At 41.0% G+C, this 69,525-nt stretch overlaps 3 protein-coding genes across 7 annotated transcripts in view; all 3 read left to right on the top strand.

Moving 5' to 3' along the window:
• Positions 1–8,117, top strand: part of LOC114555076 (breakpoint cluster region protein) — a 45,540-nt gene extending 37,423 nt beyond the window's left edge. The window contains exons 17-23 of the mRNA XM_028577177.1: positions 474–533; positions 3,696–3,805; positions 4,333–4,472; positions 4,642–4,776; positions 4,882–4,987; positions 6,490–6,649; positions 6,735–8,117. Coding sequence (XP_028432978.1) covers positions 474–533; positions 3,696–3,805; positions 4,333–4,472; positions 4,642–4,776; positions 4,882–4,987; positions 6,490–6,649; positions 6,735–6,824 — 801 coding nt within the window. The 3' untranslated portion in view covers positions 6,825–8,117. The remainder of the gene's footprint in view (positions 1–473; positions 534–3,695; positions 3,806–4,332; positions 4,473–4,641; positions 4,777–4,881; positions 4,988–6,489; positions 6,650–6,734) is intronic.
• A 700-nt stretch (positions 8,118–8,817) lies between these two features.
• Positions 8,818–43,847, top strand: specc1la (sperm antigen with calponin homology and coiled-coil domains 1-like a). Of its 4 annotated transcripts, none has more exons than XM_028577667.1 (17): positions 8,818–9,116; positions 19,511–19,673; positions 20,165–20,303; positions 21,574–22,287; positions 22,918–23,864; positions 24,309–24,516; positions 24,757–24,830; positions 27,702–27,877; positions 29,175–29,338; positions 29,561–29,682; positions 30,950–31,040; positions 31,674–31,763; positions 31,860–32,016; positions 32,361–32,463; positions 35,967–36,083; positions 36,196–36,255; positions 40,704–43,847. In XM_028577667.1, the coding sequence occupies exons 2-17, from the start codon at positions 19,548–19,550 to the stop codon at positions 40,791–40,793; spliced, it is 3,378 nt and encodes a 1,125-aa protein (XP_028433468.1). In that variant the 5' UTR covers positions 8,818–9,116; positions 19,511–19,547; the 3' UTR covers positions 40,794–43,847. The 4 variants fall into 4 exon arrangements, with proteins under 4 accessions (XP_028433468.1, XP_028433467.1, XP_028433466.1 ...); XM_028577666.1 differs by lacking the exon at positions 8,818–9,116 and adding an exon at positions 16,020–16,438 and having other exon boundaries at positions 29,175–29,326; XM_028577665.1 differs by lacking the exon at positions 8,818–9,116 and adding an exon at positions 16,020–16,438.
• Positions 43,848–44,937: 1,090 nt separating this feature from the next.
• adora2aa (adenosine A2a receptor a) lies at positions 44,938–62,962 on the top strand. 2 transcript variants are annotated; one of them, XM_028577998.1, is made up of 4 exons: positions 44,938–45,266; positions 51,652–52,166; positions 59,401–60,786; positions 60,927–62,962. In XM_028577998.1, the coding sequence occupies exons 2-3, from the start codon at positions 51,829–51,831 to the stop codon at positions 60,407–60,409; spliced, it is 1,347 nt and encodes a 448-aa protein (XP_028433799.1). In that variant the 5' UTR covers positions 44,938–45,266; positions 51,652–51,828; the 3' UTR covers positions 60,410–60,786; positions 60,927–62,962. The 2 variants fall into 2 exon arrangements, with proteins under 2 accessions (XP_028433799.1, XP_028433798.1); XM_028577997.1 differs by having other exon boundaries at positions 51,452–52,166.
• Positions 62,963–69,525: the final 6,563 nt, after the last annotated feature.

The following is a 69,525-nucleotide window of genomic DNA, read 5'->3' as shown; positions in this document are numbered from 1 at the left end:
TTCTTGGGCGGAGTGATATGCTCGCAGCAAGCCTGTCTGAGAATATAGTTCCCGGTTTGTTTACGGTTAGAAGATGGCTGTGTCTCATGTTACGCTGTTGTTTGTACACGCTGTGACTATACAAATCACAACATGTAAATAGGAACATGTTGGCGTCACTTTTGTCACAATTCGGAGCAGTAGGCTAGTTGGAACCAGTTACCTGCCGGATCTGTGCTAGGCTAAGCTAATGCTGGAACCATCAGACAGCGTTACAGCACGCACGGAGATGAGAAGGGTATGTATGGACTTGTCTTACTCTGGGGGTTACGGTGAATAAGCTAAATTCCCAATAAGTCTGTGTGTTCCTTTAAGATATAGAGCAGGTAATACTCATATTACCTGGCACACTATTTCCTGTTTATTAATTCTGAAGAGAATCTTTATCTGAATTTATTAATTAAAAATAATAATTTTTCTTTCTTTTTTTCTAGCTGGATCCTCAGACATTGCAAAATAAAGACTGGCAGAGGACTGTCATCGCCATGAATGGGGTAAGTGTTTTAAGCAACCCAGTCAAAATAGCCAAGAGGTTAAGAGGAAAGACAAGGGAAAGCTAAATGATGACATTTAGCATCTGGTTCTCCATTTTTGCACCATTTATCCTTCACCACTTGTGTTAAATGAATCACTTTAATCAACAACTCTAAAGTTGGCTTCTGATTCACAGGTTCCAAATTAGGTCAGGTTAAGGGGAAAGTTAAAGTAAAGAGAAATTATGATATTTATAGGCTGAGTCTCCATTTTTTTTGCACCACTTGCAGTTGATAAAAAGTGTTAGACACCACCACCTAAATTAGGAATTCCAATATGTTATTCCCATGGCCTAGGAAAATTCAATCAATATTTGACTGATTTTGTTTTCTTTTTTATACCCAAATGAGCTTTTTTCTATTGTAGTGTTCTCAGTTCTAAAACAGAACATAGAACTCCCCTGGCTATTCTGTGTTACTTTACACTTAATGACATCACAAATTTAAGTTTTATCACTCTAGTTGTTGGATTTGGGAGAGAGTTGTTCATGTTTACTTATATTTTTGGACTGTCTTAGACCTTACATTACATGTCATTTAGCTGACGCTTTAATCCAAAGCGGCTTACAATTGCTACATATGTCAGAGGCCACACACCTCTGGAGCAACTAGGGGTTAAGTGTCTTGCTCAGGGTGGTGATATACCACAGTGGGAAATGAACCCAGACCTCCCACACCAAAGGCATGTGTCACATCCACTGCGCCATCACCACCCCATACAGTAGTAGCATGAGTTTTGAAAATGGGCATTGTTCCCCTTTGTACTGTTTTTTTCTGTATCCAGACCACATTAGACCAGGTTTTGATCACAAACCACTTTAGCTAAATTTGTCAAACCTTGACAAATAGATTCCAGAGATTACACAAAAGGGAGATTTCACGGACTGTTTTCTTAATCTAGACCACGTTAGACCTAGCCTCATGAGACCGTCCTGATCTCGCGAGCTCCAGTTTTCCACTCGCAGATCAGTCTGGCATCTTGAGGCAGAGAAAATTTGGAGCCGTTAGCCAAACGACCGGGCAAATCAGCGTTGGTTTTGAGGTGGGTTAGGTGGTGATAGACAGATGGTTTATCCAATCAGCTAACAAGTATTTTCAGACAGCGGTCCGGGAACCTGAAATGGGGCCTTTTATTCCTAAATTCTCGTTACACAAATGGCAATTATCCTTTACCGACATGTTGCTTGCATGCTGAGCTTACGAGCTATGCTTTGCCTGCAGCAGCAGGGGCGGGCTTGTGGTTGTATTTTCATACGCTTCGTGGATCTGATTGGTTGATTTGGCCCGTCTATCACCAACATAGGTGATCGACAGATGGTTCATCCAATCAGCTAACCAGTATTTCCGCCCCTTCCCAAAAGTTCTCCAACGGAAAGTTCCTAGATGGATATGCCGAGCAAATGCGAAGCAATCCATCTGGCGGAGTCAGGTTACGTTAGACCAGGTCTAGATCAAAAACCAATTTACCACTAAAAACGTACCCTTATGCATCACTAGGGACATTTGTTGCTTTTTCATTTTAGATTATTTGGCTGTTAATGCATATGAAATACATTTTGGCATGGGGAGAAGTTTTTTTTCTGGATCAATCCAGCTCCTATAATAAGTTTATAATAAACTGTGTAGCCAAAATACAGACACTCAGATCCTTAAAGACAAAAATGTCCCCATTGAAACCCATTTAAAATGATTGATTCTATGGTCATTACAGCATAAAATCATATATTCTATTATATCAGGCTTTCAATAAAGAGCCCAGGCGTTAAACTTGTATTGTTTTTTTGTTTTTTTTACTATTTTCCCTATGGGGCAACTGCATGCTATTGCCCTGGTTTCCACTATGGTCATTGCTGCTGTAAAAAAACAAAATCCATATTGTTGCCAACCATTGACATATCTCAGACTATGGAAAAAATTCCCCTTGCATTTAATAAAATACATTTTTAATTGTTGTGTTTTTTCTACATGCAAAACAACACTGGCATTATGTAAACAAACTGGCATTTTAAGGGTTTAAAATAACATCAATAGTTTAGGGCTGTCCTCAACTAAAGAAATTCTTAGTCGACTAATCGATTAGTTGATTTAATTGACAGAGCTGTGCGCTTTGAGAGGTGGTTAAGACTAGAAAAGCACAATATAAATGTAGTTAATTAACCATCTGTAAAACTGAGTTTCTCCACAATTAATCCTGCAAAAGCACCACTTTAAATATTATGTTTACCATAAATGTGCTCATAAGTTTCTTGGAAATGAGTAATTAAGCATGAATAAGCATAAAAAATGACTAATCGACTAAAGAAATCTTAGTCGACTAAGACCAAAACGACCGATGAGTCGACTAATCGACTAAGAGGTGGCAGCCCTACAATAGTTATAATCGGGACTGATGTTGGTTGATGATGTTGGTCTGAATGCAGAGAAGCAGTGCATGTTTCCCCAAGTAAAATAAAGCTTTCACAAATCTGAAAGTGGGTTTTAAGCACCCTTCAAACAACTGCAAAAATGTGGCCGCTAACTATCATCATCACCTCTTTCCCTTAACTTCCAATTTGGAAGCTGTGAACCAGAAGCCAACTTTAGCGTTGATGATAAAGCTGATTCATGTAACACAAGTTGTAAAGGATAACTGCTATACAACAGTAATAGGTGGATAGGTTGTAATAGTGCGGTTTGACAACACTAAATACACAGATACTACATGCATTAAAATGAGACTTGTAACCTTGTAAAATGTAACTTGTAACCAGGGGCGTAGCACAACATTCTGGGCCCTGTAGAAAGGCGTTTTCTATGGGCCCCTCCCCGCATCCACAGCTATTCATTCTAGCATCTTTTTGGGCCCTCCTCACATGAGGGCCCTGTTTACTGAGGTAATAAATCAAGTGAGAAGTGGGTCACTTTCTCATAGACCTCTACAGAAACCAAACTCCTTTTGCAACCGCACGTGTCGCCCCCTGCTGGAATTCAGATAGAATGCAGGTTTAAGGAGTCTCCCTCTGCAGGAATTCAGACAGAATGCAGTTTTAAGGTACTTGTAGCATTTCGCCGAACCGGATGCTTTGTCCATTAATATTAACAGTCTATGTAACTAACTTAAACCGGTGTCCCTACTTTTTTCAGATTGAGGTGAAGCTTTCGATGAAGTTCACCAGCCGAGAGTTCAGTCTGAAGCGAATGCCTTCACGGAAACAGTCCGGCGTCTTTGGAGTGAAGATCAACGTAGTAACTAAGTGAGTTGGTGAAGTGTGTTTTGTGTGTGTGTCATGCCCATATTCCAATTTTTTATATTTTATTCAACTCAATGAGTCAACATAAAGTATGTGCTCCATTTTACAATATTATATATATTTTGTTCTTTTTGTTCTTTTTGTTTTAGTGGCAGTGGTTTGATTTGTCAATGAATGAAAATGAAAGGTTTACTGAGATAGAACAATAGGGCGCGTGGGAAATGTGGTCTTTTGAGAAGCACTAGTACAAAAGCTTGGATTCCACCAGGCGCGGACGCGTGCGTCATTCCTCACCGGGAGCATCTCAGAAGAGGGGGCATTTTTCCTGCCCGACTCACAGATTTTGTTGTTTTTTTCATTTTTCTACCATAAAATAAAGTAGTTTGCATAGTTCAATTGTTCAACATAGTACAGGCTGCACTTATTTCGACAGCGGTCTCTTGTACTTACACCATTCAGATGATGTGTTGATTTTGTGTTGATAAGTAACCCCTTTAAAACTTGCTTCTGTGTGACCATGTCCTCACTAGGCGAGAACGCTCCAAGGTTCCCCTCATTGTGAGACAGTGCGTGGAGGAAATTGAGCGACGAGGGATGGACGAGGTGGGAATCTACAGAGTGTCTGGCGTCGCAACTGATATCCAGGCACTGAAGGCTGCCTTTGATTCAAGTGAGTTCAGTCCGAGTGCGATTTCTTCTCAAAAACTGGAAAGAAGAGCTACTGTACATGTAGACCAACGGGAAAGACGGAGCTCTGCAGGACTCGCGTACATTTCAAAGCTCACTGTGCGGCTTGTATTCTTTAGCAATTAGTGACCGTTGTCTCATCTGTCCCGCAGACAACAGAGACGTGTCTGTCATGATGAGCGAGATGGATGTAAACGCCATCGCTGGAACACTGAAGCTGTATTTCCGCGAGCTGCCCGAGCCTCTTTTCACTGATGAGTTGTACCCCAACTTTGCTGGAGGCATCGGTGAGTTGGCATTTCTTAATTTTGGCATAATTTTTGGTAGTCAGGAGGGCTTAAATGCAGTTGCGAGGAGACACCAGCACATTCATGTGTGCTTTTGCCTTGCAGCCCTCTCTGACAGTGTGGCCAAGGAGAGCTGCATGCTCAACCTGTTGCTATCTCTACCAGAGCCCAATCTGGTCACCTTCGTCTTCCTGCTCGACCACCTTAAAAGGTAAAAGACCTCAAAATGAATACGTTATTTGAGATATTGTGTATCTGTGTATGAGTTGTCCGTCGGTGTGCATGTCTGTTACCCATCTTAGAAAAAGTTACTTATTTTTGTCACAATTTTAGTGTGATAAGAGGTGAGACAGACATGTTATAGTTGACATAGCGTTGCATAAAGTGTTCAGCAGTGATGACATAATTAGGTACTGTTGGGTTGGGATTTTTTGAGTATCTATAGGGTCTAATATTATTGGTTGTAGCATTAGCTGTAAAGGGTAACTGCTAACCAATAGTAATGGGTGGTTTTAAAAGTACTCTTTGAAAATCTTACAAAACCCAGATACTTGCATTAAATGTTCATTTGGTAACTTTGCCAGACCTTCCTCCACAGCGCTATGGAGGAAGGTCTGGCTAGTCCACACAGCATTCCGGGATGGGAGAAAAATGTGCTCTAATTTATTTGCATTTCTTTTAAACCAATCACAATCGTCTTGGGCTACGCTTAGCCCAAGACACAATGACTCTGCAAAATAGCCTCGGGAAGGAACTTGTTTTGGTGGAACGTGTGTACGTTCAAAAGTGTTAGTCGTGCGACAGAAAACTCAGATTGGACAGATAGTCTAGCTAGCGGTCTGGAAGGTAACAGACATCCGGCCTAAAAATAGTGGGACATACGGCAGAATTTTTCGGCGGCACCTGAACAGTCCCAGAAGCAAGAAAAGATGACACAGTAACTACAATATTCAAGACCATACGACAAAATAATGACAAAATAGACCATAAACCAAATAAACATGTGTATAAATGACACCATAAGCCCATCATACATGTCTCTCCTCAGCACCAAGCTTCCTAGGAGACCTCCAGAAAGCTCAGGTGCTTTCCCCATTTCTTAGTGTAGACATCCAATCTGGAAAAACATGGATGTGACATTTTATTTCAAATACCGCCACCCTAGCCATCTCACAAGCCCATTCTTGAATTGACTGCAATGAGAAAGTCTTTGAGCAGGTCGAGCCGACCTTATTTATACACTAACAGAATCTTGGTTCATATTTGATCAGCGTTGCCTAGTTTGACATTTTGACCGCAGTTAACGAGCAGCACTGAGTTAGAGACTCCTCGCCTCTGATTGGTTGATTTCCTTATGCCAGTAGGATCACCAGGAAGAGGCAGAGGAACGGGATTTTTCACTGATTATTTACTTGTTGAGAATGTCTTTATTAGGAGTAACCCCTTGAGATGGAACATCTCGTTTTCGAGGGGGGTCCTACTTCATGTAGTACTGTCAGCATATAGAGACGTTACCAACTGGAGCTCTAAAGCAAGACTATGTCACTTTTTTAAATGATGAAAAACATTCTTCCTGTTGAAAACTTTGATTCCAGCCTGGGAAATACAATTCACACTTATGGTAGTTAATGTTAGCTAACATTAGCAAACTTTAGATACTGTACATAACTGAGTCGGTGAACTTTTCTTTTTTTTTTTGCTTTGTTCTTACAGGGTGGCTGAAAATGAGAGCATCAACAAGATGTCTCTGCACAATCTGGCCACCGTTTTTGGTCCCACTTTGCTGCGGCCCTCTGAAAAAGACAGCAAAATCTCAAACAGCTCGCAGCCAATCTCCATGAACGACAGCTGGTCTCTAGAGGTCATGTCTCAGGTAAAAGCCGTGTCAGGATATTGAGAAGTGCGACAGTGACATTCGGACTGTGTGTCTCATCACCTTTTCTCTGTCTGTACCGTAGGTGCAAGTCCTTCTCTACTTCCTTCAGCTGGAGAGCATTCCAACACCTGACAGCAAACGTCAAAGCCTTCTCTTCACTACCGAAGTATAGCAGGAACATCATGCACTTGTCTGTAAATGTTCTGTTCAGAGGCAGAATGTCTGCTGCCTAATGAGGTGGATGCTGCTGCGCAGCCATGACTCGGAGGATGCTTTATTTAGCCACTAGGTGGAACCATCAACGCATTGTAAACTGTAAACAGCCCCCATGCCCAAAGCCATTCCTTTTTGGAGATGTGATGAGCGTGTGTGTTCGGTTTATTTACAAGCTTGCCTTCTGTGTCAGTAAAAGACATACCATTATGATGTATAGACATTTTTTTAATTTAAATATCAAGGAGCGTTATTTACTGTACTTTGATATTTTACACTGCCCTGTTCCGTCACTGTGCACATTAGCTCCATATTCACAGACAGGGATTTCTGCTGTATTTAGATTTTGTAAGATGTATTTCTGTGAATGGATAATAGATGAATGGTTGGATGAATGGACATATGTTTTTCATGGCTATACATGTTTGTTCCCCCCCCCAGAAATGTTTGTCTTGGTTGAGAGCTCACCTGTGCCAATGTTTCCTTGCTGACGATGACCAATAGAACATTTCAGTTACCCTCATGTTTACACACACTCTTAATTTTGTACAGAATTTAAAAAGTATGAGACTGTTTACACACCGCAACATGCAGGCATGTTGACCTAACCATTTGAAGTGTGTGCTATCTGTGCTATACAATTTGTATGGTTCTTCTGGTGGTGTCCGAGCCAACGTTCATGTAGATTTTTTGGAAGTGGCACAGAGAAGTGAAAGGCAAATCATTCCAGGAAAAGGCGAGGCCTAATCCTTCCACCCATGGAATGTATACTTTGCTGTGTAGAATTTTAAATCACAGTTGTCTTTTGTCCATATTTCATGTTTTGTGTCCATATTGTTTTTTTTTGTTTTTTTTTCTGTTGATGTTGTTACTTCCGGCATTCCTTTTCTTTAGTCTACCTATATAGGACAAAACCACACTGCTGTAGAAATGAGAGCACCATCTCAAATACCAAATGTTGCCTAGTGGGGCCCTGGAAGCATAGTGATTCACTCATATCCAAGTCTCCTGGCTTATTCATAGGTTTAACATCCACATAGCTAGTATTACTTACTGAAAATACACTGTTCTTTGCATTAATATTTTTTTCTCCCAAATCACTACAAGTATTCAAACACTTGTTAGCACAAACTATAACCCTACAGGCTTGTGATTTATGTAAAAATAAGCAATAACTCTTAGTGATTCTTAGGATGAGACTAGTGGGGAGTGTATGTATGATCTATGTAAATAAAAAATTGGTAACATTCTTGCAATGTATCATTTCTTATGAGATAAAAACAAACTCAGACTAAAAGTTTAATCTCTGACACAATTCTGTTTTAATATATCCAGGCTCAGCGAGGTTTCAGCCCTCTTAAAAAAAAAAAACTACTGTACTGTAAAGTACCAGCATGCTGAGTTTGCCATGCCCCCTGGTCCCCCTGCTGCCAGCAATGGCACCTGTACTGTCCTATCTACCTTGTCTAGTGTGTATTCTACTAGATATGCTATGCAAATCATTCAATGTAGGGCCAGAGAAGACAAATGATGAGCATGTACCTGTATTGTTAATTTAAAAAAATAAAATAAACGCACATTAACTGTGTCTGGGCTTTGGTGGCCCGGGATCCTTTGGTATGTGCCATGCATGACCTGTTAATCCAGACATTTCCATTGCAAGTTTCCAATGTAATGGTGGATTAAAAAGTAAGAAGGCCTACTGTATACTTTCAGTTGTCATTATGTAGCAAAGAATCACATCAAGTGTTCACATCAAATGTGATTGATGCTAACCATATGTCCACATAACATTATAGTCTTATAATAATTAAGGTGTGATCTATTAATAAGAGTATGTGAACGATTTATCTCAACTTTAGATGGAATAATCCGCAGATCACTGTAACTTGGATTTGTGCCATTTTCCTCTACCCTTATTAAAGGTGTTGTAGACTTGGTTGAAGAGAAGCGCTGCAGACTTTTGGCCCAGTGCCAGTAGTTTGGAAACAGTAATAGACGTCCGTCTAGATATTTAGACATCCTGGGGGCAGTAACGTGTCCCCCTGTACAGAGGGTGATGCTGAGATGATGCAACTAGAGGAGGGGGCAGCAGAAGATCATCCGGCAGCTGCCAACAGAAAGAAGCTGACATCCGAAACCGATGCTGCTCCCGTCCGGAGTTGTGAATTAGCGAACTGTTTGCGACCGCAAATGAACACCTATCGGACATTCATCAACGTGTCAAACAGAAAAATTAGGAGAACCTCAGGTAGGAATATTGTACCTGCTTACTGACACAGCGCTGTCTTTTTTTTGCCGGCTATGCTAACGTTGTTAGCCTGACGATAGCATTAGCAACATTGCCTTTACCGTTGCTTAACGGTACTGACAGCTGAGGTAAATTAACTAACTGAAAAGAAACGCACAAAACCTAATCTAAAGTTACGTTAAATGCACAGACTTGCTTTGTTTGTTCGTTCGTTTGTTTTAAATAGCGTTACAGTTATTGTTTTAACCATCAAACCAGATTTTTAGTCAGCTGTCAAGGTAGAAAAAATCATTTAAACCTATACTATGAATTATTTCAAAATAAGTCGCGATGTGTTTAGATTCAGCACCACTTATACGTTATATTGACGCACATTCAGTTATGAAAGACCATTATTAAATCAATATGTATATCAATATAACGTTAACTAACTAAGGAGCTTTTTTTTTCCTGATTAAAGGCAATTTGCGTTTAACCGGGACAAGTTTCTGCTGACTTTGAATTTGTCACATCTTTTGTTGTTCTCGGCAATGGTTTTAAATCACTTCAGTGATACATTTCTAGTTTGGCTGACTTAACGTTAGTAGGCTACCCTGAACGTGTTGGCAAGACTACCTACAGCTAAATGTTTGGAAATAACTTCGGTCTTTTGAGTTTGTAAAGTGGAAGTATCTTTTCACCTGGCTGAATATCTGCAATATAACCCATATTACATCTACTCAATATCTACATACTATATACCTATCTATTATATCTCTCTTTTACTCAAAGACTTCTTCAAATTCTCCTCTTTCGGATTTGTGACATAGTTATTATAGTTTCAGGAGTTGTTGAACGGTTGTGCTTACGTGTCTGGCTCGGTGCTTTTGTTTTGAAAGCGCATGGCCAGACAGGAAGTGAAATTGTTGAAATTCCCTGCGTGCCTGACGTTATAGCTAACTAGCTACCTGGGTTATCTCCTTGGTTTTAAGTTGCCATTTGGTCTCTAACCTGATATAATCGACGTATGCTTACTCCATGGAGTGGGATAGTTGTCTTTGCCTAAAAGTTTTAGTTGGTAAAGTATTTGCTTGTGTGGTTGAATGACACACTGTTGGGGCTAACGTTAGCCGTGCTGCTGCTAACGTAGCTAGCTAGGTGTAGCCAAGAACAATGTAAATTTGCCATCCCTCTGAGAAGAGTCAACAGTAAACTGATGTTGCAGCTTGTCAATTCCCTTTGGCTGGCCCAAACGGTATACTATTGCAGAGTTTAACCAGAGGTGACCACAGATGTTTCGCAACTCTCCTGGAATAGCATGGAAAGAGCAATATTTCACACACCACTCTTTAAATCAATGTCCAGGAGATTGGCTTATGAGATATTCCTTCTCGGCTCTGCCTGATCGTTGTTTGCGTTTAGAAAAATATTATAATCTTGGGAACTTTGAACAAGGGGAAATAAATAAATGTATTTCCAAGACAACCCCATATGTCACGATCAAACTCATGCCCAGTTTGGTTAAATGTAATACAGATGATTACATTTTTAGTTGTAGTAGGCATGACAACTCTTCCACACAGTATGTTGACGAAGTGGAAGGGGAATGGTAACTCACAAACAGCTCATGTTATCACTATGGCTGGTTTTGCTTCTACAGTGCCAGGACAGGTCGATGTTAATGTGTTAAGGCATTTTAGTTACATATTCTTCATTTTAATCAGCATATTGTTGTAGCATTGAAATACTGAATTTGGAAATTTCCATTTTACTGAAGGCTGCATCACAGAAAATGGCTTGTTTAATTGCATTCCAGTCTTGTGAATAATAGCGAGGCGTATGATTATATAATGAAATTCAAGGTTTGACAGTTTCTGGTCTGTCTGAGGCAGACTGGTGCCTGCTTGTCCTTGTACACACAGTCACCACTTTTTTTTTTCTGCTACTTGAGACGCCACCACAGGAAGCTGATGTTTTGGCAAGGAAGTGCCTCCCCGCAGTTAAAGCATGAATAAGGGAGGAGAGCAGGGAAGGGATATTAATAAGTTACTAGACCACTGCAACCCCCACCTCCTTCTCTTCCCAGACTTAACTGCGTCTTCTGTCTCATGTCTCATGCTTTGTTGAGCTGTCTGTAAGGGAACACTACACACACTTGTTCCTTTGGTCAGCCTTAGATCAGATCCATTGCATTCATTACCACTGAAATCAAATACTGTAGCTCTATTTAATTAGAATCAGGATAAGTGTTATTGGCTTCTGGCTTATTAAGGAGCAGCTTATGTTCTGCAGCGCAGAGCGCCACATGGCTAAATTGACTTGAGGTGTTTAGCATAGTAAAGAATTCTGTTGACAATGTCCTACCTCTTATTAAATAGGCAAAATTGAAACATTAAATAATCATATCCTTGTGGCTACTTAATATGTTGTAGATTCTGAATATCAGTGCCATTCCTCCTCAGAAGATTTATGCAGTTGGCTCATATTTAAGAAAATGTCTGCTGGTGGCAGATAAACCGGATGGACTCTTCATTTTTGTGTTGTTTATTAAAGAGTTTAGCCATATTTAAACAATAATCCGTGAGCCCAATGATGCGGAGTCACCAAGAAAACAGTTCTTCAGCATCACAGAAACGGCATTGTTTTTGGACACGGTGTGATTCATCACAGATGTACTACTACAGTAGTGCCGTGTGAGAAGAACAACTCTTTTAGACTACATTTTCCAAACTGAGCCCCGTCTGACATGCAAGTGTGTGTAAACGTATTGTGTGTATTTAAATTCCTCCTCTTAAGAGTTTCTAAACTGGTACACACACAAACCTTTTTTTGCAGTAGTTTTGCAGAGTGAGAGAATGAAAGAAAAGGCAGCTGCCTCTGCCCATAGACGGTGAAAGAAATGTACACAGCGATAGACTTCGACTGAGACCAGTGAAGTCAATTAGAAGCACTTTTCCGGTGCTGGCTGAGCGTTACTGCGCAGCCTTAAACTGAGCTTGACGACGTAGATGTGACGTGAGCAACCTGTCTGAAAGTTGGAAGTCTTCTGGTAGCTGTGCCAAGAGAAATCTGTTTGTTCTTGTTCTTGGATTAATGTTACTTCTTATGAATTCACTCCATCAAAACGTTGCTGAAATATTTTGTTCCGATGCTTTCATGGACTCTCTATGGGCTTCTCCCCTGACTGTATGCCTCCACGGCCCCCCCGATTGCCTGCGAGCTTCTGCTGACTGGTAATTTCTCTACCGTGCAACAGAAAGTCGCGTGGTTATGACACAATCGTTAGCCTATTTTTACAAAAATGGCTGCTACGGGGCCATAACGTGAGATACAAGGTAATGGAGCCTTTTATACATTGTTGTGTTTCTTTAGAAATAAACAATGGACAAATAGAGTCTTTAAACGCTTCAGATGTAAAGTTATTCGATGTCAAAGTGACGCCAAAATGAATGGGAGTCAATTAAATGCTAGCGGAAGGTGATGGCTTGTTAGCCTCAGAATCTCCCCATAGGAGATACGCTTTCCGGATGCTTGCTTACCCCCTTGCCTCTGCCCCATTTAGCTGGACTTTTGGTCCCCAGCCAGTGCTCCCATGTCTATTCAGATCCAATGAAAAGAGCTGTGCTTTAGCTAGCAGCTCTCTGTTTCAGACATCTGCTTTGACACACATTCTTAGGCCTGGTGGGGTGCAACTTAGGCCCAGTGGGCCACCAGGCTTGCAATACACTGGGGGTAACCCTGATATAGGAGTGTTGTGAGGTGGGCTGTTATATAGCAAGAGGAGTCCTATTGATTGCCCTGTATTTTCAGCTGGAGAAGTTACTTGCTCAGTGGCATACAGTATGAATTTAGCGTCAGCAATGGTTCTGAAACTTGAAATGGTTCTATTTTTCTTTGTGCCCAAAAGGTTTTTGTTAATAATGAGAAAAAGTAAGACATGACAGCAGGACCGTAGAAGTGCTGGTAATGGCCGACTGAAAGACAAGGAAAGCTTCCCAGACAATTATTTATAGCTTCACTGCATATATAATTTAAGATAACCCGTCAACACATAATGTCTAGGTCTGGGTGACGTGTAGTAAGAACTGTACAGACATGAGAAAGTGCATGTTCTCTAAATAGAGCCATGGTGTAAAGCTTCCAAATAAGGTAAGCCTTGTGGGGATGTAGGGGGACGTAAAAAAGAGCTTAACCCAGAAAAAGACACTGGACTGGGGGAAGATGCATGGTGTAAATTTAGAATAAATATTCTAATCATGAACGGTCAAAGAGGTTGCACATGTTCCAACTATATGCTTCAAAGTATACTCTGAAAGTTGAGTTTATATCGTAAACCATAAGCCTGCTGTACAGGCCTGTTTCAGTGAATACAATCTACCTTTGGCCACAGGAGCTGCAGATTCTAACCAGCTGAGACACATTATTTGCCATTTTCTCCACATGAGGCAGGGAAGATCTTTTTTTTGTTTGGTTGCAGCACTTTCTAAACTTACTAAGGAGTAAGCACGTTATTCTGGTTAGAGATTTCCGTGTGTTGCAACTTGAAAAATATACATTTTAATTAAATCACACTCCTCATAACTCTTCCTCAAGGCTAGGGCTTTGTGTTTTCATGGTTTAGTCATATGAATTACCGTAGGCGTATCTAAACACTTCTCAACATCTACGTCACTGGAGGCCAAGGTTAAGCTGACAGAAATAATAAACCAAATATATACCTTCTCGGCAGAAAAAAATTAATCACTTTGAGGTCTCGGAGTGCCCTCGAAGTGGAAGATTTGGAGCAGGATGACAGATTTAAAGTATCATCTGTACCAAGGAAACAGCTGAAATCTATTAGAAAAGTAAGGGAGAGCCGGGACAGTTGAAACACTTTTTAATTAAACGTAATTTACAAAGCGATCGTATCGCACTGAAAGCTAATATTTTGTCACTAGCAACCTACACCTGTCATCTGTCAAATACAGTTGCATTTTCAGCTTTGAACAAAATCGTTCAGGAATTGTTACAGCAAAAGTGGGACGTGCGTAATGTTTCAGCATGGGCGGCGGGTGGGGGGGATGAATGAAACATACAAACTTCCCGCAACTTCAATATTTTACTATATCATGAATGGTACTCCCAAAAGGTGTTATTTTAGATAGATTGTTGCTGGGCTTTATGTCTTCGTGAATGTCTGGTAACAACTCATTGCCGTCATCGTGAAGCGGTTATTGAAATATCATGCACTGCAGATGATTCTGCCATTTTTATAGCTAAAACAGTATGTTTTCCCATTTATAGAATGTTTCTATTGTGGAAAATGTCGTTTCACTAGGTCTTTACGTGGGTTAGGCCAATGCACATCCAAATAAGTGACCTTAACGACCCACAGCCCGTCAGTCTCCATAGGGAACATGGGAAAACTCGACCCCCTACGTGGTGGGGGTATATATATGGTGGGGAAATATATTTTCATCTTTCTAAAACTGCTTTTCCATGTCTCACCTCCATAAATGATCGTAAACACAGATATTTGTGCATTTACTTAAAACACATGTGTAGCGGATTCAGGACACACCACAAAATCACCACGACACCACAGCTCTCTCTTTGGATCTTTGCTTTACTGATCGAGTCTGTAATGACACATGTGACAGGGACTGCATCAGTTCCACACACCCTCTTCTCAGACTACTGTGAGGGATACATAAAATAATAAAGTAAAACAAATGCAAAATAAAGTAAACATGCCCTGCCTCATGTGTAATAGATAACAGGTAAATACAGAAACCTTATATGTGCACACACACTAACAGTACAAATACGCATCACATTCGTTCTATTCAAATCCCACAGGAAAACTACATTTCCCATAATGCCGCGGGTCCTGAAGCGCGACTCTGAGCATGCAGCGGCACTTAAAAGGAACACAGTGCAATACAGACTCCAGCCCTACACACCACATCTGTCCCTCATCACTCCTCCAGAACATAGTCATAGCATAGTACATCAACATTGGAATTACATTTATACACGGGATACTACGTCAACGTACCCGTCTCTCTCAGTTTCCAAAACAGACTGAGAGAGGGACGCTCATGCGCACGTACCATACACAGGTTATTCACCGATGACAATTATCAACACATCTAAATGAAAATAAATGTACATGAAACATTACTACTTTCTTTGGGGTTGAAAACCATAACAACAGTGACAAGGCTAATCTAGCACAATCACTGTATTTTAAATAACATTAAATTGTCGACAAATGGAACATCCTGTTCCCCTTTTGAGACAGTACCACTTAAGAAAATAAAGTTAGCTGGAATATACACAAAACACACTATTACACATGGAGTTATAGCCTGGTCGGAAATGAAAAAACACTCCTTAATAATCGAAAAAATGTAACCGCTAATGAAGTTTACTTTCGACCATCAAAACGTATTTATCGCCTGTAACTCCGTGATAAAAGGAAATAACAGGAAGATATTTTAGCTGATAGGAGGTTAACATGCTCTATGTTTTGACCTAAGGAAGTCTGTCTATCATCATTGCACTCGGAGAAAACTAATGTTTCATTCGTCCTGCGTTTCAATCGTGCCGGCTCTCCCCTTGTTTTGGAATAAAGTGCAGTTGTGGTAGCAGGTTAGTTTCGATTCTCTGGAGGTATCAGGAAAGAGAAGTTGACAACATGTGGCTCAAATGTGACAGGTTTTTGTTGGTCAATGGCGCGATCACTTCCCGCTGGCTCAAGATAGCAATACGCCAAGAATTCACCTGAACACACCTCCCTGTAAGACCAGCACGCCCATGGGCGCAAAGATGGGCCCAGGTATTTGCTTGGTCGCTGGACGGGAAATTGACAACTGCGTCGGTCATAAACTAGCAAAGACACTTGCGTCGGGCTTTGCGCTGCGCTCGCTTCGCCGGCTGCAAGATACGCCCTCCAGAGTTATCGGCCTCGGCCAATAAGGAGTCAGTTTGTTAAATGGGCGCAAAGTGGTCTCCCCATGGACGGAAGGGTCTTCCTCACATTTCCGAGGAAAGTTAACGTAGCGGTTGAATTAGTAACCAAGCTAAATGAACTTTAACAAATTACAACCCAGCGGCGAGACAAACTTAGCGCGAGCTCTGCTCACTTGTCTCATCCATCTCGTGTCGCGAGCAATGCTGAAGAAACTGGCCGCCACTTCTTGAACTGAGCTCGGACTGATAGCTAGCTAGCTAGCGAACACTCGCTAGCGCTGCCTTTTACCGATAATGTCTAGTCTTCCACAAAAAAACTTAAAGGCACAGCTGGCGAGGCACAGCAATGCTGCTCAGAGCAAGTTGTCTCTGGCTAAACCCAAAGCGGGGTAAGTCTACCGCCCTCCACGGTACAGTGAGGAAATTAGCTACACCAGAAAGCTGACCGTTAACCTGGCTTTGAGCTTCTTTTTTAGTTAGCTAGCTATCAGCTGTGCCAACTGAGAAACACTGCAGTGTTAACGTTAGCTTTAACCTAGCTTTGAGCTTCTTTAATAGTGAGCTGTCAGCTGTGCTAACTGATTAACACTCTAGCTAGCTCTTAGCTAACGTTAGTTATGTTATCTTTGTTAGAGATAACTTACTGTGCAAAGTGCAAAGCTGATTGCAAAGGGCTTTATGCATCCAGAACAAGTTAATTTCTAGACTGAGACTGAATTGGTTTACTGTGTGGATTCAGCATGTTTGTGTTAACAAATGCTGCAATATTCTGCACATATTTTAATTGTCTCCGTTCAACTAATGTTCATGTATGTTAACTTATTTCCTGCAGCTGCTAACTCATATAATGAAGATATACAATGCACCTAACACTTTTGAAAGAAATCAATAATGATTTGGCTGTACAGGGCTCGAGAGTGCGACCAAACTTTGTAAGGGTGCGACAAGTTTTTTCCTAGGTCGCACCGGTGCACCTAACGTCCTTGCATCCGCTGCCTCTCCACTAACGAAGCAATGTCGTTTATCGATATGGTTTAATGTTGCGTTACATGACCCGTTCCTTCTGGAAAGCCGTGCCTGTGTTTGGATCTCTCCTCCGTGCAGCCCCGCCCCCATTCACTCACACACGGCAACATGGAGAGACACAGCGCCGCCGGTCCAAACTCCCGACATTTGTCTACAGTTTTAATTGTTATTAACACAGCTGTATATTGTTAAGTAGGAGATGGAAACCTGTGTTGGTACCGGTAACTCTCTGTTACTGCGGCCGCCAGGTGAAAAACACATTAGAAGTTATTAAATGCAACTAACTTCAGTTCGTTGAGTAATAGCGTGTAAGACGGAGCCTGCTGGATCATAGTTAATAAAAATGCAGCGCAGTGACGATACAGACATTTCATACCCTACACAAGACGGGTGTAACGCCTCTAATGAGTCATATATATATATATATATATATATAGATAGATAGATAGATAGATAGATAGATAGATAGATAGATAGATAGATAGATATATATATATATATATATATCTCTATCTATCTATCCTAGGCTATTTATTTTAGATAACTTTCATTTACATGTGTTGCAGCTGTATATTTTCAAACTGGTAAAGGAAACCCTGTCTTTGCATTTTATTTTAATCACAATCTGTTTTAATAAAAGAGCTTGTGAAAAGTTGCTTTGACTTAAAACTGAACATTTAGCCCACTTTGTAAAAAAAATACAGAGCTATATATCGTGTATCGCCATTCAGCGTTACGGCGATGCGAGGAAAAATTTGGGTGCACCTAAATTTTGTGCTGGTGCACCTAAATAAAAAAAGTTAGGCGCACCAGTGCAACCAAGGCAAAAAGTTAGTGTGGAGCCCTGCTGTACTCTATCAACTGATCTGACCTGACCTGACATCCTGTGGCTGCAGCTGCAATTGCTGTGCATCTTCCGGTACTTGGACACTCATACTAAAATGAAATGTGACATTCAAACATGCTCAAATCATCTCCACATGGAGTTTAGGTCTGTTTGTTTTAGATATATTGTTAAAAATTTGCATAGTTAATATTGTTCTTTGGTGTTCAGTTTATACAGGTTTTTCAAATGTTATTTAATAAATCTTTTTTTTTTCTCAATCTTTTTTTTTTTTCTCTCCTCCAACCCTTCTCACAGTGTTCTATTTAAAGTCTGATTTACTGCTGCTGATTTTTGATTATATGTATTCCCAGACCCAAACAACAAACTTCTGCTCAAGAAAACAACCGAGCAGAGAGAGATTGTAGCTGGGTTTCAAACAAATAACTTCTTCAGCTTCACTTTTTCCTCTCAAGAGCCTTAGTGTAAAAAGCTCCAAGACGTCCAAATCTGTGCTAAAGTGCTTACTCTTAGTCTCCAGCTGTGTCCCAAATCACTTTTTCTAGCTATAATGGCATCAAGTCAAGTTCTCTTCAGACCTGGACGCAACGCGGGAACAATGCGGAATAAAGCCTGCCGTGTTTTATACAAGCTTTTGTTATTTGGTTACAGCCAGTTTCAGCACCTTGTCCGCTGCCAAATGAACACTGTTGGCAAAATTGCTCCAACATAATTATAGGGGATTCATTTGAAATAGTTTTGAGAGAATATTTTTGTATCACCTGTTATTAATTCAAGACACATTCTGCAACAATGCAGCTCACCAAATTATCCTGGTATGAGTACATCTTGCACGAACATGGCACTTAATGATTTCTTGGCAGGGCAACATGATATTCAGTGCATCGGACCGGTTGCCCAGTAACAGGCTGACAGACTCACATTTTTGCCTCACAAAATAATGGCTGCAGTTGTGCTAGTTTGAGCTTTCACTTTGATCTGTGAAGGAATCTTACTTTTCCTTTTTTGGCTCTGCTCAATTTTCTACACAGTGCTCGGAAAAACTCTGTCTTGCCCATCTTTGTCTGGCGGTGCAGAGTGCAACCATGCACACACATCAAACTCTATCAGTTTGATCGTTGTTGCAGCTGACAGGCATGTGAAACTTTGAACTGACTGAACTATCGCAAATACAAAAGAGCCACCTAGTGGAGATATTGTTTGGCCTTTGAAAGCCTCTATTTCAGTGTAGATTCTTGTATTTGGGGTGGTCCCCTGCAGCTGTCCTAACGGCAACCAAATGGAACTAAAGTGTACATGTATCATGACGTAAATGTAATTAACAATATTTTTAAACTGCAAGATCTACAAAAACTCATTGTAGGGATTGGGAGAATAAGCAGAATTATTTTAAGTCAGTATTAAAATCTTCATATCACAAAGACAGACACAAGTTTTTCTGCAAGTGCTTGGCTATTCAATGTGGTCTCAGTGTGTTCCAGTGTTAGGGGAATAGCCTCTGTGGAAAGAATTCCTCTTCCATGGAAAACTGGAGCTATCACTCTACACACTGACACACATTACCTTTTCTCCACCCCTCCTTTGTGCACAGATTGAGCTGTAAATGTATCGGCATCACAGAGCTCAGTATGAAGAAGTCGGTCCGGACAGCGGCGAGTAAGGTGAGCGGAGATCGAGGGAAGGCAGAGGCCACGGCTACCGCTGGCTCCGGAAAGCCTGCAGCTAAGACCAGCACCACTGCACCTCTGTCTAAGGTAAGACTCATCACGTGATAGACACTTTGAATTTGATTAGATGTTCTTTTTTGATAGTGAATGTGTTGATTTTAAAAATGGATGTTTTTTTTTATTTTTATTGCAAGACAGAAGACAAAACATTAACAGACCAGCAAAAATCAAACAACACAAACGAGAAACATTAACAGAGCAGCAAAAATTTAACAAAACAAACCGTGCGTGTGCGTGCATGTGTGTGTGTGTGTGTGTGTAAAGCTGTTGCTTTTCACGTGTGTGTGCGGAACAAAAGGATGAGTGATGGGGATGGGCATGAGGGGAATCACAGGATGAATTGTGTGTGTGTGTATATATGTGTGTGTGTATATATATATATATATATATATATATATATATATATATATATATATATATATATATATATATATAAATAAATAAATAAATAAAAACTAGGAGTCAGGAGGAGCGCCACCATTGATTTTATTTTTTTAATTTCTTTTGTGTGCTTTCAGGTGAAAAGCAATGATGATCTTTTAGCAGCTATGGCCGGAGGGAATCCTGCATCAAGTAATGCTGTCAGCAGGACCAAGAAGACTGCCTCCATTGGGACTAATGCTTGCAGCCTAGACAGCAAGCCAAAGACAACTTCAGGTAATAGTCCATGCCTACATATGAATTCTCTTCTATCTTTAGTAAGGTATTAAACAGAAAATAAGGGCTGGGAAGATATGCCTCTGTCCTGATTTGATTCTTTCACGATACATGGGTGCTGATTCGATTTGTATTGTGATTCTAGAAGTATTGCGATTGTCTTTTCCTTTTTTTTAACAAAAACAAAAGTTGAGTAATCCACTTCTTGAGACAATATATCATGAGACATTTCTAATAGCTAATTGTTTTCTAAAAGAGGCAGCGGATGTCAGTCTGACATTGACTTAATTTGTATTTTCTGCATTTTCTGTTGTCGCTCTGTTTTGCTGGAAGCGGATATGATGTAGTGGCCGTCGGCGGTACCATATAAACAGAAAATATTAAGCTAAGTCATTGGTAAAAAATAGGGCTGGGCAATATGGACCGAAAGTCATATCCCGATATATTTTGGCTGAATATCGATATACGATATATATCCCAATATTTTTTCTGCAAAGTGAGTGCAAATGCTCAGTCAAAGTCAAAGCCAAATATGACATGTCACAAGTAGTTTCATAGAAACCGGCTATTTCAGTGAACAGCTGCAAAATCAAATGAATAAATAATAAACAGGTTTCTTCACCTGGTTCAATGCTCAGCTGTTCAAATAACAATAAAATGTAAAAATAAATTCTGATTAACCCTTGTGTTGTCTTCCCGTCAACCTTTTCGACGTTTTTGACGCCTTTTTTTCAGTTTGTTTTAGTTTTTTCCAACTTTTTAAATTGTTAAATTTTTCTTCTACACATTTTCAGCGCTTATTTCTACGTCCCATATTTTCTAATATAGGGCTGGGCGATATAGAGAAAATCAGATATCACGATATTCTTGACCAAATACCTCTATCGATATTGCGACGATATATTCTAGAGTTGACAGTTGGTGCTCTCGCAAAATATCTTCACACTTAGATTTTAGATAAATAATCATTAATAATAGAACAACTAGAACAGTTTGGTAAATTCATAAAAGTCCATCACTTCACTGTAATGCAGCCTTTAAAACCAGGAAAAGACACTTATGGTCATATCACGATATTACGATATCCAAAATCTAAGACGATATCTAGTCTCATATCACGATATTGATATATCCCTGATCAATATCGATTCTGGGGAAAATAATCGATTTGTAAAATAGTCACACAAAAAAATCACGATACATACGATTTTCGAATTGTGTTTCCCACCCCTACTGAAAATGTAAAGATTACTTTATTCTCTCTGACCAGGTACTTCATCCAAGCGTACAAACTCTTCCATTTCCAAGGAGCCAAATTTGTCACGAGACCGTCTCCGGACATCCAGGACCTCAGCCAATAAGAAGCAGTTAGTATCAGGGACCGCAGCGGGGGATGTAACCTCAGGGAAGCGCTCTCGCAGCCAGATCCTGGCGGAGTCTGACGGCCGCATGAGCAAGTCTAAATCAGACAGCCAGATCAGCGATAAGGTGGCTCTGGAGACCAAAGTGAAAGACCTGTTGGGTTTGGCTAAAAGCAAAGATGTGGAGATCCTCCACCTTCGCAGTGAGCTGCGGGACATGAGGGCCCAGCTTGGCTTGGGAGGGAAGGAAGCAGCGCAACAGGAAGAAGCTGCAGAGGTGGAGGAAGAGGAGGAGGAGGAGGAGGAGGAGCAGAAGCCCCAGGTTTCAGCCATCACAGCGGCTGACGTGGAGTCCACGCTGATTCTCTTACAAGAGCAGAACCACGCCATCAGGGAGGAGCTCAACCTGCTCAAGAGTGAGAACCGAATGCTAAAAGACCGACTCAATGCGCTGGGCTTCTCTCTGGAGCAGAGGCTCGATGCCTCTGACAAGCAGTTCACCTATGCCTACCTGAGCCCGGACCTGACAGCAGGTAGCGGGCAGAGTGATGGCGGGGGAACATGTACGCTGACGTCCTCGGTGGAAGGCTCTGCCCCGGGATCCTTGGAGGATCTGCTCACAGGTAGGGGTGTTGTAACGATACATTGATGTGGATCGATCCATCGATTCAGTGATCCACGATCCAATATTATTGATGCAAAGTGAAAATATCAATACATAATATCTGTAAGTTGCCCCTTTTATTTTAGAGTCCCACTTAATATTTATTATTTTCTTTAATAAACATTTTTTTATTTCAATGCCTGGAAAAGCTCAGTTAGTTACTTTTTTGACTTGATATACTGTAAATGTTTAAAGCTATGGTGCGTAGTTTCTGTCGCCTCCATGAGGAATTCTTAGTAATGGCAACAAAACTGCCAGCACATCCACATGACATAAACCTTCCGTAATCGCGCACCACGCCCACCCCTCCCCCACGCAGTTGGTTGTTACCAATGAGGACACAGAGGATAAAAAAAAAAAACATGATGGACTCTTCAGAGGAGGTTATTATTTTTGCTTAATTAGCCTTGTATCAACTCATTTGGCAATGGCTTCAATGTAACAGACATTTATTAATATGAAAAAACTTATCAATTGCACGCCCCTGAATTGAATGGAATCAAGATTGTATCGTGACTATCAGTAAATATTGTATCGGTGTCCCAATCAATATAATATCGTATGTGATTTACACACCCCCTGCTCACAGGACACCAGCACGGAGGCTCAGCAGACAACCTGGACAGTGAATCCAGCGAGGTCTACCAGGCCGTCACCTCCAGCGACGATGCTCTGGACGCCCCCTCCGGAGCTTCCTCGTCATCGGAATCGGAGTGCGCCCCCAGCAGGGAGCGCTCGCGGCGGGGCAGCAGCGGCAACGCCAGTGAGGTGTCAGTTGCCTGTCTGACGGAGCGCATCCACCAGATGGAGGAGAACCAGCACAGCACCGCCGAGGAGCTCCAGGCCACGCTACAGGAGCTGGCCGACCTGCAGCAAATCACCCAGGAGCTGAACGGAGAGAACGAGCGGCTGGGCGAAGAGAAGGTGATCCTCATGGACTCCCTGTGCCAGCAGAGCGACAAGCTGGAGCTGTACGGGCGACAGATTGAGTATCTGCGCTCTCTGCTGGACGATCATCACATATCGTACGGACTAGAGGAGGACATCAAGAGTGGCCGCTACTTGGAGCTGGAGCAGCGCTACGGAGAACTGGCAGACAACGCCCGCTTTGAGAGAGAACAGCTGCTGGGGGTTCAACAACACCTGTCCAACACACTGAAGATGGCTGAGCAGGACAACGCTGAGGCCCAAGAGATGATCGGAGCGCTAAAAGAGAGGAACCACCAGATGGAGCGCATCATGGAGTCCGAAAGACAGGGTCGAGTTGCCATGGGGGCCACACTCGAGGAGTACAAGGCAGCAGTTAGCAGTGACCAGGCGGAGCTGAGCCGCTGCAGAGCCCAGCTGGACCAGGAGAGGCACAGGGTTGCCGAGCTGTACTCTCTTCACACCGCAGGGGACAAAAACGACATCTGCCAACTGCTGGAAGGAGTGCATCAGGGGAAAGAAGAGGCGGAGGCCAAGGCGGCCAAGTTGCAGAAGGAGCTGGAACAAGCTCGCAGTGAGCTCACTCGACTGCAGGAGTCTTTCAGTAAGGTTAGTTCAAACTTTTTCAGATTATGCGATGTATAATCGGAGGTTATTACAGAGACATCAATTTCCTGAAGGACTAAAAGAATAAATTGATGTGTTTGACCTATAAAAAAAGTATTCTAGGCTGCAAGTAAGGGTTTTTGGGTCACCAAATGAGTTCCCGTTTATAGAGCAGAGCCAGATTTAAGCTTGAAAATGTCACATATTCAGCGGTCAGGTCTCCAGAGTCCACCTTTAGCAAGGCGTGGTACGCAGTCCCTGTTAGTACCTCGCCAACGTACCACTAGACCAAGGATAACTGTGTACTTAACACATACACACTGTACACAATATGTCTCCATAAGTTACTGTATGACACTGATGGATTTGTTTTGCACATTAAGTCAGCTAATTACTTCATGGCTTGTTGATGAAATAAAGGATAGCCCTCTTCCTGTGTTCGTGCAGCTGGACAGGGAGTACAGAGACTTCCAGGAGCAGGTGCGGCAGCAGATGGCCGAGCAGGAGCGCGTGCTGGAGAAGCAGCGTGCGGAGCTGCAGGAGAAAGACACAGAGATCGCAGACATGAAGGAAACCATCTTCGAGCTGGAGGATGAGGTGGAGCAGCACCGAGCTCTCAAACTCCACGACAACCTCATCATCACAGACCTGGAGAGTAAGTGGGCTGGACAGAACAGTGTAAACTCATTGTAATGGTCAGACTTTGACTGGCTAGTAGGTTTATATACCCTCATGTTTATTTGAACAGGCAGTCTCACATTGCCAGACTTATCTCCACTGTGGAGTGCTGTGGAGTAAGGGCTGGCTACACCACACATACATTCTAGGGTAGGAGTACAGAACGCTCTAGCTTGTTTGCATTGTTAGACCAACATGTATTTACTTCCTATTTCAGACTCTCTGAAGAAGCTGCAGGACCAGAAGCACGATATGGAGAGAGAGATTAAGATTCTTCACCGCAGGCTGAGGGTAAGAGCGCTGCAGGGGGGCAGTGAGCTATTTGAGGACCAGGACAGACTCTGGTAGACTAGGGTCAAATAATATTTGCATACAGCTCTATGTTGCCTCCCCCAAAGAGGTAATGTTTTCGGTTTTTGTTTGTCTGTCTGTCAGCAGGATTAGGGAAAAAATACTGAGCCGGTTTTCATGAAACTTGGTGGAAGAGTGTAGCATGGGCCAAGGAAGAACCCATTACATTTTAAAGCGGATTTGAATCATGGGGTGGATACACAATATATATTTTACTTTTTCGTTAACATTGTGAGATAGCGCATGACCATGGCAGGGGTCTGCTCTCTCCAAGCGCCCTTCTAGTAATTTAGCAATTTAGGCCAGTACGAAATAGTACATTAATGTGGACACTGCTCAAAACCAACGCAAACAAGTATTTGCATTGGCTTCATGGGAAGACATTGTAGTTTATGTCCTCTTGATCTGCTTATTCAGCACATTAATGTAGCAGCAAAAAAAAGCACTTTGATGTCTTTCAGCTCGTTGTTTTGCAGCCAGCAATTTTACTGTTTTGGTTTAATTTCATGGCTCTCATCAACCCTGTCTCTAGACACTGCAGGCAGTTGTATTCATTCAGATAATGGAAAAACACAGTCAGCGACTAGCCAGTGAACATAGTGGAGTATTTAGCAGCTTAATAGCCAGATATGCCTCTCAGGAGTTGGAGACCAAAGCAGAGCTAAAGGGAGAGTGGATATTGGACTTACATTCATCAGGTGGCTTGAAACACTTCTTTATAAGGCGATAACATATCAGATGTTGCAGCTTGTTAAGATAAGATCATACTTTGTTAATCCTACAGCGGGACATTTTAAGTGTTACAGCAGCAAAGGGGATAGTCCAATAACAAAAGCATCAGTAAAAAGTGCAAGATATAATAAATACAAAAAAAAGGCAGTTAAAAGAAAACCACAAATAAACAGTAAAAAGCTAAATATAATAAGTAAACAGTGTGAAAGGTTGAATACACATTATTGACAGTATTCAAATTCACAGAGGAAGTATTGATATTGTTAGGTGTATATTAGTTTTGCATTGCCTGACCTTCCTCCACAGTGCTGCGGACGAGGGTCTGGCGAGTCCACACAGCATTCCGGGATGGGAGAAAAACATGCTCTGGTTTATTGGCATTTCTTTAAACCAATCACAATTGTCATGGGCGGTGCTAGGCACCACACGGAGCCCCAGTGCTGCTGCAAAATAGCCTCGGGAAGGTACTTGTTATGGTAGAACGTGTACATTCAAAAGTTGTTTTAGTCGTGCGACAGAAAATAGCCTAGATAGCCGTCTGGATTTACCCTGCAGAGATCTGAGGAGCAGTTAACCATAGTCCTCATAAATCCACCAGAGTTTAAAATTCCAACACAAAGAAAGCGTAAGGTAACGGACATCTGGCCTAAAAGATGGACATTCCGGCGGCACCGGAGCAATCCCGGAAGTGAAAGATTGTGGATATAGACTAGGTGTACATTGATATTGCACATGAGAGTTATGGAACGTGTGGTCTACTTGTAGTGTTGATTATGAAGTCTGACAGCCCCAGGAAGGACAAACCTGCAGTGTTTCTCCTTCACACCCTGCAGGGCAAGCATCCTATCGCTGAAGGAGCTACTCAGTGCTGTCAAAGTGTCCTTAGTCTATATCCTTTGCGTTCCACTTCCGGGATTGCTCCGGTGCTGCAGGAAATTCTGCCGGATGTACTGTATGTATTTTCCGTTTCCTTCCGCTTTCTTTGTGTTGGAATTTTAAATTTGGTGGATTTATGAGGACTATGCTTAAGTGCTCCTTACATCTCTGCAGGGTAAATCCAGACAGCTAGCTAGACTCTGTCCAATCTGAGTTTTCTCTCGCGCAACTATTTTGCAAGTAGTAAGGGTGGGAATCATAGGATACCTCACGTATTGTGAGGGATCCTGTGATTCACACCATGCATGGCTTACAGTATTGATAATATCACGATACAGCAATTCTGCAGTAATCAATATTTTGCTAGACAATGCTACAATGATAAATCCCAATATCGGTCTAACTATGAATACAAAATGCTCGTGAAAAAGTGAAGTGCAGGTTTTCTCTCTTTAGTCACTGCAAGCCCAAACTATTACAAAACAGCACAATTCTGCAAGTTTTTCAGTCTGTAAATTCAAATTACAGCAACTATGGGCATAGACTTTGGACTTAAACGTGGCTGGGACACCGTTATTTTCCTCAAACTGCTGTCAGTCATCCTGTTGAAAACCTCTTACTCTTTGGATAGTTAACTTATGTTCAAGCTTCCCTCATTCATGTGTTGAGCGCCACCTCGAGGAGCCATAATGTAGCGATGCTGCGAGCAGGGAAATCTATTAAGAGCGCCTTATTTTATTAATTAAAATATCGATATTTGGTGTCAGCGTACAGATTCTCATATCGCACGAAGGACAACTATATATTGCCGTTTCCTCCCCAGGGACTATGGATGAAAATTAGCTCATAGCTAACTCTGGTACTGCTAAGGAGCTGTGCATTTGTGCCTGTCAAATACATAAATCACAGAAATGAAGAAAAACAAACTAGATTCAGCCTTTTCCGGGTTCTTGCCCTCAAGTGGCCAAAACAAAATCATTAATACTGCTTAAATGATCCAAAGTATCATTTAGCCTAAAGTGTGTGTGTGTGTGTGTGTGTGTGTGTGTGTGTGTGTGTGTGTGTGTGTGTGTGTGTGTGTGTGTGTGTGTGTGTGTGTGTGTGTGTGTGTGTGTGTGTGTGTGTGTGTGTGTGTGTGTGTGTGTGTGTGTGTGTGTGTGTGTGTGTGTGTGTGTGTGTGTGTGTGTGTGTGTGTGTGTGTAGGAGGAGTCAATGGAGTGGCGTCAGTTCCAGGCCGATCTGCAGACAGCTGTTGTCATTGCTAATGACATCAAGTCCGAAGCACAGGAGGAGATCGGGGACCTGCGGCGCCGGCTGCAGGAGACCCAGGAGAAGAACGAGAAGCTGTGCAAGGAGCTGGACGAGGTCAAGAGCCGCAAGTAAGAGCCGTAGAGAGCTGCAGAGAGACGTTTAGAAGAGCTGCAGCAGTCACGCTGACATCGTCTGTCTTATGTTTCTAAACAAAACGAGGGTAGATTAAACTTTGCTTATTTAAATTATGATTCTGGGTGCTCAGTAGCAGGGTAGCATTCATTTATCGTTGATGTAGCCCACAGTTTAAAAATTGCCTTCACAGAACAAATTATTTATTTTTAATGACGATTTCAGCATAAATGTCCCTACAACATGATATAAGCCCCTGAATAATACCCATTCTCAAACCATATTTAATTTTAAATGCACATAATATTCCTTCTCCATATATCCCTTATTCCAAGAAGACAGTATTCTTAACTGTTTACATGACTAATGAAAATGAATAGTCCACTAATATTCCCGTTTACATGCAGCTGTGCATGACTTGTTCGACTGTGCGAACACCGCATACGTATTTCATTCCTTAAACCATCTTCTTGAAAACGTGTGCGTTTCGTTGTTTGTGCATATCCTAAAAACCTGTTGATGTTCAATTATTTCATAATTCATTCTTTTGAGCATGCATTTAGCAGCCCTGCAAACTGTTGGCTAGTTGGTTTGTGTACAAAAACCATAGCAACACTGAACACACAGAGCTGACCTTAAGCTGTAGCCTAAATGGGCAGGGGGCCGTAAACTGCAGTAAAACCCCCGATTGAGACGCATATTCCAAAGTCCAAAGAATTTTAGTCAGAAAATGCTATATTCATAGCCTGGTTGACACCAGTGGTTCTGGGAAAGGTTAATCGAAAGTTAATTTCCAAAGGGGCGTCACCAACGGACGCCGCTCAAATGCCTCTGGGCGCATTGGATAATCCTTCAACCAATCGGACCAATGATCCGGGTGACGCTGCGCTTCGGTGGCCGTCATGTTGAATGGAAACAAAAAGATGCTCGCAGTCGCTGTGCTGTCGTCGTGTAAAGCATGCCTCAACGGTTGTGATTGGTGTAAAGCCCGCCTCAGCGGTTGTGATTGGTGCCTCGATGGGACATTGGAAATGGGTTTGAATGGGCTCTTCGCCAGACTGACTTGCAGAGCAAATCTCAAATTTGCCAGAACTTCGTCAGGGTTTACCCAGGTTACTAAATTCAGGAAACAAAGGCCTTATTCTGAATATCCAAACGGAATATGATGTTGACCTGTATCTAATTCGGAATATTGTCATGTTTGGAATAATAGTTGAATATTAGTGTGCATGTAATGTAGAAGTTGAGGAGCTCTGAGTGTGCATACTAAGTAGGGTACTGTGTGTTTTCCAGGCAGGATGAGGAGAGAGGCCGGGTGTATAACTACATGAATGCTGTGGAGAGGGACCTAGCTGCTCTCAGACAGGGGATGGGCCTCAGCCGGCGATCCTCCACCTCCTCAGAGCCCTCGCCCACCGTCAAAACACTCATCAAAAGCTTCGACAGTGCGTCACAAGGTGCCACACAATCACAATATGCTCCACTTTCCTCACTTTAAAAAAAATTGTCCCTTTATCCACTTTCCTCACTTTTATATATTGCTGCTGGTATTAATAATAACATTTATACATAATATGTCTGTCCAAGGCTCTTTACACATGACATGAGAAGTGTATTTGGTTACCTGTGCAGAGCAGGTCTGAACTCAGCTGTCTGTTTTGGTTCCTTGTCACTCTTAGGTCCACCTTCCAATGGCACTGCCTCTGTGACTCCAACAGCCTCGGCTGCTCCGCTGCCACGCACACCCCTCAGCCCCAGTCCCATGAAGACGCCGCCAGCAGCTGCCGTTTCACCCATACAGGTACAGGAGGAAAGGCTTCGGATGAATATGTTTCTATGGTGTTACCTTACCAGTTCACTTTTGTAGTGATCCGTTAGGAAAAGATCTTTATTGACCACAACGTGAAACATAGTCTTTGGCTTCACTAGACTTTATTAAAAACCACGCAATTGATGAGGATAGACATTGGAAAATGTACTATCAACAAACATGATTTAAAAAGACATGAATATAGTTATATAAAAATTTAAATCTTATAAAAGGGAGAGGGAATGGATGCAAGATTTAGTTTGTAACAATTACAAGGTTTTTACAAAGGTGGATCAAAAACTCTTGACTGTAAAAAAAGAAGAAAAATTTCCTCAACCAATAAAGGAACACTCAATCCCTCAGATTTTCTGAAAACCGCAAAAAATATATATATATTTGGAGATACCTGGTTTTCTTTGGAGAGCAAGGAAGTGTTGTTTTTATATATTTAGGATTACAGTCCTCTTAACTAAGACCACTCACAGGATTTGTAACAGAAAGCCTTTTCTTTTTTTTTTATATTTGCTGTTTCAGAGACACTCCATATCTGGCTCGATGTCAGCAGCTAAGGAGCCATAATGTAGCGATGCTGCGAGCAGGGAAATCTATTAAGAGCGCCTTATTTTATTAATTAAAATATCGATATTTGGTGTCAGCGTACAGATTCTCATATCGCACGAAGGACAACTATATATTGCCGTTTCCTCCCCAGGGACTATGGATGAAAATTAGCTCATAGCTAACTCTGGTACTGCTAAGGAGCTGTGCATTTGTGCCTGTCAAATACATAAATCACAGAAATGAAGAAAAACAAACTAGATTCAGCCTTTTCCGGGTTCTTGCCCTCAAGTGGCCAAAACAAAATCATTAATACTGCTTAAATGATCCAAAGTATCATTTAGCCTAAAGAGTGTGTGTGTGTGTGTGTGTGTGTGTGTGTGTGTGTGTGTGTGTGTGTGTGTGTGTGTGTGTGTGTGTGTGTGTGTGTGTGTGTGTGTGTGTGTGTGTGTGTGTGTGTGTGTGTGTGTGTACTGTAAAAAAAGAAGAAAAATTTCCTCAACCAATAAAGGAACACTCAATCCCTCAGATTTTCTGAAAACCGCAAAAAATATATATATATTTGGAGATACCTGGTTTTCTTTGGAGAGCAAGGAAGTGTTGTTTTTATATATTTAGGATTACAGTCCTCTTAACTAAGACCACTCACAGGATTTGTAACAGAAAGCCTTTTCTTTTTTTTTTATATTTGCTGTTTCAGAGACACTCCATATCTGGCTCGATGTCAGCAGCTAAGCCGCTCTCCTCCCTGAGTGATAAGAGGCCCAGCTACACAGACATCACCATGCCAGGTGAGGCAGCTGCCCCAGGGATCACTTCAATGCATTCCATATGTTGTATTAATAAGGACAGTTTCCTTATTTCAGAATTGTTATTCCCATAAATGTTGATATAAATGTGTAAAGGGGCAGAATAATGTACTGTTAACTATGGGTCACACACAGGAAATGCCAGAGTCCTTTGTCCTCTGCTATACCTCCGTTCCAGTGAACTAACGATTAACAGGCGTGGGCCTCCCCTCTCTCATGGGAAATAACATGACGGCTTCTCCCCAGAGGCCTGGTGTTGGGAGTTAGCAGGTTTACTGTATGTTGACTTCATGTTCTAGTTAATCAAAACACTAGAGTGGATGATAAGAGGGACTGACGAACCACCACGTAGTGTAGCATTTCCCACAGTTTTGTTCTCACCAGAAATGAGTTCAAGTGTTTTATGTGAACGTGCAGACTTGGTCATAGCCTCCAATTTTCCATTTATTTTTCTCTGATTTATTGTTTTCTTGCTGAGCGAAGCATCCTTGTTCGTCCGGTATTCCTTGAGCTCAGAGAGGCTAAAATGTGGCTCTTTGCTGACCCTGTTTTCTAATTTCAGAGGAAGCCCCTTATAGCGCTATATGTGATGTAAATACTGTAATGTATCCACAGCTGATCACCTTCTCAGGGGAACCTCGGCTAGCCGGCCTGCGGCTGTCCTCCAGAGGGTCTCTAACATGGACTCCACCAAGGCAATCTCAGGTTAGAGATGCTAGCTAAGCAGTCGTTAGGTTAGTTAAAAAAAAGTTTAGTTTAAAAAAAAAAAAGGTCTATAATTGTGTCCCCCATCCTGAGCAGTGTCCCGCCGGAGCAGTGAGGAGATAAAGAGGGACATGTCTGCCCCAGACGCCGCTTCAACCTCCCTGATGGCCTTGAGTGCTGCTTCCTCCCCGCTCTCCCTGTCCTCCTCCTCCCCCACCGCCTCCGTCACCCCCACAACACGCAGCCGTCTAAGGTACCACTTTCTGGGGCACCGCATGTTATACTGATATGGTATAACTGGGTTGCGTTATTTGCCTGTAATTCCAGCAAATGTGCTCACACTGCCCGTTTAAAGTCAGTGTCTCGGTTTTTCATTCTCGTCAGTGATTGTAATCTGTCAGTTGATTGTGTGACATCACCTTTGTCAAACCCTAGTTGTGATTGGTTTCCGGACGAAACATACAGCCCATGACAGCTTTCCTAGCTCACTAAGCAAACATGCTTACCATGCAACCGGTTCGCCTCATTGACATGGTAAATCTTTTAAGACTGTGGCAGCGTGTTTGCTTACATGTCTCTTCTGTGTGTCTGTTACAGAGAAGAGAGAAAGGACCCGCTGTCAGCACTGGCTAGAGAGTATGGAGGCTCCAAGAGAAATGCTTTGCTAAAGTGGTGCCAGAAGAAGACTGAGGGTTATCAGGTGGGTCTCTAGAAGGTACCAGCTAGGGGTGCAAGATATATTGCCTCAATATCGTTATTGCAATATTATATCAAAAGTGTTGCAATAAATATGCAATATTTTGTTAATTTTGTGGAGCGCTGCGTCCCATCCGTTGGCTGTGTGGCTTAGTTGTTTTCGAACACTATAATGATCATGTTTCATTTCAAACTTTGTGTTGTAAGAAAACTTGTTTAATTTAAGAATCTATTTTGATGCGTTTTCCCATAATGTTTGTAATTTTACATATGTTTAAAAATATAGAAATGAATATCTAACACAATATCACATTATGTCAATATCGTGCAACCCTAGTACGAGCTGATCTGATTGCACATGAAGTGTCTATAACTATAACTCTTCTCCGGTGGCTTTGGCACTAAATAACAAACATTGTTAGTCTATGGATAGCACACCATACTCCTACAAAAACTTTTTTTGAAACATTTTTATTAATGAAAATATATCATGAATGAGTGGAAAATATTACAACATATAATATTTATATGAAGTGATTCATGGGATTAAATAACAACGCTCTGGTGTTGACATATTGGAAATGTTTGGATCACATCAGCTGTGCCGTTGACACGGCGCCATATAGCCTACATGTGAATTTTGCGGATGTATAGCAGCTAAATCTGTCTAAGGAAAAATATTTATATCAGCAGATATCTTAGTAACAACAAGATTTAGCTAGCAAAGCATTTTAGTGTATTTGTGCGGTATTTTTGTCAGTTTGGGAAATCCCACTATCTCTACAAAGCAAACGTAAGCTCAAGTTGACTGGCTGACTCTCTTTTTATATACAGTCTATAGGCTGACGAAACAGGGATTACAAATTGTCCCACAATGTGAATACAGTTTGAGTGTATCTTTTATTTTGTACTGTTGTATGTATAATGAGCCTCGGTCCTAGCCGCATCACTGCCGTGCCAATAATGATGTTAAATCACACCCTCTCGTGTAATATTGCTTAACTCAATTTTACACATTATAGTCTGTTTAAAGGTGTTGGAGAGTACTACTGCATATTATGTGAAAACCGATTATATAATGCCTTTTGTGGCTCCAGAGGGAGCGGAGTGAAATCTGATAAATGAATGTAAAAAGTGACGCCACTAGAGTAAGTGTTGGTTGGGTCTGAAGGATCGAAGGATGTTATGATAAAGTAAATAAGAAACTACTACTTATTTATCTTGTACTACATTTCTGAACTTGATTATGTCTGTTTGGGTGCTTAGTTTAAAGCTATAGTGAGTAATTTCTGTCTCCCCCATGAGGAATTCTGAGTAATGACAACAATTATGTTGGTGCATCCACATGATACAAACCTTCCGTGAACGCGCTTCACCCCCACCCCTCCTCCACGCAGTTGCTACGTAGCCAAGGAGGACAGGGAGGATTAAAAAAATATGGACTCTTCAGAAGAGGTAGTTATCTTCACTCGAGTTTCTGTCGCCGGAGGACACAATCTTCTGAACATAGCCAAACTGAGAAATACAGAGAGTTTTGTGGAGCTGATAATCTTAATTCTCTTCTCTTTGTAGCAACTCATTTCGCAATGGCGTGAATGTAACGGACGTTCACTAATATCAAAATGTTAATTAATGAATTTTGCAAAATATGAAAAGGATGTGAACTTATTCATTTATAATAATCAGAGTTGATTGTTATTATTTTTGCTATTAGACGAGTACATATTGTCAACAGGCTAATCATTTTATGACTGGACAGTGAGAAAATAGGATGGACCTTTTTCACAGCAGACATTTTGACTTGTCATATTAGGAAAAGCACAGCTGAAATTGATAACCTTAACAATGGCTCAATTCCATCAAGTGTCCCAGTAAGCTATTTCAGTGAGTCAGCATGCACAATACCAGGGCCTCTCCTAGGTGGAATGCAGCCATCAGTAATGGTTTTGAATACACCTGTGCTTTTCTTACTATGACATCAACATGTCTGCTGTGAAAAAGGTCTATTGCTGAACCCTGTCTGCTGAACTGTCCCTGAGCAAGCACGTCATATGTAGCAGTTCGCTGAGCTGTGACTATGACCAAGTGCATCACAGTTATAATCCTTGGGATTTCACTCCTGATTTGGTGACTCCTGTGGTTACTGGTGGTAACAGCAAGTACAGTTTAATACTACAGTTCCCAGAATTATGGAGGCAGAAAACACTCGTTTAGCACAAGTACAAAATGTAAATACTTTACTATTTCATACAAGTGCCAACCACAAGTAGTGTCAAAAACAGGGATTGAGTTCATGAAAATCTTCAGGATCATAACTTTGACTCTTTTGAGTGAAGGTGTCCCTTTCCTTCAGGGCTGCAATTTAAGATTATTTTTATTGTCTGTTGCTCTGTTGATTATTTTCTCGATTCGATTAGTTGTTAGTTTATAAAATGTCAGAAAATGGTCAAAAAAGTGGATCAGTACTTTCCAAAGCCCAAGATGACGGCCTCAAGTGTCATGTCCGCAACTTAAATATATTCAGTTTACCGTCATAGGAGTAAAGAAACTAGAAAATATTCACATTGCAGAAGCTGGAATCACAGAATTTTGACTTCTTTTTTTCATAAAAAATGACTCAAACCGATTAATCGATTATCAAAGTAGTGGCGAATCATTTAATAGTTAATTGACTAATCTTCGCAGCTTTACTTTCCCTGTCTTTCTTTTCAGTCTAATGTGGTGGTGGTGTTGCGGATACGTAGCACCGTGGTGACTGCTCTCTCCTTGTAGGTCTTATTTGTTGATTGCAGTGACTCAGTTGACTCGAATCAAAGAACGCCTGTCTAAACGCGTGCAGAGAGGATAAATGTAAAAGCATTGACCTAGAAATGACTGGGCTTAAAATGACAATCAACAGGTGTGTCAAGAGTCACTTGCCATATTGAAGTGATGTTTACCCCTTTTAACAGATGTAGCTTATGGTTACCATGACACCTTAGGTTCTCTACAGGAAGTCTGCAACATTTAACACATCCTGTGAGTTACCCAACTGACAAAAACATGAGGCTTTCTCTGAATCATTTTGTACTATTCAGATTATAGCTGTGACACGTGAGCATCAAGTTACATATAACCTTAGTGGTTGTTTGGAATCACAGATTTACAGCCCCTGCAAATGTCAGATAGCAGTTGATGGTGAAAAAGATGATAAATGTGATATGGATGAGCAATGTTGACAACTCGTATAAAATCCCATTAAATGTCATCTGATCAGGCCTGCTGTTCTCTGCGGTTTAATCATTTTAAATGGTTCCATGACAACTGAATTTATTGTGATCATATTATTGTTGAAAGCTGTAAAGCACTGACATTCATGACCTGGGATAAAATTTTGTACCCTCTTAGCTCAGATAAGGCCCAGGAATTGGTTTTCCATTGATTTTTTTGTTGTTGTTGTCCTGGACTGTAAATGCTCCGTCGAGTTAAATCAGAGTTGAAGTGCATCGTCGTTGCTTTGTTTTTCAGAACATTGATATCACAAACTTCAGCAGCAGTTGGAATGATGGCCTGGCCTTCTGCGCTGTGCTTCACACCTACCTGCCTGCACACATCCCCTACCAGGAGCTAACCAGCCAGGAGAAGGCAAGTAGAGCTGCGGGGAAAGCCTCCACCTTTAAGCCATCATCACTCTATCATTATCATAGTTAAACATGGTATTTCACCAAGTGTGACTTTGACTCTTTTCTTTTCTCAGAGAAGAAACTTCACCTTAGCTTTCCAGGCTGCAGAGAGCGTGGGCATCAAATGCACTTTGGTAAGCTTTATACCGATATGAAATTACTTTATTAAAATAAATTAGGGCTGTAAAAATTAACGCATTAACTGGTTATTAGTTAACGCAATTTCCTTTTAACGTGGGGTGGAACGAGAGGGGTTACAGTAATACATCCATAAACTGGAGTGGATGGCTAGCAGAAACAAAGCTCCTTGAGCAGAAATTAAATAAAAAATGAATCGATTGACAGCCCTAAAATACATATATACCAAAATAATGGAAAACTGTACTCCTAGTGTAAAAAAGGTGTATAGCAAAACTTTGGGTCAGATTTGAAATGCCATAATTTGGAATTTATGTATGCTCTGAGGAATGTGCACAGAAAAATGTATGTAGGGAATGGGTTTTCTTTCTCTTTTTGCTCTTTTTAGAAGGCTTTATGTTTGACTCACATGTGCCTGTCCCCTATATTGATCTTGACGCTATAGTTATTTTTTTCCATTCTATTCTGACATGCTCCCCTAGCTCATACGGTAATATAAATACATTTCAACCACCTACATTGCTCTAATCATTTACCAGGGATGAACTACAGTATGTTCTGCAGAAGTAAAGTGTGTCGTCTATAGTTCTGCTTTTAATCTCATAAACCTCAACTGTGTGTATAAAATGATGCTCAAAACATTGAGAATATTTCCATTTGATGGAAACATTCAACCAAAACCCCCACATATTCTTGAGTTTGAATACACAGAATGTCTCTCAATGTGAACATTATATAGCCTCAATGAAGACTTGGAACAAGTTGATACAAAAACATATATGATACTGTCAGACAGTGTGGAGTAAAATTATTTTCCCAACTTTAAATTTACGCAGCAGGGAAATAAGCTTACTCGCTTTCTTGTTGAGAGTGAGATTGATACAACTCCCATTTCTGTAAGGTAAAGGGAGCCATGTGATGGTTAGCTTAGCTTAGCATTAAGACTGGGAACAGGGAATCAGCTTGCTTGGGTCTGTGCAAAGTAAAAGTAACAATATTCACTTGCACAACAGCAGTACAAAAACTAGCGCTGTGACTTCATGGAGCCTCCGCTGTTTGCAGCAGGTCTCCGAAACAGGTCTCCGAAAGTCATTCGGCCAAGAAATAGTCCAGCACATAACTCCGCCTTGTAATAGACAATTTTGTTATGTTGGTACAACAAAACATGACTAAAGGTTCACTAACTAGATCTCCTTTCACACATGCACTGCAAACCTGAACTTATTTTGGAGGAGGAGCTGTATGTGAGTACGCAAATTTCCGAATCAGTTGGATCGGACATCAGGCGGTCTTTACCCTGCTGTCTACTTAGTACAAAGTCTGTGTAACATCCGATAGAGCCCAACGTAGGAGAATTCACAGCAAGCGAGGGGGCGTGTTGATGACGTTTCTGTCGGCTCGTGCAAAACTGGAAAAAATAACATCCAAGGGTAAAGAAAGAAGGGTGATTTACACAAAGACTGCAACGAGAATGTCTAACTAGAGTAGGGTGACCAGATATCCCGGAACTAAAACCAGGACACTTTGCGCGTGACCGTACTGCTTGAGCACGCACACGCTTTTTAACGTGAAACGTGCCAGCCCAGATCAGACATAGATACAGACAGATTAGACACAATTTTGCCAACAGCACACGTAGGCCTACTGCTCACAACATAATGGTGTCTCTGTGTTAATAGTCATGAATTTTCTTGGTATGTAGCCTACATAGTATCTAAGGCATAATATTAAAAGATATTGAGTGAGTTTCGTTTGGGACAAGCTTTATTTTTCAGAATTAAAGCATTCAAAATGAATTAAATTACACGGTGTGCATTTATGTCAAAACCTAGAGACTTTCAAACATCAAAATGTCATTTATTAATATGTAGTTGTGTCAAAATGACACACAAACATCTTTTCGTATTCTATTTTGCCTGGAAACGCTTTCAACACGCTTGCGTGTTGTGTGAAAAATAGGCGTCGGTCCTATTTCTAGCATGCACGCGTTTTCGGCAGGGCTCGAGCTGCGTCTGAGACGGGCGTGTCACGCAGGCAGTGTGAAAGCTCTAACCTGTTAACAGTGTGAAGGAGGCCTAAGCTTTAAAACCAAGGCGGGGTAAACTTCGCTTCAGAACTCGAACCTCCTATGGCGCCATTTTGATGCTACAAAGCCATCACCTCCCGTTAGCATTCCACTGACTAGCATTCATTTGATGTCACTTTGACTGCGAATAACTTTACATCTGAAGCGTTTAAAGACTCTATTTGTCCATTGTTTAGTTCTAAAGAAACACAACAATGTATAAAAGGCTCCATTACCTTGTACCTCACGTTATGGCTCCGTAGCAGACGTTTTTGTAAAAATAGGCTAACGATTGTGTCACATAGTAGAGGAATTACCGTATAGTACAGGATAAGCTTGCAGGCAGTTTCGACTTAAATGAGTTGTTTAGGCTTAATTACTAATGTTAACTAGCATTTTAGTTAGCAATAATTAGCCTGTGCCAATGTTATCTCCTTACATATACCTACACTCTCCATCTCTGTAAGATTGGGAATGATTGAGATTTCTCACGTCACATTTACGTTGTCTCTCTCAGTTGGAGGCTGTGCAGTAAAGCTGGCGATCACCGGAAAAGTGCTTCTAATAGCCTTCACTGGTCTCCGTCCAGAGCAACGGGATCTGTTGGTCCATTCTTATATACTGTCTATGGATAAAACGAGACCGATAAGAAGAGGTATTGCAACAATGTTTACAAATATACATTGTAGCGCTGGCTGCACAGATTATGCAGACGCAGACCACTTATGTAATTGCGGGCAACCTGGACAATGTCATAGTGGTTGGTGTAAACCGGACATTTTAGCGTCCCGACGGGCTTTTGACGGGACTCAAACTGTCTCCCAATTAATTATGTTCTCGTCCGGGCTCAGCTCTCGCTCCCATTTCTTTACTATTGCGAGTTCTCCCACGGATGCTTGTATTAATTTAGCATAAATCCTGGACACTAATCCTCTCGCAGGAAAATCAACAAGCCATTTAATAATTGGGTGGGTCTCAAGACTCTTCCCCCATGGTACTCCATAACGTTTTAGGGCTGATCTTAAGCGAAGATAAAGGAAGAAGGATGTCCTAGGGATCTCAAAGCTAGCTCTCAGGTTTTCAAAACTTAACATACCTTCCTCATTGAATAGCTGGTGTAGAGTATAAATACCTCTTTCACTCCACTGGTTATAAACCAAAGGTTTGTTACCAGACATTAAGTGCATGTTGTGCCAAAAATGGGTGTACAAATGCCACTTATTGGTGTATCGTTGTTGCTCCTTGACCTGTTTAAAGTTGGTCAGTGTATTGGTGATAATAGGGGCCATAGGCTAGCATACACTTTTTTTGGACACCCCTGTAAAGGCGAAGTCTTGCAGTCTTAGACCAGTGAGGTTTTGCTCTATTTCTCTCCATGGGTGTGTGGATGAGGGGTCCATCCACACTCTGAGGGCCCGTAGCTGAAAGGCTCTGTGGTAAACTTTAAGGTTGGGGAGGGCCAGGCCTCCCCTGTTTGTGGTACGTTGGAGGGTAGAGTATTTTAGCCTAGGTTGTTTATTATTCCAAATATACCGCCAAATTACGGTATAAAGTTTCTTCCAGAAATTCATTGGTGGGGGTAAGGGGATCATTGTACTTAAGAAATTCACACAAGGAACTATGTTCATTTTAACATCTGATATCCTCGACCGTAGTGATGCGCAGACCAATGAGACAGATCTCTTTGAACACTACTTAGTATAGTTTCATAGTTGTCCTGGACAACTCGCTGTAGCGATGCATGAATGGTGATGCCTAAATATGTAATTTTGTTTTGGGTTGGTATTGTATCTCTAATAGCTGTTGTTGCCTGTCTGTTGTTCAACAGAAGAAGATTAGATTTATTCCAGTTGATTGACTTGATAGACTTGTCTTTTTTATGACCAAATTACGAACTGGCTCTGTGACGCAGTGTAATCCGCATCATAATCTTTGTGCTGCATGTTTTACCAAGTCGCCACCCCCTCGTCTAAACCAGACAGAGTATTTTCAGTAAGTGAGATTGTGTCTGATACGGACAATCTCCTGTTGTGTGCTACATGTATGAAAGGGAAACTCCAGACCATGTCGGGACATGATTCTTCACACATTGTCCTTTAGTCCAGCTTTGAGCCTCAACTTGAGTCCATCAGTGGGTGGAGATTACTCCATTAGATAGTAGTAGTTATTATGGGGCTTGTTCCATTGTTGCCACGTACATTCTCCAAATTAATTATAAATTATCTTGTTGAATTAAGAGAGGGTGAATTGTATTATTTATTATTATCGTTCTTTTTTTAATCTAGAAAATACTGTCTTTTAGTGGGACAGAACTTTAGTTTAGCAGTCCCCCCACCCACACCCCCACCCCCTCCTTAACTGTCTCTTTCTCTCTTCCAGGATATAAATGAGATGGTGCACACAGAGAGGCCAGACTGGCAAAGTGTCATGACTTATGTCACAGCCATATACAAGTACTTTGAGACCTGACTCCATCTTCTCAGCCACTCTGCTCCTGCAGCACAATCAGATCCACGCCAGCCCTCCTGAGCACCCAGCAACCTCTCAACCCCACGGGTCGCTGTTATACCTCATTGACCCCCTCCCCGCTTCGCCACAGCAACACCGAGTCACACTGCATTTTGGCCCTCAGTATTTAACAACGCTAAAGGCAGACCAGAACCTCACTGGACTCACACACTGCTACTCCATCCTTCCACTGAAGCGTAGAAGGTGCTTTGAGTAGAGTTGTAGTCTAAGGGCTTGCCTGTACTGTTAACACTAGTAAGCCATGAAAAGCAACTGTGGCCAAAGCCTGGTGAACAAAGTATGATCTGACCAGCGGTGGACTCCCGAAGATCATCTTTGCCTTCAGTTCACGTCTGAAGGAGCAGCATGAAAAAAAAATTCTCAGTGCCTTCTACCTGGCTTTACTTGGCAGATAATGTTCCTTCACCCAGTTTCCAGGGCGTTAAAGGGGGAATTCCTGCTAATCTGACTTTCAGCGTGGTACTTTGCAAGAGGAGTGATTTTCATAAACAGTCCCAATGTTTTTTTTCTTTTGTTGGTTGTTAATATTGTGTGGAAGCTTCTACAGAATAACAAAGCAAAAGTCAGTGTTGTTGGAATTCCCCCCACAACCCTAAAAATTCCCTTTTTGAAAAGAAATTCAGATGGACACAGCCTTTTTTGCACCAAGTCTTCCAGACGTTACAGTTTGATACAGATTCCTCTCTTTCAATGGATAAAGTGCCTGTGTGAATTTTGAAGCAGGAGACCAGGATATGAACTCCCTCTACAGAGGCAGTGTCTTTTCACTACAGTTTGTGAAGCTGGAGATTTAGAGGAGTTGTTGCCAAATATGTTTCAGAGCCTTTTGATTGTCCATTTCTGACTTATTGGTCTTCAGGACAGAGTGATGCTGCAGACAGCTACTACAACAGCATTGGATCATCATGCCTGACTGAAATATGCTACATTCTACAACACTACTACACATTTTATTAAGCAGCACTAACACACTCTTATGATGGTTTTTCACTAAAAGATTCATGAAGGTTGACTAATGTTCAGTTGATGTGTATGGAGTTGAACGCTAATGTGCGTGTTTGCATTTTGTAGGCCTGCATTTGCCATCTTGCACTTCGACTTCTTTCATTAGGCACATACAGCACACGGCATAATGTAATCCTAACCAAAATATGAGGAGTATTTAGTCTTTAGATATGTTTTGATTGACATTTAAGTTTTGTTTAGATCAGAGAGCCTCAAATGTTATCAGCCTGATGGTCTAATTAGAAAAGTAATCTCTCACCATGGCCTTCATGTTGGGGAAATGTGCTCTAGTTTTGGAAACTAGCAAAAATAGATTCATAGGTAAAGACGCACTTTTTAAGGTCAGGTCAGCGTCTCATTAAAGGAATAGTTTGACATTTTGAGAAATACTCTTCACTGTTTTGCAGACAGTTGGATCAGAAGATTGATACCATTTTAAGAAATGTGATTGGTATCAATCTTCTCATCCAAACACTCGGCAAGAAAGAAAACAAGTGCATTTCCCAAAACGTCAAACTATTCCTTTAACAACAGCAAACCTTGCAAAACCACGATATTGAGCACAAAATATGCACAAGTGATTGGACAATTAATTGTGCCACTGACTTATTGTTTGTGTTAATACTAATGCTGTTAGGTAGTTTTTGAAATTCCTAATGCGACTAACCGTCACTACAGAGATATGTTGTGGCACACAGTCATTTAGTGTGTGATTTCAGTCAGCAGCATTGTTTACCTTTTTAAGTCTCTCTATTTAGTATTTATAAGCAGTATAACTTTAATAAATGGTTTATAACACACTGTATTATAGTTGTAAGCAGCTTTAAGGACATGTTTAAAAGTGTAGTGTTAGTCAGCAATTATAAATAAAAATAAGACTTATATTATTACAACCCTGTCACTATATTTCCATTCATTATCTGTTAAAACAGCAGCCTCCACTTACGGGTGTCCACAGGAGGAGTTAATGTTGTGGACAAATACATTTAATAAACTCTTATCTGCTTACAATTACATTATAGTGAATTATAAACCATTTATTAAATGTGTACTTGCTGTCTTAAAATGCTAAATAGGGTGATATAAAGTAAAGTGTTACCATGTAATGCTGTCTTGACTGCTGTGTTTTATCGCGCCTCAACATACCAAGTTCACTGTATTTATTCGCATGGTTTCCAATCATTATAGTGCGTGTTTGTGTGTCTTAGAGTGTATAGGAATCTATTACACATACAGTAAGTAGCTGCACTGAGATAAGCTTTTTGTATTCCGCCCTAATTTCCTGCCTTAACAATTGAGCTGCGGCTTCTGCAAGCGAAACTGACATTTGAAACCGCGGTTATCTTTGCCCTCCAGGCACACGTCGTCGCAGTGTGGCAACCTTTTCTAAAACAATGTCCTTCTTGCCTGTGCCTCTTGAGCAACACTGCTAGTGAGCGATGGCCATAAACCGTGTCTGGTGAAGGTGGCTGCGCACCGTTTTGATTCGGAACAGATGAAGCTGCCAGCTGGCATCAATAGCGAAATCAGAAACAACATCTCTGTCTCGATTTAGAAGCACATTCTGCCGTGCCGTTTGCCAAGCCACATCATTACAATGTGTCCAGCTGCATTAGATGAGACATTCAGTGATTTAATGTTAGCACAAGAGCCTGCAACAATGAAAGTTTCTTTTTTTGTGTGTGAGAGAGAGAGAGAGAGAGAGTATGAGTGAGTTATTTAATGACATTTGAAAGAATTGGCTCTCTGTTGATAGGGGTTTGTGATGCCATGATGCTGAGGATTATCAAGCAACCAACCGTTTCGTTGTGTTCTGCCTGGTTCCACCGCTGGCCCACGGGTTGTATTGCTCCCGACAGGAACTGTCTAGAGAGCTACAGGAAGATTTGAAGCCTCTCCATCCTGGAAGTGGAATGTGTTTTTGATCACGCTTTAGTGATCCTGGGACTTTACGAGGTCCAGCGTGTGCTGACGTGGAGTGATTGATGAGGAGAGACCAAAAACGGCTGGCAAAAGCTAGGAAGCACATTCCACCTCCTCATGATACAGCCGCGAGGGACACGTCACACTGTTTACGGCTGGAGATGATGCCCTTTTAAGTGTGTAGCTTTACCGCAACGAGCAAAGCTAATGTGAACAGTGCATTATGTCTTTATTGGGTCCACTTCATCACAATACATTCTTTTATTTATTTTTTGTGTTTACTTGAAAATGCTCAGAGAATTCCACTGAACCTACTTTAGTTTGTCTTTTTGTTTCCATGTTGCCTTTTATTTTTACACATTTTTTTTTTTTTTCCTGATCACACTACATGCAGTGCTGAAATGGTCCCTGTGTGTGTGTGTGTGTGTGTGTGTGTGTGTGTGTGTGTGTGTGTGTGTGTGTGTGTGTGTGTGTGTGTGTGTGTGTGTGTGTGTGTGTGTGTGTGTGTGTGTGTGTGTGTGTGTGTGTGTGTTACAGTATTAAGTGCACACTACGATGATAATCAGTTGTAAATAAAAGCCAATTGAAACAGCCTTGTTTTTTTGTCGTCACTGTCTTCGCAAGTGGTTTTAAATTGACCTGAGGGTCAGAAATATCCAAAACGTTACATTTCCAGTTGACTCACAGTAAATATTTTTATTTTTTTTACCTTTTATTTATTCAGGGAAGGTTCTTTGAGAGGAAACCTCTCTTTTTCAGGAACGCCCTGAACAGTTCCACACACATTCCCACCTGGAAGCTGTCTGATCAGTGGTGGAAATGAGGGAGGTGCAAGTGCTGCTCTTGAACTTCCCACACCCAGATTGAGCCTGTCGGTTATTAAATGGTGCATTTCATTTAAACAGTAATTACATCTGTGACATGGCTCTGGCAGTCACTGAGTAAACAAAAAAAACTGCATATGTGTCTGTTCCAGTGTGGATAAACTGGATTAACTCTTTGTGTCTGATGTTTCAACACAGATAGGCCTACAGTTTTATACGTGTCATCCAAAGACTCATCTGTACACAACAGGGATCTTAACTGATCCGCCCACGGAGAGGAAACACGCTTACCATCAGGCGCAATATGTTTTATTGTGATTGTGTGTGTGTGAGAGAGAGAGAGAAAGAGAAAGAGAGGAGTGAGAGAGGGGATCTCATCTGTCTGAAGTCATTCTCAGGAGAAGCGCTGTATTTCTCGTGATGCGAGCAGGAGAAATTGATCAGACTTTCAGTGTGTTTTTATTTCATTTCCCGGACTTACCCAGCATGGTATAGTGATCAGGCGCCAATTGTAGTCTACATTGAAGAAGTGTCACACTTGTCGCTCAGTGGGAAGTGAAAACCTCCGTTCGTTGTGGTATTTGTAGGTCGAGCGTGTTTATCGCCTCATCTCACATTGTCGGAAATCTACTCTCTGCCCAGTCTACATCAAGAAAAAAAAGTGAGTCATTTTAATTGTCACAATTTAATTGTTTAATTAAAAAAAATATATATTTAAATGCATGAAATCAATAGCCTACAACCTGATTTTTGAGTGTTTAAATGTAGTAGCCTATAATTTTGTCACACTTTATGCATTCGATCTTAAACATGTTATGGTGCCTTTATAACAGGCTTTATCATATCTAACATGGTAGTGCACAGACATGCGGACCAACCAACAGGAGCTGCGTGTGAAGCATATCAGACAGAGAGCTTGTGGTAGGCCTAAATGTGTGAGGAACACGGTAAAGTGATGTTTGGTACAAGCTGTCCAACTCTGGGTGTTAGGTCTCCTCACCTGTAAGAACTAAAGCCAGCAGGAATAAACCTGAAGACAGTTCACCAGGTCTGTAGTACTTGAGTTGACTTTTTTTGTTGGTCTCAGACTTGTCTTGGACTCGCCAAATATAGGCTACTAGTTGGTCTCGAGTCCAGCCCTAGGCCTATATCATTTTTTTCTAAAGTATTTTCCTCCTGAAAACAAAACCATTGATGAAGTGTCCTTGTTCAGAAAACAGGTAGGCTATTGGTTTATTCATAATCCATCTAGAACGGGCATTGGTACCCTACAATTGGTCCTCAGTATACACCTGGCTGCGTCATATAGCTACCTCAATCATCAGGCATCGATCATTTTCATTTTGGCCACATACATAATGTCAGCCAGCACTTTGTACTATGGATTCTTCAGGACAAGTAAGTAAGTTCAAGGATGTGAACATGTCAGTTTTTAGAGACACCTGTGTTGCTTGTTAAATGTTAGGCTACATTTTCCATCAGCAATCCAGAATGTTCTTGTTACACCCGAATAAAAAGACTCAACATCTAATGTAAAGTTGCACTTCAGCTTTATGTGACTTAAGTAAAATAGTTGTATTTTTCTCGGTCTTGACTGTCTCTCATTTGGACTCGGTCTTGACTTGGATCCAGTTGGTTTGTTTGCTGCTTCCATGGCTGTACTACAGCTGTAGCGCTGGGTGTACGTTTTTACAGGTATATTTGGCAACCTGGCCCGGCTGCCAAAATGGGCAGTTGATACCAACACACAGGCCAAAACACAAACGCCACTGAACATCCATTTTAAAAGGAGAAAATACTGGCTCAAGCATTGTTGTCAGAAAAGATAGTATTTCAACTTAGCATGTATCCTTAATATCTGATGACAAATTATTGTCATTTTTGGATTTAATACAGTAATATATATTACATATTGCACCTTTAAGTACTTCCCTTTTAATTTCTAATGGAGGACTATATAGTATAATGAGTTACTAACAGACTGGGAGTGCCTATGAAGCATTAAGTAATGATAAGAAATATCTGTGAATCGATCATACTGACCACTTTCCCAATGAGTTCACATTACTTCGCCCCCAAAGTAAAGTGATACATATCAACAATCAAAACAACATTAAAGTGAATCAACTTACAGGATGCACAAATCATGGCTGGGGTGGAAAAGAATGAACAAATGGAGGAAGGCTGTATCTATAGCCTCTAATTTGGTTGATTGATTTTTTTTTTATTTTACCTTCCCTGTCTCAGGTGTGGTCAGGTGGCCTCTTGGGGACTTCTAACAAGTTGTCTTGCATTACTTCATCATTACTTACCCCTTTTTTGTCCCTTAGTACTTATTTATGATTCATCATCATTAGCTATAAAATAGGAATATAGGAAATAGGAGTTACTCATTATCTAATGGTTTACTAGCAGTTACTAGATAGTTCCTCATTTGTTCCCCTGTTTATCTTTTCGTAAAGTGTTACCCGATTGAGTAATAACAGAACAATAATGCAGCAACAAAATTGCAATTAATAAAAATACCAAAAATCAATCGACATGTAATAATTCGGGGGCTTTTGGGGCCCTGGAGCCTGGGGCAGTTGCCCACTTTGCCCGGTTGGTGTCTTCTAATCAACTGCATTTTCAAGCCTACATTTACCTAGACATCTTGGTTAAGGCTGAGTCAATTCCAAAGTCGGGTTAAGTCATGTTTGAATCATCCAGGTCTTAAGTGGGTGCAGAACAAGTCAAGGCTGAGAGCACATCAAGTCTCATTTAAGTCATTAATAGATCAGTAGATGAAGAGAGCAAAAGCTAAAACCTTTTCACATCTTGAGATTTAAAAAAAAGGAGAAGAGGCTCTTTAGATGCAAAATTGACATATAAAGAAGGTGACAAAAGGTGAAAAAATATGACAAAAACAACTTTTATGTCAGGACTATATTCAGCATGACATATTTATACAGAGGAAAGAGTTGGGTCTAAATCTATTTGTGTGAGTTCAAACTGGGCTGGACTACAGCTTCAGGGGCCCCTAAGGCCCTACGGATGTGTCACTTGGTTTGTGGTGATCTGATTAGTTGCAAATTTGCTTTGGAATATGGACGACGTAAGTACAATATCAAATTAAAATGATAAGGGTCTTTAAGGCAGGTTGTTACCTTGTCTTGTCTGCTTGTTGATGTTGCCGGCCCCGTGCCAACATATAAATTATCTAAGTTATTACACGCAGGGCATACAAGTGTGTTAATCTGACCATTGGTCCAAGGAGAACTATAAAGACAGAGGGAAGTGTATCATGTCACAATGAGATGCCAGCTCTGCTCTCATTATAATTTGTAATGTAACTTTATAATCTAACTTGGTTTTATATATATATATATATATATATATATATATATATATATATATATATAAATATATATATATTGTGTATATAAGATATTCAGCTTAATGTCTCAGAACCCCCCAAGGACCTCTGAGGTTTCCCCAGACCCCACTTTGAAAAACAGTGGTATAGGGCACTCTCTCTGGTGGTGTGGTCAGTGTTAAGCTCATGGACACTTCAGTAGGGCAGACTCTTGTTAACAGAGCTGATCTTGCTAGCATATTCAGCCAGCAGCCATGTTGTCACTTAGATTGCCATCAGCAGCTTACAATGAGAGTGTGTCTGTTACCAGGAAGCTGAGAGCTTTCATGTTTGCTCCTCCTGTACTTCCTCTGCGGGGGAGTCATTTGTTGTTTTCTTGGTGATGCTGTAGCAGGGTTTGAGGCAAATTAAGAAAATGGTATTTTAAACCTTAATTTACTTACCAAATGTACAAAACATTTCAATCATGATCTGAATACAAGTTACAAGATTCTTTTAAATTAAAATTTCTGAGCAAAATTCATGTGCTAAAGATACTAATGTGATCCAAAGCCTGTCCTTAAGAAATACCTCACCGTCCCTTGTTTCACTATAACTCCCTGGAGTTTCTCTGATGTAATATGTCATAATTCCATCTCAGGACAGCTTGTTATTTTGGATACATTGCTAGCATGGGAGAGTCACTGCTGTAGTTTTCAGAGATTCATTATTTCCCTTACTGTCCTCTGGGATTTTTGGTTTTGGACAAGCCGCTGCTGCATCAAACATTATAATACGCTGCAATATAACACCACACATCAATACAAATGAATACCCAGGATTTAGAGGAAAGAGACAAACAAAAACTTTATTTGTAAGTCAAATAGAATGGACGAAATAAACCTACTGATAACTATCAACGATGAAATAACAAGTTTTAGTAAAAAAAGATCTCATCCAACCCAGAGGGAAAACCCTGCCTCAGAGAGCAAAGACCTCTGTGTTCCAGCACAGCTGTTATCTCCGAAAACTCGACGTAACCTCTTGAAACATTCCCTTGGAGGGAGTTCAGCCCCACAAAAACAGCAGATTTCTGTTTGTTGAGCCTTTTATGGCCAATGACTCACAGATATCAGACAATCTTGTAATTCACTTATTGAGAATAGACCACACATTTCTCAGACTTCTAAGAATTACACTTAAAAATGCCCTGAAGACCTAAGGTAGCATGGAATTAAAAAGGGCTTCGCTAAGAAGAAGCTGTGACAGTGAACTAAAATGGTATTGAGAGTCTTAAAACCAAAAAGGTGCTCCAACGCTTTGCAGAGTTGAGGTTTAATTATTTTTGCCAGTACGGTTGACGCCTTTCACATTACATGTAGTCATCATTTAAAACTATTCCTCTAATACATTACTAATGTTTATGACTACATAAGCAATAATCAAAGTTAAGGTTGGGGAAAAAACACCCTTAATTATTATTTATTAACACTTTCAAAATCAGCTAACCTGCTTTATCAGGAGCGTGAGGGTGTGGTTTGATCAGATACGACTGACAGTGTTGGCAACATGTCATGACCGAAAGAACGAGATCCAGGGTACAAGCAGCCAAAATGGGTATCCTCAGGAGGGTGCCTGGCATCTCCCATGGAAATAGGTTGAGAAACATCGGAGTAGAGCCAAAGGCTCTACGTAGCGGCCGCAGGTCGGAATGGAACCTGCGGTCGCTACGTTGAGGACTGATCCTCTGTATATTGGTGCACGCTCTACCAGTTGAGCTACCTCAGGTGCACGAGTTGCTGCTCCTTTGCGTCGAAAGGCACCGGTTGAGATGGTTCGGGCATCTAGTAAGGAAGCCCCCTGGGCGCCTCCCTAGGGAGGTGTTCCAGGCACGTCCAGCTGGGAGGAGGCCTCGGGGAAGACCCGAGACTAGGTGGAGAGATTATATCTCCACCCTGGCCTGGGAACGCCTCGGGATCCCCCAGTCAGAGCTGGCTAATGTGGCTCGGGAAAGGGAAGTTTGGGGTCCTCTGCTGGAGTTGCTGCCCCTGCGGATGGATGGATGTATGTTGGCAACATAAACAAACAACCCCACAACTGCCAGCACATCCTGATTTAAGCGTCGCTGAATCCTAATTGGTGAACAGATATGTGACATCACCATTCTCCAACTGAGAGCTGCCTACTTAAAACACAAACACAGAAATCTCTCATGTGAAGAAAACAAAAGTGTTCTAACTTTGAGAGAAATCTGTGCTTATTTAAAACGCCACTGCTCACAGTAAGCGGCTGACTGAAAATAAATAAATAATGGCCTTAAAATTCCCAAGTAAAAATGAATGGATTTCTTGTTTTATATACATAAATCCAAAACGTAACTTTAAGCTGATGATAATGATAATATGGGCCAAGGTTGCAATAATCAAAAGCGACACCCAGCATTTTCACTTTAGTCTAAGCCTTCGCTCCCGATGTGCCCAAAAGCATCCTCCGTGTTTCGCACTGGGAGCTCTGCTACGTGTACGTTTGACTCTGATGAAGTATACCTAAACCGCTCTCCTACTTCTGCTCTGCAGGGTCAAGAGGGGCTGTTTATAGAAGACATCAGCAACCCAAAATCCCACAAAAACTAGTCTCTCCTTGCCAGACCTTCCTTCACAGCGCTGTGGAGGAGGGTCTGGCTAGTCCACACAGCATTCCGGGTTGGGAGAAACACTTGCTCTGGTTGATGGGGCATTTCTTTAAACCAATCACAATCGTCATGGACAGAGCTGCTGCAAAATAGCCTCGGGAAGGTACTTTTTTTGGTGGAAGATGTGTACGTTCAAAAGTTGTTTTAGTCGTGCAACAGAAAACTCAGATTGGACAGATAGTCTAGCTAGCTGTCTGGATTTACCCTGCAGAGATCTGAGGAGCAGTTCACCATAGTCCTCAGAAATCCACCGGAGTTTAAAATTCCAACACAAAGAAAGCGGAAGGTACCGGACATCTGGCCAAAAAGAGTGAAATCCGGCTTAATTTCCGGCGGCAACGGAGCAATCCCGAAAGTGAAATGTCGTGGATATAGACTACACAAAAAAAAAACACTGACATAATCGCTTTCGCAGACTTAACGTGGGTGTATGAACAATTTAAATCTTTATTTTGAATCAGCTGATGCTTTTGGTGATATATTGTTGAATTTAAATGCCCAAGTATTCCACCTGAAATCTCTGTTAAATTGTTTAGATTAAAAGCTCTTTAAGGCAGCTTGACCCCACCTACACATTCATTTGTAGTGAGAATTGTGGGAAACATTTATGCTTTTTAAAAAGAAGATATTATTGAATTTAAAAACAAGATTGAGTTTCACCCTTGAGTCTTTTCAGAGTATTAGCAGGGGGAAATATTGACATAGTCCTGCAACACTTGTGATTTGATCTAAAACAAATCTGATGCAAGTGTGTGTCTGTTGAAATGCACTTCCTTAATTGTAAAAGCATTTCCTCTTTTCCACTTTTGCACCTCTTTAGCCACATAATGTTCCAGTGATGTGCATTGTTGGCATCATCTCAGCCCCTCGAGAAGTTCATGGAAAAAGGCACTGAGGGGAAGGCGCTGAGGGGAGAGGACAGCAGAGGAGCGTTGTACCAGGAGTGGATGGAGGCGACTGTGTCCTGCGTTAGGAGAGATGACAGCTCCATCTGAAGTTGAATAAACCTTTTTTTCCCAGCTTTCTGAGCCGAGGAGGTGTTGAGGAGGTACCACAGCTGCTTCCCGGGAGTCTGGTGGATGTTTCTGAAAGTGTTGGAGGTGCGGAGGCTGAGCTCAGCGGCTGCCAGGCTGCAGCTATGGTCGTTGAGGCGAGGTTTCCTCCCTCTTCATCAGTGAGCTCACCGTTTGTCTCACCATGCCGGAAGACCCCATCGCCTCCTCCTTCTACATCGTCCTAGAGCTGCTGATTGCTGTGTTCTCTGTGCTGGGCAATGTGCTGGTCTGCTGGGCCGTGGGCCTCAACAGCAACCTGCAGAGCATCACCAACTTCTTCGTGGTGTCGCTGGCGGTGGCTGACATCGCCGTGGGCGTCCTGGCCATTCCCTTTGCCATCGTCATCAGCACCGGCTTCTGCTCCAACTTCTATGGCTGCCTGTTCATTGCCTGCTTCGTGCTGGTTCTCACGCAGAGCTCCATCTTCAGCCTGCTGGCCATCGCTATAGATCGCTACATTGCAATCAAGATACCGCTCAGGTCAGTGAGCCCGAGGGCTGTGAGTTGCTCTTATGCAGTTATAGGGCAAACGGCAAAGGTTTTGGTTCCTTTTATAAGAAGACAACATTAATAAAGGGGGGTTGTAAGAAGTGGCTTTGCTATTGGTTAATAAATAATTTAGTAATGCTTTATAGATCATTTGTAAAATACTTTTCACTTTTCAGGTTGACAAAACAAACACTTGGACTAAAATCAGTTTAACAAATCCATATTGAGAACATGTACAACTGCAGACCTAATAGAATAAACCCTTTATTAATGACTTATTAGATAGATAGATAGATAGATAGATAGATAGATAGATAGATAGATAGATAGATAGATAGATAGATGTACTTTATTGATCCTAAATTGGGAATTCTTATGTTACACTAGCCAGTTATCCAGGCATTGCATGGGGAAATATATATCGAAAGAAAATCAAATAATATAAATTAAAATAGCTCAATACAGAATACAAGAAAAACCTTAGCAAACTCTAGAAATATAATAAAATACTAACTTTAAGAATAAAGTACAATACACTATGAATGTACTGAACCACTACTACTAAAATATAAAATAAAAAGAGGATAACATACTATATATATTAGATAAGTAATGATGAGATGGTAGAATGGGAGAATATGTATGTGCAAAATCACAATATGGAAGGTTGGACAGAGGTGTTGTAAAGACTTATTTCTGTATCAGCCCTTGTGACAGTGAAGCTGAACCAGCCTTTAAGAGAATGAGCTCCACTATCTATCCCGTGGGTGGAGTAACATTAGCTGCAGACTACAGGGCCTATTATTCATTTATAAACATTTATAACTGCACTAAAAACCACCAACAGTATTATTCACAACCGGACATCCCAAAAGTTGAAAAGTTGTCCACGTTGGCTTCATTATAATTGATTGATAAAGCATTAGTAAATGGTTTATTAACTTTAAATAAGACTTATAGTCTCTAAACGATGCCTTTATTAGAAAGTGGTACCAAAATCTCTTAAGCACTGTAGAAAAGTAAGAAAAAGAAGAAACAACAGAAGTGCATTATTTAATATCCTTTAACAAAGGGAATGTATTTGAAATGTACCATAACTTGTTGTCTTTACTTTTTCTTTATTTTCTCAGCTTAGTCTAATCTGTTTCGTGGTCCCAGGCAGTGTAGATCTCCCAATAAAAGTTCATATTTAATTTCTATCCATCAGTAAAGACATGACATTTGAACCAGAAAGTCTTGGCTGAATAAGTGTGTCCAGAAATGGAAATGGCGTCTTGAGGCTGTGTCCACCCCCTGCTTATACAGACTGTGTGGCCCCTCTGCAACCCCCTGTGTAATCCTGCTTATTGTTTTACTGTAAAAACACAACGCTGTTAACGACTGTTGAAGATGAACCTTATGTTTAGCATTCAAATTAGCATTAATGACATGTCTCCAGACATTTAACCTGTGCTCTAATGACACGCTGACCAGCAGTGATGCTGTAGACCTCATCATACTAAAATACTCAGCCTTCCTGTTTTCAGAACTCAAAGAGTTTTTACACAGCATCCTGCTGAAGATACATGATGGCTTCTCTGCGTTGTTTTTTTGCATCCCTGACGGGGGGGAGATTGTTTTTCCAGCATTAACCTTTGCACTTCAACATCTCAAGAATGTGATAGAAACAAGCCAAATAACTCAGCTGCTCTCCCACACAGGCATACTCAAAATAGACTCTTCCTTTTGAGGACTTTGTTTGTTTATCTCTTTTAGTTCCGGCATAAGAAGTGCTTCCACAGAACAATTAGCTAATCAAATTTGAAGTCGAGGAGGAACTTCATATACTGTATACAAAAGATTATTAATGACAGTGTACAGTCTTATATCTAACATGAGATAATTGTTGGAAACTTTCTTATAATGACTGTAGACATGAGTTCTCAGCTAACAAACATATACAACGATAGTCGTTTATTCTTAGCCCCTAATACGACCCACAGGAGCGTTTCATAAATTAGCGACCCTAGCGGTAAAACATAGTACATAACGGCGGTTTTAAACATGTTAACGTTGCAGTTTGGTTACGTTTAGGCACAAAAACTACTTGGCTATCTTTAGAAAAAGATTGTGGTTTGGTATAAAATCAATTCAATTTTATTTATAGTATCAAATCATAACAAGAGTTATCTCAAAGCACTTTCTAGATAGTCTAGACCACACTCTATAATTTACAAAGACAAGTCCCAACAATTCCAGTAATTCCCCCAAGAGCAAGCAAGTGGTGAGGAAAAACTCCCTTTTAGGCAGAATATAATTACAACTTAAAATGTCAGCTGCGTTGAAGAAAAAAGATGAGGAAAACTTCCTTTTAGGGAGAAACCTCAGAAAGACCCTGGCTCTTGGTAGGCGGTGTCTGACGTGTCGGTTTGGGGTGTGATGAACAGTGGCAATAATAGTCACAATAAAGATAATGGAACTATGACTAGAAATAGTAGTTGTAGTAGTTCATGGCGTAGCAGGGCACTGCAGGGCGTTACAGGACATAGCAGGGCACTGCAAGGCATAGCAGGACGTGACAGGGCACTGCAGGGCATAGCAGGGCATAGCAGGACGTAGCAGGACGTAGCAGGGTGTGGCAGGCCACTGCAGAGTGTAGCAGGGTGTAGCAGGGCATGGAGCAGGACCACGGCGACAGCTGCAACCATGATTTAGGTGCCACCCTAATCCAAGGAAAACTGCTAGGCGAAAAAACATAAGGACTGCGGGGAATAAGCTCCCCAGAGCTAAATTAGTAAGAAGCATTTCTGGGACATGGATGCACACAGATGGAAAGAGAGAGGAGAGAGGAGCTCAGTGTGTCAAAGGAAGTCCCCTGGCAGTCTAAAGGTATAACAGCATAATTAAGAGCTGGTGCAAGGCAAACCTGAGGCAGTTCTATAAGGGTTGGTAGATGAATCTGACGACTATAAAGAGAAGCAGAGAAGAGAAAGGGTGCCGTGTCTAGAGATATACACCCTCCCCCGCCGGTCTAGGCAAACGCTGCAACTCCTCACTAGCTAACTATAAGCTTTATCAAAGAGGAGAGTATTAAGTTTACTCTTAAATGTGGTGATGGTGTCTGCCTCCCGAACCCAGACTTGGATCTGGTTCCACAGGAGAGGAGCCTGATAGCTGAAGGCTCTGGCTCCCATTCTACTTTTAGAGACTCTAGGAACCACAAGTGACTCTGCATTCTGGGAGCGCAGTGCTCTAGTGGCACAATAAGGTACTATGAGCTCTTCAAGATATGATGGTGCTTGACCATTTAGAACTTTGTACGTCAGGAGAAGGATTTTAAATTCAATCCTGGATTTTACAGGAAGCCAATGCAGCGAAGCTAATACAGGAGAAATATGATCTCTTGTCTTAGTTCTTGTCAGAACACGCACTGCAGCATTCTGGATCAGCTGGAGAGTCTTAAGGGGCTTATTTGAGCAACCTGATATTAAGGAATTACAATAGTCCAGCCTGGAAGTAACAAATGCATGGACTAGTTTTTCAGCATCGTTTTGAGACAGGATGTGCCTAATTTTGGCAATGTTATGAAAGTGGAAAAAAGGCTGTTCTTGAGGTTTGTTTTAAGTGGGCGTTAAAGGATATAATCCTGATCAAAAATAACTCCTAGATTTCTGACAGTAGTGCTGGAGGCCAGGGCAATGCCTCCAGAGTAGCTATATCTTTAGATAATGAGGTTCGGAGGTGTTTAGGGCCCAGCACAATAACCTTGGTTTTGTCTGAGTTTAACATCAGAAAATTGTAGGTCAGCCATGATTTTATATCTTTAATGCATGCTTAAAGTTTAGCTAACTGACTGGTTTCATCTGGCTTGATTGATAGGTATAATTGGGTGTCATCCGCATAACAGTGAAAGTTAACTGAGTGTTTCCTAATAATATTGCCTAGAGGAAGCATTTATAAGGTGAATAGACTTGGTCCAAGCACTGAGCCTTGTGGAACACCATTAGTGTGCCTGGAGGATTCATCGTTAATATTAACAAATTGAGATTGATCAGATAAATAAACCAGCTAAGTGCGATTCCTTTAATGCCAACTAAATGTTCCAGTCTCTGTAACAGGATGGTATGGTCAATAGTGTTGAATGCAGCACTAAGATCTAGTAAGACAAGTACGGAGACAAGTCCTTTGTCTGAAGCAGTTAAAAGGTCAATAGTAATTTTCATCAGTGCCGTCTCTGTGCTATGATGCATTCCTGACTGAAAGTCCTCAAATAAACTATTGCTATGTACAAAGTCACATAAATAATTCACGATTACCTTCTCAAGGATCTTGGAGAGAAAGGGAAGATTAGATATAGGTCTATAGTTGGCTAAGACCTCAGGATCGAGGGTGGTTTTTTTTCAGAAGAGGTTTTCACAGCTACTTTAAATGACTGTGGTCCATAACCTGTTAATAAAGACATATTGATCATATCTAGTAATGAAGCGTTAACCACAGGTAACGCTTCTTTAAGTAGCCTCGTTGGGATGGTGTCTAAGAGACAGGTAGATGGCTTAGCTGAAGAGACCTTTAACATTAATTGTTGAAGGTCTATAGGATAAAAGCAGTCTAAGTATATGTCAGGTCTTGTCGTTCTTTCTAGCGAAAAGAATGATCTGATAAAAATGAAAGATGAAAATACTATTAATTAATTAATTAATCTTCAATTTCGATGCCATATGCCAGCACAAGGTCGAGGGTGTGGTTAAACAGTGAGTGGCCTCATGCACACTCTGACTGAAACCAATTGAATCTAGTAGTGAGCTGAAAGCAATACTAAGGCTATCGTTGTCAACGTCCACATGATTATTAAAATCACCTACAATAAGTACTTTGTCTGATTTAAGGACTACACATGATAAAAACTCTGAGAATTCAGATAAAAATTCAGAAGACGGACCTGGAGCTCAGTAAACAACAGCAAATATAACTGGCTGTAATGTTTTCCATGTTGGATGTAGAAATTAAGAACAAGGCTTTCAAACAAGTTATAATTTAGTTTAGGTTTAGGATTAATTCACAGGCTTGAATCAAAGATGGCAGCAAGACTAACATATTCTTCATGGCACAGCCAATTTTTGGTAAGACTAGATCAATTTGATTATCTGATATCAAATTGTTTACTAGTACTGCTTTAGAAGTCAGAGATCTAATATTTAATAGTCCACATCTAATTTTCCTATTCTGTTCTATCATTGCAGTGGTAGTTTTAATTCTAATTAAAGCTGCAAGCAGCGATGAATGGGCCCTCGCGCCTCTGCGCGCTTCGGGGTTACCGGCGGACGCCGCTCCTTGCGACCGTACTTTTGCACGGCACTCAGACGCCGCAAATCGTCAACAATGAAAAGGGAACTCCCTGCCGAGTTCAACAACAGTTCACACAAGACTCTACGTCATACGGTTCATTAGCTGTGAAAAGGGGTGTGGCAAAAGCGTAGGGGGCAGGTCAAACCATCAACAATTAAAAAGGAAGTCTGTGCTGAGTTCAATGATACCTCACACAAGACTCTACCTTAGGTGGGTCAGCATTTATTAAAAAGGGCCACGCCCTATGACGAAAAGTTTTTCTTTTAACAACTTTTCATCTTTAACATCTTAAGACCGAGTTTGAAGTTGATCGGATCAAATCTCTAGGAGGAGTTCGTTAAAGTACGACATGTGGAAATGGCCAAAATCGCACTAATTTTGAACATTTAATTCAAAATGGCGGACTTCCTGTTGGGTTTAGGGTATGGCTCTAATGAAGTTTTTTGTACATCTTTGGACATGTTACATATGTGTACCAAGTTTCGTGAGTCTACGTTAAACGCACTGCAGGGGCTCAATTTTCCTAACTTTCTAGGGGGCGCTAGCGAGCCATTTTTGTGCGCCTATTCCCGAAACCCTTAAAATACGTACATTTTCACCAGACTTGATGCGACCGCCAAATTTGGTGAGTTTTTGAATATATTAAGCCCCTCAAAAAGCCAATTCATTTGACGGGAAAATAATAATAATTCCTTCAGTTTCAATAGGGCCTTCGCCGCTGTCAGCGCTCGGGCCCTAATAATTCCTTCAGTTTCAATAGGGCCTTCGCCGCTGTCGGCGCTCGGGCCCTAATTAGGTTCTTAAGTATAGCTCCTCTTTTGTTTAATTGATCTGAGTCGGGGGACAGACACCGTGGTTATGGGACTATGAGTGGGAGACTGCTCCAATAGAAGCACAGAGAAGCACGTACCACTGCACCTCTGATTACTGATTTCAATCTTGGGTTGTCATGGTTTCATGATCGATAATAGACTCGGTCAGATTTCTTGATATGAGAGCAGCTCCGTCAAATGAATGCCGTCTCTCCTGCTGTCACCAGGCTTTCCCCAGAATGCCCTCCAGTTATCTACGTAGCCCACATCATTAGCTGGGCACCACCCATGACAACCAGCGGTGGAAGGATGACATGCAGCTGTACATGTCATCGCTGATCAGGTTTGGCAGGGGTCCAGAGAAAACTACTGAGTCCGACATTGTCTTTGCATATGCACAAAGTGACTTAACATTAATTTTAGTGATCTCCGATTTGCGTAATCGGGTATCATTACCACCTGACACTAGTTCACTTCCAGTTACACACGTGACGCAGAACGTGACGTAACTCGTTGTTCCGTGAAGTTAAAAAAACTTGCCGCAAACAGGACTCAAAGTCTGGTCTCCTTGGTGAAAGTTGGTAGATGCTAGATTGGATCCGATAAACGTGTCAACATCATCACACAAGCATACTGTGCAGGCGTTAACACCAGTCAACACTTTTACACTCTTGGTTGCCTATGTTGTTAACAATTTTTCCCCAATTTCAGATTGCATTCCTGTTAGAACATGTTCAATTGTGTAGTGTTTGGTTTAGAAGTATTTATTAAAGATTCATACCGGTAGAAAGTTCCACTATACACAGTCTTTTACACAGTCTTTTACTGCAATGACGGATGGGAAGCTCAAGTGTTGACGCCTGCACAGCATGTGTTGACGTTGAGATGTGTATCAGGTCTGATCTAGCATCTACAGAGAAGGTCCTATGTTTGTTTATTTGGCGCTCTTATACTTTGTCACCTTATTTCCTGCTTTTCTCCTGTCATAACTACTACAGCCACTAGAAGTTGCCGTCACTATAAACATAAATATGAGTTGAAATTGCCGTTTTTTGGGTCTCTGATGTTTGTATTGTCTCCCTATCCAGGTACAACAGCTTGGTAACAGGCCAGCGGGCACAAGGTATCATTGCCATTTGCTGGGTTTTATCTATCATCATCGGTCTGACTCCCATGATGGGCTGGCACAAGTCGTCTGAGAGCAGCAACAGCACCTGCGCGCCCGGCCTGATGAAGTGCCTGTTTGAGGGGGTGGTGGTCATGGAGTATATGGTCTACTTCAACTTCTTGGCTTGTGTACTGATTCCCCTGGTGCTGATGCTAGCCATCTACCTGTGTATCTTCATGGCCGCTCGCCACCAGCTCAAGCTGATGGAGGTCAAAGTGGTTCATGGAGAGAAGTCGCGCTCAACGCTGCAGAAAGAGGTCCAGGCTGCCAAGTCTCTGGCCATCATCGTGGGGCTGTTTGCAGTCTGCTGGCTGCCTTTACACATCATCAACTGCTTCACCCTCTTCTGCCCTCTGTGTGATCGTCCACCGGCCTGGATCATGTATGTGGCCATTATTCTTTCCCACGCCAACTCTGTGATCAACCCCTTCATATATGCCTACCGCATCCGGGAGTTCCGACAGACCTTCCGTAAGATTATCCGCCGCCACATCCTGGGCCAGCAGGAGCTGTTCGGAAGAGGCAGCAGTCAGCACAACTCCACACACAACAGCATCACCGACTCCATCAGACTTAAGGCAAACGGCCTCAGCGTTGACCTTTTCCCTGAACACAGCAGCAGCAGCAGTAGCTGTGAAAGCTCATGCCGCTGCCCTACTCACGTCTCTCCAGTAGGGGGCAGTCTGGCGACAGTATCCCGCCCCCCACTGTCAGTCATCATCTCCCACTGTTCTAAGATGGGCCCTTGTCCACTGCAGACTAAAATCCCCATAGGCCATCATCTACATTATGCTGAGCAGCAGCATGACTTCGCTGGACCAGAAGTCGTGGAGGATAAGGGCAAACAGAATCTGGGCTCCGCCAAGGACACATTCCTGTTTAACAAGCAGGATAGAACGAGCCTTCGTGAGCTGGCAAAGGTGTCCTGACCCATGCAGATTCACTACTATTCAGGAGTAACACGTCAACGTTAGCTCAGCAGCAGCTCACATCGGATCGGGATAAGTCCTGATGTGCAATGGAAATGGGAGCACTGTAAACGGATAATGGAAAACAAATGTCACCGAGATAACTTTAATCTCCTTGACTTGCCATGAGAAACTGTCAGCACTATTTAAACACAGTGACTTTTTTTATTTAAAGCAGACTAAACGTCTGAAAGCACTGCTAATGGCCCAAATAGGTTTTAAAGCGACAGAGCGACTGACTACGGTGCAGACACTTCACACATCACAAAGGGCTCTGCATTTATTTCAACAAACAATATTTCTAAAGGCTTTTGCCTTCTTTTTGCGAACAGCTAGAGGTCAATACAAATAGAGTGGTTTAAAGCGACAGAGCGACTGACTACGGTGCAGACACTTCACACATCACAAAGGGCTCTGCATTTATTTCAACAAACAATATTTCTAAAGGCTTTTGCCTTCTTTTTGCGAACAGCTAGAGGTCAATACAAATACACTGTTACCAGTGAAATTGTCTGACCCACCAAAGCTTAGCCAATATTGAGAGAAGGGATAGTATGGACCTCTTACTCTTAAAAAATTAAGAATGAAAAAAAAAAACATTAATTGTAGCCTGTTTTTAGGATGTTCAACTTTGTTTAATTGCAGGTTGAAATAATATACCAGAGTGTATGAGTGATTTCCTCCTGCCATTTCTGTTCTGAATGGGTTATTATTAAATTATTGGTACACTTTTAAATTTTTCAGGGATGTGGATATAAATGCTCTCGGATGGATTTCACCTTATACCACTGCCATGGATCATGGGCAAAGGACTCCTTTTTTATGCAGTATTGCACCATAATTTGCACCATTTTTAGATTCAGTCCGTCCTGAAGACCGGCATGGTGCAGAGACAGTGTCATCGACCTGCTTAGCAAAGTGCACACTTTTTTAGAGAAAGTTAAAAAAATTTCACATTCGGCCTACTCCTTTCTCTTACATTGTAATTCAGTTTCATGGCATAGATCTATGTGCATTCCGACATAAAATTAATGGGTTCTAATTGGACTAAAACAATAAAAACAGTACTTTCACCAGTGACAGATTGGTTAATGTTTGTGTCAATAGCAATGACATGTTTAAAAGCGAAGGGTAATGTAATGCTGAAATGTAACCTTGTGTTTTTGTTTGCTCAGTGTGACAATGTGACTTGACTTATATTCATGTAAATGTCGACTTCTGAGTTTGATGAATGATGGGAAATAATTGTAAGAGGATTTTGAATGATTATATTTTAGACTTAAATCAAACTCAAGGAAGAAGTTCTGTTTTTTATTTGTCATGATAAATGTGTCCTCAGTCCAGCACAGCTGTTGCTTCTGTGTTATCACCATAGACTGTAAAAATAATGGACAAAACTTCCAGGTCTGAAAAGTGAAGCCAATGTGAAAGTGCCTTGAACCTGCATTCTATCTCATTTCCAGCAAGGGGAGACTCTACTCCACAGAAGTCAGATTACATAGAAGTCTATGAAAAAATGACCCTACATCTCAGTAAACATTTCATGATGAGTTTTTGGTCTCAATCACTAGTTTCATGTCTTCTTCAGTACAGCATGATTTTCATTTTGTAAATTATAGTCCCATTCATTTAATTAAAATTGAATTTATTTAAAAATTGACGATAAAGCAGGGGATGCTTTAAGGTGTGGCTACACACTCACCCGTCAATCATGACAGAGCCTTAGCAATGTGTATCCATGGCACTGTGTACACTAAAATAGCCGTTAACTTGTTTTTGGTGTTGCCCTTTTTTTTCGTGGTGACATTGATTGTATCACTGTGTTTTCACTTCATCAAAGTAAATTGGAACATTGGAACGCCTTGTTCAGCATTCTGCCAACCAAGCTAACTAGCTACCACTAGCGTTAACTTAACTTAAGGGAAAGTCTACAGATTTTCTGTACTGTCGTAAATGCAAATGATTGCTGCCGGTACCTGGAGGTCTGTGTTTAGCCGACGGTAAATCTTGACTAGATGACTCACTTAAGAAGTGTTCAAAATAGGCTTCCCCTAGTCAGCGTTTAGCTTAGCGCAGCGCCAGTGCAACCATAAACAACACTGGTTTGGCTAAATCATCCTCCCCAGCTCCACCCTTTCATCAAAAACCGTCATGTCCAGTTTCAAAATTCCAAGATGGCGATGGCCAAATTGCCAAATTCAAGACTTTAAAACGGCATTCTACAAACCAGTGGGTGACATCACTGCTGTTACGTCCACTATGTCTATGGTTATCACCTACAGGCAAACACAAAGTCCTGTCTTTAAATAAATCCCTTTACATTTTCAAGTGTACTTTCTGTATTTGCATTTAGCAATGGCCACAATGGCCCAGTCATGACTCAGTAGCTGTTGGAGCAGCTCCAGGCTTTTCACCAGGCACGTCATGTTTAATATCAGATCTGGAAGTCTGTAGACCTGAGTTGGAGATCTGGTTTGCTCATTCTGAGAAATGGTTGATAAAGCAGTCAAACTATCTTTGGTGTTCTTTATTTTCACAGCTTTTATCACAATTCCCCTGTGAGTTCAGGTTACGGGGTGAAGGGCCCACTTCTTTTTTTAAGCTTTCCCTGGGGTCTTAAGTGCTTTTTAAAGATTCTACACAGAGCCCTCCCGAGGCCTCCTGCTCTGCTGCTGTCCTTTGTGGCAACATCTTGTCTCCTCAGCAAGTCATTTGAAGGGTATGATTCAGAACTTTAGGCTATTACAGCTCTACTGGAGATCTATTAAGAAAACTTAATTGCCATCGCAAAGAAACTATAAACATGTCTATTTGTTTGAAATCATGTTGTTTAAAGTTGCTCTAATCAATAGTTTATATTAAAGGCATAGTTAGATTTTTTTTTGGAAGAAAATGCATTTTTGCTTTCTTGCTGAGTGTACAGCAAATATGAAGCTACAGCCCAGGGTTGCCAGGTCTGTATGACAAAACCAACCCAATGGCCAATAAAACCAGCCCAAAATCAGCCCAATGGCCAATAAAACCAGCCCAAAACCAGCCCAACAGCCAATAAAACCAGCCCAGTGCCAGAACTCAAAATATGCCCTTGCTAAAACATATTACACTAACCCTTAGGCTATGTTCACACTTGGCGTCTTTTTTTAAGCTGCCAGATTGTCTCTGCCGCAAAAAGTAAACTGTTGTACTTTTTCTTTGCTAGCTAGCTAGCTAGCCAGTTGTTAACTCTAATGTTCTCTGCTAATAGTCCACTAGTTGTAAACTCCAAACAAGTCTGTTCACTGCCTTCCCTAGAGAGGCAGTTGCTGGGCGGCACAAGGTGTGTGTGTGTGTGTGTGTGTGTGTGTGTGTGTGTGTGTGTGTGTAGGTCTGGTCTACCCAACCAGCGGACAAAAAATGCAACCCGTGGCAACACGACAGGTTCCGTATCTGGCAACCCTGCTACAGCCAGCAGCCGGTTAGCTTAGCTTGGCAAGAAGACTGGAAACAGTTAGTTCTGTCCAAAGGCAAAACAATCTACAACAACAACAGTAGCCTACTTTTAGCTGTTAAATCTCAGATAAATCCAATGTACACCGCCACCCAAAACGATTATGATTGGTTTAAAGAAATGCAGACAGGTGCAGTGTCTTTTTGCCCTATTATAGAATAGATAAGCCAGAGCATACTCAACAGCAGTGTGAAGATAGCTCTGGTTATAGGAGACTAACACAACAGTGACATATCACCTTACAAACTTGTTGTGAACCGAAAATGATGCTATGAGAGTGGTGAGAGTAAACCAAAACAGTAAAGTTGTGGACCGGAGAGCTAACAATGAACTGAAACTCACTGTAAAGCTCTGTAAAGCTGAGAGGGGCTGCAGATTCAGGCAATAATTCTCTGTAGGATCATCACTGTGAGATTTTTTTTACATTGTCATTTGATACATTGTTACATAAAAATGTTGATTATAGTCACTTTAAAGTAGTTGGTGGTTCTCAAACATTTAAGCATTCAGTGATTAGGCTACACATTGTTGTTGATTCAGCACTGTAATGTATAAATGTGCTTTGAAATTTAGAGATAATAGTGATTACAGTTGTCCCCTTTAGTAAATTATGAATCAAAGATTAAACTCTCCTTCATAGTTATTACTGTGAGTAGAAACACAGATTAGTTGCAATCCAGTGCCTGAAACTCTGCATATGGGTGCCTGCTCTACCAGATGAGCTACCCAGGTGCCCGATATTAACAGTATTATTAATAGGCTGTTATTTATACAAAATAGACTATATATCATGAGTTATTCGGAAAAAACAATAAATTAAACAGAAAATAAAAAAAACATTCAGCACCCCTATTAAAGCCCAAATAGAATGATCCTGTTTCATAGCCACATTTTCAGACACTGCCCCAATTTGACTGTTAGATTGGCAATCGAATCAGCCTCCTTAGATTGAACGGTCGAATAGTCGACTATTCGGGGTCACCCCTACAAGATATACAGTACGTCTGAATATAATATATATATATATCCAAGACACATGCTATGATCATGTCATGCAACTGCTGAATAAGGGTACTGGCACCATTTTTCCAATTCAGGAACTATTCCAATCTTAGTTCCAATCTGAGGCGGGAAACAATAAAGCCTCTTTTTTTACAGTCAATCTTGACATCACTGTCCAAGAAGTAGCTATTAAGTCCACAGTGCCAGTCTGTCTGTGTGTAGAGACTCCATAGATACATGCAACAACAGCCCCTTGTCCCTTCATTTATAGGCTTCAGCTTTGAAAAGAGAAAAAGAGGAGGAGGATGAAAAAGAGGTCTGTGTGTGTGTGTGTGTGTGTGTGTGTGTGTGTTTACCATCACTACATTGTGCAGGCCAGTCCAGACAGCCCCTCCCTCAGAGTTTTGTCACAAAGTGTAGACCACAACATTGATTTAATAGCCTTTATTGTTGCACTTGTGCCCAGTCCAAACGTCTGGAATAAACAGATGCTGTAAACTGTTAGTGGCAGTACCAGTGGAGCTTAACTGCAGTCAGGACCAGAAAATGTTTGTCACTATCCTGCTCGGAGGTTAGTAACGTTCCTGGATATATTATATTCTCGCTGCTTTTCAAGTAGAGAAAATGTCAACCAATGACACTTTTTATGTAGAACAGGATTAAACCTGGCATTTGAAGTTTGATTATTTTATTTGAGTTGACTGGAAAACTTTGCAACATATATTAAATGTGGTGGCAAATGGTTGCTTTGCTTAGAAATCAACATTTAGTATGTTTGTTGCCTGAATACAGGGAGAATAAAATTCCATTATGAAATTATCAAAGTACAAAGTTTAATGTGCAATGTTACATATTGAGTAGATGTTTTTTTCCTGACAGACGACAGGATGGAAATGTTAAATCTCAACTGTAAACTGATACACTTCATCCATCATTTAAAGGAGAGGTGTGGTCTTGACTTCAAAGGTACTGAACAGCTATCAGAAACATGGTTAGTGGTTTGGACTTGCAGTCAGAAACTTAATGTCAGTTCAGTTACTTCTATAGCATCCATAACTTGAACAGTAAGTCTGACATCTTCATCTTTTGACTGACACCAAAATTTTACATATGTATATCTATATATATATATATATATATATATATATATATATATATATATATATATATATATACATATATATATATAATATATATATATATATATATATATATATATATATATATATATATATATATATATTTACAATTCACTACTTTCCTCTATTTTTAATTTAATTTTATTTTTTGGCCACCAGCCACTGTGGCAGGTGAATTTTAAAATTCACTATTCACACAGGTTTTTCATTAGCCACACTGCAATGTCAAAATTCACCTGCATTTAGCACGTGGTCAGGTGTTAATTTTAGGCCCTGTATAAAACATTTTTATGTTAAGTGTTATATAAAAAACAACAACATACAATTGATCCTGCAGAGTGTGTGGACCTGATGGAAAGCAGTGGTAGAGTGATGAACTTGGAGGGGAAGCAGCAAAGTGAGGCTATGGCCAGCAGTGTGCTGATAGAGAGACAATACTACGTCCTATTACGAGTTTGCCGTGAGTATGCCAAGTTTAGAAAATATTTTATAATTTGGAAAAGGGTCAAGAACAAGTTACAGCAAGGGCATAACTTTGGGTTCAACATTGGGGGGGGAGGGGGTTGAGATCTCCACATTTGAGCAAAATAGAAATTTTACATAAAACACTTCATTTCCTGGGGGGGTGGAGGGGTGGGGGGTGTTGTACCGGCCACTTTTGATACAGTTTGTTACAGTTGCAGCACGTACAAATGATGGTGCTTTTTTAGGTTTAGAAGTAACATACATTTTTGACTGACTATACAATTTATCATATCACAATCCTAATTATAGTTTTGGGAGGTAAATGTAAAAGTATTTAGTTGAATTGTGTGCGGTTTCCCCCACAATATACAGATAGATGATGTAAAAAAACATTTTCTAGTATATTACATGTTCATTTTGGAGGATATAGTATTTTAAACTCTAAATTTGCTGCTCATGGAGGTATTCTACAATAACTAAAAGTATATTTAATTTTGTTTTATGGGGAAAATGTGTGACAAACTCTTATCCAGCTGTTTTATTACTCATGAAAGTTCATGACCTTACTTCCCTTCAGGAGATGATGATACTGGATGTCGGAAATATATGCCTCTCCTAAACAACTCCAGCCAGAGTCATCCTGAGTTAACTGGTAACAAAAAGCATCAGCTTCATGACTGAAACTGAACAATGCTGACCAACCGGCATACTTTAAGTGGCTCTCTGAGGCCTCCTGTCAGTCAAACCCATGTTCACAATTTAAATCCAACCTTTCTGTTGTAGAGTTGCTGAGGAAACTGTCTAACCCTGACAAGGAGCGAGACAGAAAGATCAGAGGATGGACACAGAGGAGCCAAACCAGAAGCAAAAACATCTCTGCAAATAATAAACACCAATTAAAATAGTTTTTGCACTAGTCAAGACTTTAAAGTTGGATTTCTTTAGACTTTTAACATGAAACAAATCCTAGCTAGCAATAGATAGGTAGAATATATAGAATCTTTATTGTCATTATACAAGTGCATAATGAAACTAAGGGAATTAAAAAATAAATACATAATATAATGTATATATATATATATACAGTATATATATATATATATATATATATATATAAAAGCAGCAACATCAGTTAAACTTGGCAGTAAAATTAAAGTACATACAGTGCATTATAATACTAACTAACTAATATTCACAGAACTATGGACTTGGAGTGATAGAAGCCACAGCTCTGGGATAAAAACTGTTCTTCAGTCTGTTAGTTCTAGTTTTGATTATCCTAAACCTTCTGCCAGAGGGCAGTGGTTCAAACAGGGAGTGACCAGGGTGTGTGATGTCCTTGTGAATGCTGGTTGCTTTCCTCCTGAGTTTATTGAGGCATATTGTGTCTAGTCCCAGAAGCTCCAACCTGATGATGCACTGGGCAACTTTCACCACACGATGAAGGTTGTGCAATTCAGCGGCGGTGCAGCTGGTATACCACACTGTGGCGCTGGCATTTTCTGTGGTAGTTTGGCTTGTTTCAGCTTTCTCAAGAAGAAGAGTCTTTGCTGAGCCTTTTTTACCAGCTGTGAGGTGTTGATGGTCCATGTCAGCTGGTTCGACTGTGTGACTCCTAGGAAGTAATTGTATATGAGAAGATGGTCTACACCGTCTTCAATAAAATAATGTGTGAATGTTTTGAATAAAAGACACGGTGTCATGGCTCACTTTGTTTATTCTCTTCATAGCTTCAATCTCACAGTTGCACAATGGACTTATATGAAATTGCTTAGGAAGATTTTGAAACAGCCACTTTGAGAGTTCAGGGAATCTTCTGGGAAGATGAATATTTCTGTAATAAATACCAACTCTTGGGTGCTTAGGTAGCTCACCTGGTAGACCACGTACCCATATACTGAGGTTTACTCTTCAAAGCAGCTGCTGCAGGTTCAAATCCAACCTGTGTCTCTCTGCTGCATGTCATTCCCCATCTATCTCCCCTATCATGACTTCAGCTGTCTGATAAAAAAACTGCCCCTCCAAAAATAAATAAAAATAAGTACCAGCTCTTAAAGTGTCCATATTATGCTCATTTTGAGGGTCATAATTGAACAGAAGAATATATAAAAAAGTAAAAGTTCCCAAACCTATAAAGTAAAGGGCCTGCAATTAAATGTTTACTTTAGTACAGACGTGTAAGCTGCAAATTAAAAACTACGTTAAAATAACTTAAAAGTGAAAGCTCTAACTAACTGCAAAAAACAATATTTAATTAAATTTATTGGCTGGTGTTTGCATATTTGTATTAATGAAATAAGATGACATAGCAATTTTATCTTTTTTATTATTATTATTAACAGATTTTTTTTGGGGCATTTTTAGACCTTTAACAACAGGACAGCTGTAGACATGAAATGGGAGAGAGGGGGAATGTTATACAGCAAGGGGCTGCAGGTCAGATTCAAACCCCGATCTAATGCCTTAAAGGTACCCGCTCTACCAACTGAGCTATAGAGAAGGCCATCTTTAAAACAATATTGAATTTACAAGGATTTGGAATAGGGACTTAGAGCAGTGATGGGCCAAAAGGGTCTCCCATCCAAGTACGGACCCACCCAACCCCGCTTAGCTTCCAAGATTGCGTGTGTTCAGGTTGGTATGGCTGTGAGCCAAAGAACCAGATAAAAACAAGCTATTCATAGATGTTAAAACCTAAAGGCTCTTATATCTAAGAATCCAGATAGGAATACTCTTGAAGAACATGAATATTGAATGCTTGGTATCATCATAACAAAACATATACTTTACTTGATTTTTGAATTTTTCTATAGCCGCTTGCTCAGTTTCTTATTGCTTGTTTCTTTAGTAGCTTTGCTGTTTTTCACCTAGGCTACTTTATTATTTCCATTGTTAAACTCAATTCATTTTTATTTACTATGTTCATCGTTCGCTGACTTGTGATTTGCTGTAAGGGATAATTAATGGTCCTGGTTAAACTGCAA

The sequence above is a fragment of the Perca flavescens genome, chromosome 5 (genome assembly GCF_004354835.1).
Source record: "Perca flavescens isolate YP-PL-M2 chromosome 5, PFLA_1.0, whole genome shotgun sequence".
NCBI classification, from domain to species: domain Eukaryota; kingdom Metazoa; phylum Chordata; class Actinopteri; order Perciformes; family Percidae; genus Perca; species Perca flavescens.
The sequence above is the reverse complement of the archived record's forward strand: the minus strand, read 5'-3'. Positions and strand labels throughout refer to the sequence as shown.

Coding starts and splice junctions, on each gene's coding strand:
- specc1la (XM_028577665.1), top strand. CDS start 16,344: ATGTCTAGTCTTCCACAAAAAAACTTAAAGGCACAGCTGGCGAGGCAC. Junction 19,674..20,164: donor CCACTGCACCTCTGTCTAAG/GTAAGACTCATC, acceptor GTGTGCTTTCAG/GTGAAAAGCAATGATGATCT. Junction 32,464..35,966: donor AGAAGACTGAGGGTTATCAG/GTGGGTCTCTAG, acceptor TTTGTTTTTCAG/AACATTGATATCACAAACTT.
- adora2aa (XM_028577998.1), top strand. CDS start 51,829: ATGCCGGAAGACCCCATCGCCTCCTCCTTCTACATCGTCCTAGAGCTG. Junction 52,167..59,400: donor GCAATCAAGATACCGCTCAG/GTCAGTGAGCCC, acceptor CTCCCTATCCAG/GTACAACAGCTTGGTAACAG.